Genomic DNA, 72089 nt, shown 5'->3' with positions numbered 1-72089 from the left:
TTGTATATCTTATCTATTAAACATTAACGTGCTGTTTGTATTTGGTAACACAACTAGGTTTATGCCCGAGTCACCAAGATGGCTTCTGAACAGAGGAAAACTTCAAGAAGCGCGGGTCATACTGGACAAGATTGCTAGTGCCAACAAGACAACTTTACCCGAGTCTATTGTGGACGTTGAAAAGGAAGGCAACTCCACTGGGAAATTTATTGACATCTTTAAATACTCAGTTCTTGCCCTTAGAGCGCTAATCGTTTTCATTAACTGGTACGATGGTGACACATAATAGCCTGATAGGCAGCACATATTTATAGAATTGTCTTTTTAATGTTGTTATGTATTTCGCCAGCTGACCTTGCGGAATTCTCAAAACTGTTACTAGTGTGTATCGCCATCTATAAAAGCCAAAACCCTGACTGACTCCTCCATAGTAAAGCAGATACATGTATCTTATATTTTATAAAATTCAGACGTTACTTCAAAAAAGCTGATTACGTCCTACGCGCTATGCATCTAGTTTTGCATGATAATCAATGGAACTTTTCATTTTCCTTACTATGTTATTTGGATAACTAAGCACCTTTGTTGTTCGAATCTCCCTGCAACTGTCCGATATATCCAGATTTACTTTTGATTTATCTTTTCTTTTGTAACAGTCTGAGAGGTGGGGGGGGGGATGTGTTACATATTACCCCCCCTTCCTTTTAAGAAAATTAAGCCACATTTCGAGTGTTGTAGATTAGCTGAGTTCGAATCCTAATTGATCTATATACTGTCAGAGTACGATTAGGAATTAGTTATTTGTTTCGGAATTAGGGGGAAGTTTTGACGATGACGTGACTAGTACAAACAAGACTAGGTTTTAGAGACAGAACGAAATACCAGCCGATGTAAACAGACTACTTCCAGGACGCCTTAGAGATAGGTAGCATTGTATGAACGTATAGAGTTAGCTGATATTCGATGGTTCCCTTCATTGCTATTAAACTTTTTTAGTATCAGCGTCGACTATCTTAAATAGATTGTTCGACCTTTCGCTGGTGTTATTGGATCTCGTTGAGTGTTACCTCCGTTTGATTTATCTGCATTAGACACCGCGGTAGCGCCTAACAATACTTATACCCCCTGAATAAAGGGTTAAAATAACTTTGACATCGTCTGTTTTCACGCATCTTTGTCTATCTTTTAGGTTCGGAGTGACTTTGGTCTTCTACGGGTTAACCTTCAATGTGGCTACTCTAGGTGGAGATATCTATCTCAACTTCTTCCTAAGTAGTGTGGTCGAAACACTGGGCTATACTTTATGTCTGCTGGCTATACCTCGTATAGGACGGAAAAGGTTTCACTGTCTCGCTATGTTTCTAAGTGGAGGAGCCTGTCTCAGTTTTGTCATACCCGCCTTCTTAAAAACGAAAGGTAAGGTAGGAGTTGGATTATTGTCTTTTGTTTATCTTCCCTTTGTTAGCTTCCAAACAACAAACATTTATTCTCATTCTTATTGAAATGTTTTATCGTACAAAACAGTGGCGCAGCTAACATGGTGCGGTGGGGTGAAATGTGGTGGGGGTTCATTGCGACCGAGCCCTTGATTATAAGAAGATGCACCAAGTGTTGAATCCAAATCACTGCTGCCTTACAGTTGTACACAAACATAGGAAAGGCTTCCGGAGTCAAGCATGAGAAAAAAATCAGGAGCTGGTTTTCAGTGCTACACCTTGGAAGAATCCGCGTGGCCTCAGATCCCAAATTGTATCAGTAACTTCCTTTCCTTTGGACATATCAGCAGCGTAGGGGAAGTGCTGTATGGTTGACACCGTGTCGATCTGAGTTAAAGCCCATGCTTTCATCTCATTATTTACATGAGTAGGCTTGTTAGTAGATGATCCATTGTCGAGTCGTGAATGAAGGGGTCCATAGACAAGCACTAAGTGACATGACACTTGTAAGAGGTCGTTACTGTCATGGCACTATTACTTGTAAGATGTCATTACTGACATGGCACTATTACATGTAAGATGTCATTGCTGACATGGCACTATTACATGTAAGATGTCATTACTGACATGGCACTATTACATGTAAGATGTCATTACTGACATGGCACTATTATATGTAAGATGTCATTACTGACATGGCACTATTACTTGTAAGATGTCTTTACTGTAATGGCACTATTAGGTTTCACTTTGAAAAGATGCTACAGAAACTGACCCATTTTATTTTTAAGCTACACTCAAACTTCAGGTTTTCTGCCAGGGGAGCAACACGCCATTATGTTTTTGGAACCCGGCCCCAATATTATCATGCTACGCCACTGCATACAAAAGGACATGTTTGCAAAATATTGTAATCATAAAAAGAGCATTGTTACCTTGGAGAGAATTAATTACAAGATCGACAAAAATTGCTCGTTTCCTACTTGTATTGCTACCAGCCATCAAATTCCATTGCACCATCGCTCTTTATGTTAATCTTTTAGTTCGAGCTTTATTGTTTAAATTTTCCAGAATCTTCTCTCTTATTGTCGTCTGCTAATGTTTGACTCTAATTTTTTTTTCAGAGCCTTGGGTCTCTATTTTCCTGTCCAGTGTAGGCAAATTTGGTGCTTCCGGTGGCTATGCCACCATGTTCGTGATGACTGCTGAGCTGTTCCCTACCCAGCTGAGAAACAGGATGGTGGGTACCTGTTCAATGGTCGCCAGAATCGCTGGGATGGTCTCCCCCTATATAGCAGATCTGGTAATAGACTAAACTAATCATTGTAGGTTATAATTTTAGACTGTAGCGAACTGGAAATCAGGAAGCATAAGCTTAACGGTTGTTTCCTTAATCACGTGACTTCTAGGCTATAAGACACTAAAATAACAAACACATTTATTGTATAAAGCGTATCGGGGATTTTTTGGATAAATTTTAAACACGATAATTTCCTTTTCGATTTTTTAAATCAAGTTTACAGTATTTATCTAATAGAATACAGAAAAGAAAAAAAAATGAATTCGTGTTGGGGCGATTAGTTCACTCATTAAAAAAAAAGTCCTAAGAAAATTTACTGAGAAAGAGATCAGCGCTGGCAGAAGAAAAGCGTCAGAGAAAAAAAGCAATGCCGATGAGACTACCTCCAGCTTGAATAAACTGTCCAGTGTGCAGCTAACAATCCAGGCTCACATAGGTCTCACCAGCCACATGAGGAGGAGCAAAACCCCAGTGCAAAGGCCTCAGCCCCCTTGATAACAAAAGTGGTCATCATCGAACCACGATGGACGAAGCTAGCTATCCGTTGCTATCCGCCATGTATGCAAATCCACGTAAGAAAATAATATTGCGATATTATTTATATATATTGAAAAATAGATTGTGAAAAAGAAACTGGATAATTTGTAATCACTTGGTTATTACCATAGACATAAATAAAATATAGACTTGCCGATAAAAGAGTTTTATGAAACGAAAATTTGAGACTTGCAATTTTGTGTACTTTATTATACAGCAGTGTAGTTTTGTTTAATCTCTAAGACTGAAGATCATGCAAATCCGACAACAATAGATATACATGTTTTCAAGTTACATGAAGTTATTTCCCTTTTCCAGTCTATATTAATATATGTCTATGGTTATTACACTGTTCCATAAAAACTAGAATCTATTTACAGTTATAAATAAAATCAGAGTGTATCCCCTTTGTTTTAGTGCCACTGAGTACAATTAGGAATTATCACGATAAACTGAACAATGTCAAGGACATGCGTGCCAGTTCATCTTTGTATCCAATCTTCTTTATTTCCTCTATTTAGTTGAACATTTCTTTTAAAGTAAGTTTGGAAGTCCTAGAGTGAAACTGTAACGCTTCCTCCATATTCAAATTGTTTTTCTGCTACAAAACGGAAGAAGAACGTAGAACATTGGGTTCTGCGGTACTGAAAAACTACACAAAATTATCCTATTCAACATACATTAAAAAAACACCTAACTTATCAACTCTTGTTTTATTTTGTACGTCGGATACACCTAGAAGCTAACTATTTATAGATTTTCCACCATGTATGGAAATTTCCGCTAGAGTTTATTAGTAATAATAAAATTCTGTGTAATTTTTTTTTAAGATAACTCAAAAACGTCTCTACTCTGTGTAGCGTTCAAAACTAATCAATCCATTGTTTTGTCGGCATTTCCAGGGTGTGATAGTGGGTGGCTCTACCGGCAGCGCCTTGCCTTTCCTCGTGTTTGGATCGTGTGGGATTATAACAGCTATTCTCACACTGTTTCTACCGGAGACCCTTAACCAAAAACTGCCGGAAACTGTAGAAGAAGCCATCAACTTTGGAAGGTTTTTGTATTTTTCATTTTCAAATATATTTTTTTTTGTTGAATAAATATCGGACGTTCCTTCAGCAATGATTATTACGTCCTAGGACAGACGTCCTGAGGAACAATCTTGACGTCAGTCTGAAGCACATGAAAACTACCAATAAATCATCTTTTAAAAAAAATTTTGTCGTTTCTTTTCAATATATTCATCTTCAGCAATATCTTTGAAAAAAAAACAACAACAAAATAATTTTATTAATCTTTAATAATTGGAAATTCATAAAAACTAAAAAAAAAAATGATTCATATAATCGGATATTATTAACGAAATGAGATTAAATTTTAATGTATAGCAAAGACCGGTAGAAGTAGTTTCCCTTACTTGTCTATTATTATTATACAAATCTAAACACATTTCTTTTCTTTCTCATTAAAGATTTCCAAAAGACAAGACTCTCGAAATCTTAAGTCAAACAACTGTGTTTAACAGCCAGGGGTTAGAAAAGTTCACTACACCGAAGAATAAAGACTGTCACTCCCACCACAGGTCAACTGCCAATGATCATGTTTTGGACCAAAGCAATACAGATACAAATGGACATAATCAAAAGCAGACGACAGAACAAGTGAAAAATGTGGACCGGAACAAAATGATTCCAAACGAAAGTATCTTGCTGGCTAGATTTTAAACGCTAAAAAAAAAATAGATCTATATTTATTTCTCATGTATGTTATCTATAGTGGGCAGTGTATTGACCACAATAAATTGTAAATACTGTTTATAACATTACATGAATTTCTAGTCATTGATTTTGTAGTTTTATCTATCCATCTATCATTATCTATGTATCTATCTATCTATCATATACATATATATATCTATAATACAGACAGACGATAGATAGATAGATAGATAGATAATATCAACTGTAGAATTATGTATTTGTGCTCAGATGTAAGTTTGGTGAATGAAGTTGTAGAGCTTAACAGACTGCTTTAAAGTTTCCAAATTTCAATTGATGTAAATATGCTTAATAGTGGCATAATTACTAAGTAGTCATAATAACCAGCTACTTTGATTTTCCCTATTTGATACTCTTCCATTTTCTTTTACTACATATATCAGAAGAATTTAAACAGGTGCCCTCAAACTACTGTTGACAGGAAACTGTGTTGTATAAAGACTTGTCTTGAAATCCGAAGATGAAAGAAATATACAGAAGTCATATGGCTACTTAGACCGAGCTGCTATCTACACATTTTGTGCATTTAATGCACATTTAATGCATTTATAGCCAGTGTCAACTAGAGGTCGATGAAAGCCTAACTAAAAAAAAATATTGTATTTTGTATAGATCTGTATCTACTTCCTCAGAGCTACCTTATAGCGCCACACTCTATTCACTGTATATATATGTCAAGTGACCATGACAGGCGTAAGCAAAAAAAAATGTCCGTGTCATGTCTTGATACTTACCTGTTGAGTGACAGTTGTTGCTGTGTGTGCACACCTATCAATCAAGCTTGGGCCGAAGACGAATAATGTATGAGCTCAAACAGAAACGTTAAGTCTGTACACTTTCCAACGTAACCTTAGATTATAGTTGATCTTTAATGGTTATATTATTCAAAGAACATTCCTTATTTTCTGTTCTTTACCCATGTCTTACGTAAAGTCATTATTATAGCTGTTCGTTCATGGCGTTCTAGTGGTCAAAAGATCGGTGACTGCACCAGGTGGCCGAGACAGGTGTATGTGTTTAACTTGCTCAGTGTTTCATCATTTATACAACTTTCATCACATTTTATTAGGAGGCTGAGCTGTTAAGCGCTTGGCTTCCGAACCTGGGGTCCTGGGTTCATATGTCGTTGAAGACTGGGACTCTAAATTTTGGCATTTTCTGGGCGCCCCTGAGTAATGGGTACCTGACTTTAGTAGGGAAAATAAAGGCAGTTGGTCGTTGTGCTGGCCACATGACACCTTGCTCGTTAATCGTTGGAACAGATGCCCTTAACATCATCTGCCCTATAGATTGCAATGTCTGAAGGGGAACTTTACTTTACTTTTACTAAAGAGTTTATTCAAATAGATGATGGTGTAATTCTGAGTAAAGAATGGAGAATGCGATCCTTGATCTACAATACTTCAAAGTACACACTTGAATACGTTAAACTGCACAGAATTAGTTGATTGTCATTTACTTCAAGTCAAACACTCAAGTCTTAGTGTCATATTCATTGTCTTCATTTCTGAAGGAACCAGCAAGAACCTGCAAGTCTCTGATACCACAGTCAATCTCCAACTGTCATTCTAGTTGATCTATAGAAGCTCAGTTACAGCTTTCAAACGTGTTTGTGTGTGTGTGTTGGGGGGGGGGTAAATTCTCATCCCTCTTAAAGTTTTCTTGTTTATTTAGACTTTATTGATATCCAGCCAGATCCGGACACCAGACATCTGCTGTGGGGACGTACAGCCGGACAGTAATTGTGCTGTCCATCTAGTGGCCTAGTAACATTTGGCTACAGTGAGCGTGTACAACTGTACATCCATATCAACTATGCCATTGACCTTATCGTGAGCAAGTTACTAACGCTCTTAGCTTATCCTATTTCAGTGAGGGGCAAACTACGGCCCGTGGATCATATCTGGCCGACAGAACGTTTTGTCCGCCAGCTGTATGTTTTTGTTATAGTCTAATAAATAAAAATAACAATGTCATTCACAATGAAATAATCTCATTTTGAATACGAGTTGAGTCATTGAAGTAGAATTGCGATAAACAAGTGTGTTTCATTAGCATCTGACATTATAAAGACTATAATATATTGATATATATATGTCTTTCTGTTTCTGTGGTAAAAGAGTTTGTACATGTTATCTCGGATTAAGCTGAACTTTTGCACAATTATTTCTTTTACCTGACAACACGAGAATCAATTTTTTTAAAAAAAGTAGCCAATTAGTTAATTAACTATTGGTATAAATTATTTTGTTATCCATTTTGAAATAGGGAAAAAATCGTTGTGACAGATGTGGCAGTTTAAGTTGAATTAGTTCCCCGAGGGAACATTTTTTTTATGCATTTAAAAAAACGATCATGTAAACATTCATAAAGATACCCCCTTCTTCCCTCCCCCTTTCACAACTGGTCCAGACACGTGATAGGATCATCGCGCATTGCGAAAGGTAAAATCTAAGCAAAAACAATATTTCTAATCGCACAAATTTATTATTGTTTAGTTCAGATTTATTACAAACTAAATTACATGACTGATCCATACTAATTGAGACAATTACAGCTAATATAAGCTATTTTTTTTAAAGTATTTTTTTATTATTTATTTGTTACAAATCATTTCTGTCACATAAACAAATTAATTATTAGGATACAAAGAAAAGATCTATTTACAAACCGGAAGCAGGACCACTTAAAAGATTTCAAACAAAAACTTTTTCTACTTATAAATCACCGAGCTGTCAATAATAATTATTATTGTACTGACTGTTGTGAAGGAAGACACGCTTATGTATTAATGAGATTACTTGATAACTTCATGGTGATTAGGAAGAAACTTTTAAGACGTCTGTACTTTTGTAAAGGATGTACATATTTTCTGAAAGTCTTTTAGTTTTATATTGTAAGGTAATAAAACCAGCCTTGCAACTTGAACGAAATCCAGTTTTCCATATTTAATCTCTCAAGGTCAAGAAAATGTGTGCACATTTTCATGTATTTATGAGCAGCCAAGAAAAATATGTCAGCAATAGATTGATGACTAAGACATCAGTTCACTCTTAAGAAGAACTTGATTATAATTTAGACACTCGCATCTTGAACTCATACGTAGCAATATCTTAATTTTGATGACCTTAAATTTAATATATTATTTCTGTATATGATGGCCCGCCAAATTTTTTTCTGTAGGTTTCCGTCCCGCTCCTCAATCTTTTTACCAGACGGACAGAGTTAATTGAATACAAGCTTTATAAAAAAAAAAAAACAGTTCCAAAATAGAACATTGCATAAATTTAGTTTCTCTGCGCTGTCTAGTGAGAATGTCAGCTGTCATACTTTGTAATGACGTCTTCAGGCAAATCATTTTTGAAGGGGGAAAAAAAACATATATAAATGATAATGAATTGCTGGGGCATATAAGGGCGTTCAATGTGGAGGTAATTGTTGTTACTTGCAATTACCTCACGAGACATTATGCTTACATACATTGAACTATTATAGAATGGCTGAAGACGTACGTCACAAGGCCGGCCTCATGCTTAGGCAAACTAGGCAGCTGCCTAAATCAAAACATCTTTTTTTTAAACGTGCCCAATGCTATTGCTGGATTACAATGGGTTTTAGAGGCCGAGCGGTAAAGCGCTTGGCTTTCGAACCGAGAGTCCAATACTGGTGAAGACTGGAATTTTTTAATTCCTTTACTTTCTTTTTAAACTGGGTTTTAAATATAATTGTAATTGTACGTTTTCACTGTTTATTTTTTCATTTTTCTATTTAATTTCGGACCACCTAATTCATTTCGTCTAGGGCCTTCAATTATCTGAGGCCGGCCCTGACGTTTCAATTGGCCAAGTGTATTATAAATGATAAAATTTAGGGAATAAATAAAAGTGGCCTTCACTTTGGTGGTAGAGGAGCTGGTCACTTTTCGTATGGCACCCTTTTTTTCAAGAGCTGAGACTCGTGTTTTTTCACTGTCCATAGCTTTCTTGGTCACCCTCTCCAACGAGTGCGGTCTAGGGCTATGTCTTCCCGATGGGCAGTTTCAATATTCACTGTTTTGAGGTCCCGTTTTATTACATCCACGTAATGGAGGTTGGGGCGGGAGTGTATATAGTGCTTTCTTGTGAGGGTACTCACCGGCACGGCGTAACGGCACGTTTTTAAGTGTGGGAAAGTTATTACTTTTCTTGTATTTTAACGTTTATTATTAATTTATTAGTAGCTAAAAGTTAGGCAATCCACCAATGAGTACCGGCATCTATTTTTTTTTTTTTACAAAAAAAGGTTACAAAGACAGTTTGTGTTGAAACACAAACTCAAAATCGTCCCCCGAAGTGGTCCACCTAGGCAGGAAAAAAGGCAGATTTCAATATTTTCAGAAAGAATATCATAATGAAATTCTGTCAAAGGCAAAGGTCAGAGAAGAATGGAGAAAGAAGGTTGACCGATAGTATGTTGTGCCCCAAGGCCCAGCAGACCAAGGGATAAGTGAAAGTGAAGGTGAGTTTAGATGTGAACCTGGCCTAACTGATGTTATATAATGATTATCTAATTGTTTTGTAAAGGGTCAATCTCTTATTTAAAGTCTCAGAAAAAATAAACAACTTTCCTTTAAAAAAAATATTCTTTTAGTTAAGTGTTGTATGTTTGGGATGCAGAACTGCAACATACGCGATAATATGAAATACTACTTATTAATTGCTGTTTTAAAATAAATTCCACTTACATGTATATTAACTAGATTTTTCTCTTGAAAAAAATAAACATTTCTTTTTGCAAATATAGAAGTTAGTATGACAGAACTTACTTAAATTGGCAATACTTTTGTAAAAAAAATATTTTTTTTACAAAAAATCTATCACTTTTGCATAAACGTGTTAAAAATATGGTAAATTATTACCTCTCCAACTAAATAGTCTCTTGGCTTGTTACTATTAATTATTGAATAGTTGTAAAAATGGTGTATTTTTATGAAAAACTGCTTGCGTAGTTGATTTTAAAAATTAAATATTTCGTTTTCAGAAAAGAAAAAAGAAGCCATTGCATCAGAACTTTGAAATAAATATCATGATGCCGGATTTTCATTATCTTTTCAAGTTTACGAGATCTAAACTGGACGGACGGACAGACGGACGGACAGACAGTCCACATAAAACTAATAGCGTCTATTCCCCTTTCGGGGACCGCTAATAAGCACTTCATATATATATATATATATATGAAACAAATGTAATTAATTAATTACGACTAATTGATTTACTAATTGGTTAAATTTTTTATTGATTCATGTTATCATAGTGCATGAGCTCATATTCAAAATTGGATCACAATTTGTTGAATAGAAGACAAGAAACCTATAAGAAACATAACAGAGTGATTATTATAAGGCAGTATAAGCGTCGTTTTAAAAAACAAAGCTTCAGTCCTAATTGTCTTGTATTTTTAATAGAGACCAAGAAGTCGAGAAAAGACGCCATACAATTTGTTGCCAGATTGGCTTGCTCGATGATTCTATCACCAAAACAACTTCCGTTGTCCTTGGAAACAAGCTACACCTATTATTCTCTCACAACGAGAGACATTACGGTTTCCGTGCTGTGTTAATTAAATCTTACGTTTTAATTGTCACTGGGCCAGTGTGCACTTGACAATATCATGCGTATAAAACACACTAAGCACATGTGACCCTCTTTGAATGTGTACATTGATCACCTACACAGCCAGGTGCTGCTTTACAAATGGATAGCTTTTACTCTAGTGTCACATAGAATGACACCTGCCAGTGTTAGATTAAAACAAACGCACTAAACAGAAAAGCAAAAAAAAAAAAAAAAGTCCTATTTTCACGCGGGTGTCTTATGCTCGTCAGCGCTAATTATCTTGCATGAATAGATGACTCACACTAGCACATATATTCATACATATTAACACACACACACACACACATACACATTTTCAGACATATTTGTATTTCATTTTGAATACTTAGAAGGAGAAAGAATATATTCGAATACTACATATGAAACAGCCCACTCACTTTCAATAGCACCTCGCCATCAAGCAAAATAAATAATTGAACTTAACTTAACATATTGACACAAAAGCTACTCAAAATGAACAAATGTCACACAAATGAACATTACTGTTTGGGCCCCTACTGGTCTTGGTTTCGGGCGCATTGACCTCCTACGCGCCATGGTTGCTACGCCACTGCATTTATACTAATGTTCAATTTACTAAATATTTTCTACATTGTAGCTAGTACTGTGAACTATACATTAGGCATGCATTGTCAGTTTTAAATCAGTAGGATCGATAGAGAGTATTAAATAAAATTCAAACCTTTAGTTTAAACGTTTAATAAGGACCCAGAGAGGTTGAGTCTTGCTCTATATAACAAGAAATGCATAAAAATACTTTTTTTTTTAAAACAGATATTATATTAAGTGTAATTTTTATCACTCAGTTTGTATCAGTTATGTATGTAGTTATATGTTATATTAACCTAAACACATGAAATCTGTGTAATTTTCATCAATTGTTTTTGTTTGGCTTTTAGGGTTCTCAATGCGCTATGGACCAGTTGTTAAAGGGTGAATGTTTACATGATTGTTATTTAAATGCATGAAAACAAATGTTCATTTAAGGCTCAAGAGTTCTCAAGGGGACTAATTCAACGTATAACACCAAATTTGTCAAGTACGAAGTCTTTCCCTTGTTCAAAGTACAAAAAAAAAATTAATTACCAATAAATAGCTAACTAATTTGGATTTTTAAAAAGTTGATTCTTTTGTTATCAGGTTAAATAAATAATTGTGCAAAATTTCAGCTTAAACCAATATTGGGTGTGGGTGAAATAAAGTGAACAAACTTTAACCATACCGACATACAGACAGACAGACATACAGACAGACAGACAGAGTGTTAATACAAGCTTTGCACAAAATAAATCATCAAGGCGTTGAAAGGGAGAAAGGGAGATAAGCAAGGTGAAGGTGACAGATTAGACATGGCCCAACAGGTGGGGCTACACACCACGTGCAGTCCAAGCACGATGTTATGAAGAGATTATGAATACATCCTTCATTTTGATGGCCTGTTTTCGTTTAACCTCTAGAACAATGGCTCCGAATCGTTGATTTTGGACCTCAGGTCGAGATCGCTGTTTCAAATCCTTTTTTTTTTAAATGCACTAGACCAGCGGTTCTCAATCTTTTTAGCTCGGCGACCCCAATTATGGTTCCCATTACGGCTCTAAGAAGCGACCGCCAACAGTAAAATTATTTTTACATATACACACACGTAACTGTGCTTGCGCTAATGTTATAAATTCGTAATTTTAATGTAATTACCTGATAGGCTTTGCCAAAGCTTTATGTTTAATCACGAAACAATATGTATTCATATTGTGTCTCATTTCTCCGTTTAATTATATTACAAAAATGCAACTTTTTTTATGCCTTGCGTGTATTAAATTTCCCATAACATATTGACCATATTTATGGATAATTTGATAAGCATAGATGGACACGGATAGTTGCCGGGGCAACAGTAAACTATATTACTACAACATAATATTGTTGTGACAGTCTGTGCAAACTAATCCCAATGTGAAGGTCAAGCTGGTTTCTGTTTCACCAGACTTGGATTGAATAGCTTCAATAAAAAAGAAATCCTTTTATCGCTGAATCCCGATTAATTAGTACAATAAACTATTTCGGTGATGTCTTCTGCTGATTGCCTAAAGGCAGGAAGGAAAACCCTCTCCCTCCCCCCCCCCCCCAACTGTTCTACAAATGAGATAGGACCATAGCGCTCTAAGCATGAAAGTAGCACTATATAAAAGCTATAATAATAATTATTATTATTACTAATTATATCTTCAACTTTGTATTTGAAGGAATATCTGGCAAGGTAAATTTGGAAAGTGTAATGAAATTTAGTTTGCAAGCATGCGCTAATGTTCTTTGACAGAAATGATTATTCTATTATTTTGTCAGGTTTAATATATATTATTTTCCTTAAAGAGAATTGATAAAATTGGCCACATGCAATTATTAATTTCGTCCAATTTTGTTTATCAATGTGAGGTTTCATTTGTGAGGGTCGCATTTTTTTTTTCAGAAAAATTGTGGCTAATTGCATTTATTTCATCTATGAGTCATACTATGAGTTCCGATGACTTTTGTTGACTTATTCTGTACCAAAAGTTGAGATCATACAAACATAGTCGCAAACCTGAAGCACCATCCATACAAACACCCCTAATATTTTACCAAGAGATTTTATAGTTTACCAAATTCTCAAGACGTTTGAAAAAAATAAACTAGGCTTTTAAATCGACATTGTTAATATAGCTAACCTTACCTCTAACATACTGGCTTTCTTCTCGGCAACTTTCGGATGTAATTAAAATATTTATTAACATGTTTGAAATCGTCTGATAATAATAAAAAAAAAATAAAGTAATTTCGAATGAAATAGACAAAAAAAAAAAACTACATATTTTGGATGGTCTTAGTCGATCTGTGGCAATCGTAGTTTGAGAACCCCTAAACTAGACTTTTTTGGAGAAAAAGGCGAATCCAAAGATACTGGCAGAATATGAGAGCTGGGGGTGTCTGGGTTGGGGCATTTGTCCTTCCCTTTCTACCCCCCCCCCCCCCCCCAGATATAAGCGAGTACTTTTGTTGAACATAAATGTTGTGTTCAAATGGTTATGTGTACTCCTCAAGTTTTCTAATTTTAAAAATGTCATTAGAATCAGATGTTTAATTTGTAAAGGGAATCAATGAAGAATGTATTCTTTTCAAATTCAAGGCCAGTTTGGATGGCGCTACACGTTCCCACTCCACCACTTACTCTCTTTCTCCCCCCCCCCCCCGCCTCCCTTCCACCAAAACAGTACTGTTAGTAAAGGAGGCTTGGGAGGGAGTGGTAGTCGCTGCTGTTAACGACACAATGCGGCGACCTTTTTGAAATTGCCATTCACAAATGATTATATTCAATCTTCCCTTGGTCACAGGCCTATATAGACTTACAAATATAAGTTCATTTTCTTTTATTTTTGAATTCAAAAGATAAATTTTTCAATTACAATTTTAACTCATACAGTAATTTGTGTATTTCCTTGTTACATTTTTCAGCGTTTTGCTTAAAAGGAATCGATGTATTTATTTTCAAAAGATTCATGTAAAAGTACGACACAGTGGCGTCACTAGGAGGGTACGGTGGGTGCATACCGCATCAAGACAAATTTCATATACAATTATATTTAAATACGTTATTTTCGGGGGGGGGGAGTGCAACATGGCAAGAAAGGCTCTAGATTGGAACCCACAAGGGAAGAAAGTCTATAGATTGGAACCCACAAGGGAAGAGAGTCTATAGATTGGAACCCACAAGGGAAGAGAGTCTATAGATTGGAACCCACAAGGGAAGAGAGTCTATAGATTGGAACCCACAAGGGAAGAAAGTCTATAGATTGGAACCCACAAGGGAAGAGAGTCTATAGATTGGAACCCACAAGGGAAGAACGTCTATAGATTGGAACCCACAAGGGAAGAAAGTCTATAGATTGGAACCCACAAGGGAAGAAAGTCTATAGATTGGAACCCACAAGGGAAGAAAGGCCCTAGATTAGAACCCACAAGGGAAGAAAGTCTATAGATTAGAACCCACAAGGGAAGAAAGTCTATAGATTGGAACCCACAAGGGAAGAAAGGCCCTAGATTAGAACCCACAAGGGAAGAAAGTCTATAGATTAGAACCCACAAGGGAAGAAAGGCCCTAGATTAGAACCCACAAGGGAAGAAAGTCTATAGATTAGAACCCACAAGGGAAGAAAGGCCCTAGATTAGAACCCACAAGGGAAGAAAGTCTATAGATTGGAACCCACAAGGGAAGAAAGTCTATAGATTGGAACCCACAAGGGAAGAAAGTCTATAGATTGGAACCCACAAGGGAAGAGAGTCTATAGATTGGAACCCACAAGGGAAGAGAGTCTATAGATTGGAACCCACAAGGGAAGAAAGTCTATAGATTGGAACCCACAAGGGAAGAGAGTCTATAGATTGGAACCCACAAGGGAAGAGAGTCTATAGATTGGAACCCACAAGGGAAGAGAGACTATAGATTGGAACCCACAAGGGAAGAGAGTCTATAGATTGGAACCCACAAGGGAAGAGAGTCTATAGATTGGAACCCACAAGGGAAGAGAGTCTATAGATTGGAACCCACAAGGGAAGAAAGTCTATAGATCGGAACCCACAAGGGAAGAGAGTCTATAGATTGGAACCCACAAGGGAAGAGAGTCTATAGATTGGAACCCACAAGGGAAGAGAGTCTATAGATTGGAACCCACAAGGGAAGAAAGTCTATAGATTGGAACCCACAAGGGGGAAAAAAAAGTGCTGGAAGACCAAAACAAACATGGAGGGGATAGATACACCATGAAGCTAAGATGATATTGTGGACATGGACCCAACTGAGGTCAATCGCCCAGGCCTCGAGCTTGATGGTGAAGCACTGTTGTGAACTTATGCTCAGTCTTAAGGATGAACTAAGTCAAGTGGCAGGGTGGCAAGTTTACTTATTGCTTCACTAGTGTTCCAAAACAATCGAAAATAAGTTTTAGCGTGGATAGATAGATAGATAGATAGATAGATAGATAGATAGATAGATAGATAGATAGATAGATAGATAGGTAGATAGATAGATAGATAGATAGATAGATAGATAGATAGATAGATAGATAGATAGATAGATAGATGTTTCATTAGTCATTAGTCATTATCGTATAATTAGTATCTGCACCACAAGTTTGTTTTTACTTTGTTAGCTATGGTTGAGTCGGCGTATCAAGGTCGACATGACCTCGCTAATCCTCCTTCAGGGAGACGAATGCACCAAAACAACACCACTGAAACAAAAACACCACACACACGCACACACACCGCACACTCACCACACACACGCACACACACACACACACCACACACACACACACACCAAACACACACACACAAATATCCCTGAGAGCTACAGAAGCCAATCTGCTCTACCTCGAATGAAAGTAAGACTACAAGGATATCCTCAACTTAAGTGTCTAGAGTGAATCCTTTAGTTGGTTGTTATTAACATTGCCCTGCTTATTTTATTTTTTTTTGACGGTGCATTGATGAGAAAACAAAAGAGTCATAGATAGTTATAAATACATTTACTATGTATAGCGCAAAGTTGTGAGAACCTGGCAGGAATTAGTACTATAATGAAAACGAATTAATATTTATTCTCTGGCCCTGCCAGGGTCGAGCTTCGTTAGAGAGAAACAAAGATCATTGTATTCCCTTAGAGAGAAACAAAATTCATTGTAGTCCCTGTTATGACATGATTAGGATTTAGTATTTGTTTCGGGAATAAGCGGAAAGTTTTACTTAGTGACAAGTGACGTGAGAGTTAAAAAACAAGAACGCTCTAAGTAACGCTACAAACAAAACGCTTTGGGTAGAACAGTAGTCCCTTAGAGAGAAACAAAATTCATTGTAGTCCCTTAGAGAGAAACAAAATTCATTGTAGTCCCTTAGAGAGAAACAAAATTCATTGTAGTCCCTTAGAGAGAAACAAAATTCATTGTAGTCCCTTAGAGAGAAACAAAATTCGTTGTAGTCCCTTAGAGAGAAACAAAGTTCATTGTAGTCCCTTAGAGAGAAACAAAATTCATTGTAGTCCCTTAGAGAGAAACAAAGTTCATTGTAGTCCCTCTAACAGTGTGTACTGATACATTTTTAGGTGATGTGTTGATGTAACATTTTCTTAGCAACCTTGATCCAATCTTATGTGGATCATTTCAGATATATTTTGGCCCCAGACAACTTTGTGCGCACCTGTTTTCCCCACACATGCCAAAAACCTTCAATTTCTTATACATGATGCATTGAAAAAAAAGCATAAAGGGCCTTTCTGTTTGGTCCCCAGATATGAGTCCTGTTTTGTCCTCTCTCACTCGATATATATTCCTGTGCAATGTAAGATAATGTGGAAGCATTTTGACAATTTTTAGACGCCCACGAAACATCTGTATCTATAATTCTCTTCTTCCCTCAAGAGTTTGGACGAGAAGCAAAAGTAAAGGAAAGATTACTCTCTTATTTCTGCGGATAGTCATTCCACGCAAAAAACAAGTTGGGGGGGGGGGGGGGAGAACACGTTTTCACAGCTCGCTACGGATGGCTGCGCGCTGGGCTGTCAAACCCTGCCCCTCCCACCCCCCCCCCCCCTTCGTCCTGCGGGAGGTTTGGACTATAAAGTAATTATCGTCAACTCTGAAGGAACATCCGAAACATGTAAAACATTTTACAAACAAACAAACATTACGGCTAATGCATTATGCTGTTTTTATTTATTGCGCGTAGGATTGGCGTTTTCCATATTTAATGACACCCCAAAATGACAATTTTTGTCTATATATTTTCGTATATTTTAAGAACTTTTTCGTATATTTTGCAATTTCGGGAGATTTCCAGGAGCTCCTGGTAAATCGACATGAGGGCACGCGGGAAATCTGTTTTAAGTTATAAAATGGTTTAATTTAATAATTTATACACCTTGAATTAGCGCGGGTCCTATAAAAGTGGGGGGCCCATGCGGTCGCATAGGTTGCAGTGGCCTAAGGCCGGCCGTGCAAAATCGCGGCGTATGCTACGCCGCCTATCGACTGACAATTCTATATTGTTTTAATGTGGTCGATTGTTTCTCAAAACGTAACCGTTATTTGGTTTGTAACCAACCTGATCTTTCTGATAGTTACTTTGCTCCTTGAGAGACAATATAAATAGAACGGGTCTAAAATAATCAAGTTATACAATCTGTAACGCCATGAAAAAACAAAACAAATGAATACTGTTGTAAAGACGGGATATCTCACTAGTTTAGAGAAAGACAAGAAGTTGATGCAGGTGCTGGTCTGCAGCTGAAAATCTCTGCTATCTGACACACAATTAAGACATTCTGACCTGATTGAGAGCTGGACTTGAGAGAGTGGCGGGAAATGACCGGAACTTGGCCTGGTGGTAACGAAGAGCAGGCAGAGAAAAATGTTTCAATGTGATGTCAACTTCCAGTCACAGCTCTCTCTCTTTCTCTCTCTCTCTCTCTCTCTCTCTCTCTCTCTCTGCTTGCGCGTTCCTATGTGTGTGCGTGTTTATGTAGGTGTGTTTATGTTGACTTTTTTAAAAAATTAAATGAACAAAACAAAACTGAATATAAGGGCAGATAGTGTTAATTTCTAAATAGGAATTTGTGAATATTTTTCATATTTTAATCATTTGAAAATCAATAGTACAATTTAATTATAAGTATAAGCCTATGTCAACTGTAGGCCTATGTCATTTGTACACCAAATGAAGGCCTATGTCATTTGTACACCAAGTGAAGGCCTATGTCATTTGTACACTGAATGTAGTCCTATTTCATGTACACATCAATTGTAAGCCTTTGCCATTTATACATCAATATAGGCCCATGTCATGCATAAATCAGAGGCAGACCTATATCGTGCTTACATATTTATAGGTCAATGTCATATGTACATCAAGTGTAGGCCTCGTGTGTGTGTACATTAAGTGTATGCTTACATCTAGTGTGGGCGCCATATATACGTAGTACTGAAAACTGTATAGATGACTTGTTCTATTGTTTACAGACAAAAAAAAATGTAAGATTTTTTAATTTAAAAATTACAATTAATTTTAGAAAGAAAAACAACATAAAAACTTTTGTAGAAATTTTATCTCCGCCTCTTTCAGCTGAAACAGAACAAAACAAATATTATAATAATGTCAGCATAAAATTTCATTTTGTAACTTGATGATTTTTATTATTCAAACATGTCATTGCTAAAAGTGAAATAGAATACGCACATTGTTATATATATATACAAATGAACCAAAAAACAGTGATGTCTAGCCTCCGGCCCGAGGGCTATATCTAGCTCATGTCGCGGCGTTATCCAACCCCTATAATATTCAACCGACGGTATATAATGGCGCCTCAGAAGCTGGGTGGAATATACTTTGTGTTAACGCCCCCCGTGACACGAGGGTCAAACATTCCCTTGCTTCCCCTGTCCACCAGGACAAACTGCCACATTGGCGAAACTGGTCCAGATGTATCTTAAAGTCTGACAACTCCAACAATGTTACACAAACAACATTATATTCAATGTCCCCACTCTACTATTACTTCTACTTATCCGACATAGGCAAAAGCTTTTACAGATCAAGATATTAACATTTTAAAAAGTTGTTTTAATACAAAAAAAAAACCTGCAGCATATTTTAGCTAAAAGACAATATCTCCTTTCTACAACATATAGCTAGATTGTTTTTCTCTTAAAAATTAATGAATGTTAAATTAAAATACAATGGAACATTTTTCTACCCCACTCCCTACCGCCTCTCTCCGAGAAAGAATCCTGGTTAAGCGGATGCATAGATCTACTATACTTTAGAATATTTCAATGATAAGCCTTCAGATCTAGACTCAGAACACGATGAGCAAAAGTTTCCTGAACATTTATTTATTAAGCGCTTGAATCAATAAAGCCATTTTCATACAAAAATTCCCGATAGCGAAAGCCCTTTCAAGAACGCGATAGTCCTTTAAAACCTATGTTGGATCTAGACCTAGAATCCTAGATCTAGATTACTAGCCAAATTAAAATTTATTCCATTTTTTTTTTACCTGAAAAATGATAAATCAGACTTGAGTATTCCATGTGTGGCCAACGAGCTAGTAATTATTTTCTCAGTAATAGGCCTATACACCAACTGTTTAATTTCTAGGTAAGTCGTTAAAGCCGTTTTTGAGATCGGCGGTACGCGTCCAGGTTCCATGTAGATTCCATGAAGTACTGTAAAAAAAAAAGTGATCTCATTATACAATTACAACAGCAAGAGAACAAAATAAAACGTACATTTTTCACAAGAATAGGTTGAGATGGACGTTTTACATTTCAGTCAAGATTAACTGTTTTTATTTTTAGAACCAAATCTTCTCTCTCTCTCTCTGTCTCTCTCTCTCTCTGTTTCTGTCCTTCTCTTTCTCTCTATCTCTTTCTGTCCTTCTCTTTCTCTCTCTCTCTCTCTCTCTCTCTCTTCATTATGTGTCCTCGCTCTTTCTCTATTTTGCCTTACATGTGTGCGTTGACCAGACATTACACACTACTTCCCCTAACACCACACAAACACACACACACACACACCCACACACACAAAGACCAACTCTTCGTCTGCCAATGTCAGACGACATGCCTTCAATATCTCACTGTGAGGTTTGTATTTGTTGGTTTTTAAGGACATTATTGAGGCCCCGGTTGTCAATTGAAATTTAATATTTTATGGCTAAATAAAATTATGAATAAACATGAGATGTAGGATCTAATAATAACAGCACTAATTTATCAAGAATATTAATAGAAGTTGAAGTAAATAATTCGAAATATAGGCAAGTCCCGAAGAAGGTTCGGTTCGAACCACTGACCCCGACACCATCGCCTAGCAGTGACCAGGTACAAGTCTAACTAATACTTCTAATAGCTCTTCGATTATGCGATAGTTTGGAACTGATTGCTAAATAAGAAACGAGAACTAATAGATTTACATAGAAATTTCGTTAAAAGGGAATAAAACTAGAACAATTATATTATCTTATCTATTTGATAACTTCCCCTAAGTCCAACATCTCTTTGATAATCTAAAAGTACCTTTTTTTCTAAGGGATCCTTGAGCTTTCTGCATGGGATGACGTTAAATGTTCCCTTCCCTGTATTGCTGCATTGACGCATTACTTACAACAGGGTATTGTCGAGACCTACTGTTATTAAATAGATGTGTGCGTCACCAGAAACATATGAATTTTTTTTTAAAAAGACGTTTTAATGTATCAAAATAATCCGTTCTTTTTTTTTTCTCAAACAAACAACTTTATACACACACAAAAGAAAACTTGAGAACTTGCTACAAATGTTAAAATAACTAAAAAAGTCTTACGAAGCGTGTACACAGTCAGACATGTATATTAAACAGTAGACAGATTAATTGTTGTGACAACAATACACCATTGTCAAGGTAAGGAACATTTCTCCTCCAGCAAATCAATTTTTGTGAGGATTCCATTATATCGCCACCACATTTTTTCATATGGCTTACTCTTCTTTTGTCTTTCTTTCTGAGTTGTGCTGCTTGACGAACGTTACCAGGATCTTATTTATTGAAGAGTAAACAGAGAGCAGATTACTGTCATTAACTTTCAGTGGGAATATTCCCAACACTAATTAAAGATGACGTTTTCCTTTTGTCTTATAAAATAAATTAACAGAACATAACATGAGTGTGTCAGTATGTTCTTGCATTCTAATAAGAAATTCCTATTCTGCTGATTCACTGGTCTTGGCTGATTCTTTTGTTTCTTTAACTTGCTTTGCTGAATAGATATGATGCAATATGTGACTCTATCCAATTATGTAGACCTTTTCTCTATCATGAATTGGTGGGAATATAGCAATCGCAAATGTTTAACGAATACCCCAAAAGTTTATTACTAAGTGTTTAATCTTTCAAGTTGACATGAGAGGTCAAACCAATACAGTCTCTGGCCATGATCCTAATATTTAAATCTTCTTATATTTATCTAAACAATGTCTAAAAGAAGATTCAAAGATCTCTGCCAACATGGCAATCACACTGTTGGCTGGTAAAACACAATTGTGTGTCCAAGGGCAGTAACTGCACGTTTTTCGGCCTAAAATCTTTTTTTTTTTCCTCCCAACATTTCAAGAAACAAGCGAAATGTTAAAAAACAAATTCTAAGGTGGAGAGACACAAATATTCACTGTCATATATCTCAATACTGCAAGAATAAGCTCCTTTTTAAACATAATTTATAAATTACCACAAATTGATTAGCTAATTGGTTTATTGTTTTTTTATTGATTCATGTATAGTCATCTACTAGGGCATACAATACCATATAGTAAAATAGATCCCAGACCAATGGACCTCATTCACCAATCGTAAACAAACAACACTTAGTCACGTGATCTTATTCATAAAACAACGGGAAAAAAACTGTCACGTGACAACCATCATGAATTAAACATGAGATCGTAAATTATATAGAAGAGATAGAGCACCACGTGGCTAAATGTTGTCTACTTACGATTGGGGAATGAGGTCCATTGAAGCTTACCACTAAAATAAAGTTTTCCCTTATCGTATTATTTCTACATAAACTGTAAAATATATGAGACATTGTTATATGAACATTTAAACAACAAAATAACTTAAGGATTCTATTACCGTCATTAGAATCTATAAGCTTTGCTTCATAAGTTCATAAACTTATATATTATATCTAGACTGTAAACCGGAAACAAACTCTTATCCGCGATTGATCGATTCACAGACCTATATCTATATAGATTTTTATGTACGTAAACTCTTTTTCAAGCTCTAAGGGAAGTCGCCCCAATCAATCTTTTCTGTCTTAGAAAACTAATGATCTTTAGTTTTCAAAGACAATGCAAAATCATTTCTGATTTTCTTTAGAATGGGCTAATAATCACAGAACTATATATTCACGCTACTCTATGAAACAAAGCCATTTCCTGTTAGTTTCCATTGAGATAATGTTTAAAAAATCTTAGATCGAAATAATTCATGTCTGTTGATTTTAATCATCTTATGTACATTTAAATAGATGGATTACCTAGATCTTTCTAGATTATGTATCTAAAAATTGCAAAATAATAATCATGAGACTAGAGTACTCTTATTTTTGATGGTTTATTACTAGATCTAGATTTAAAAATTAAATTATATGTTACATAGGTTAGGGTTTAAATATAGCTTCACTCTCTTTACAAAACAACGCCTAAATCCAACTTTTTAAAACAATTTCACGACATTTTTTTGTAGTTTTAAAAGATCTCCATGTCCAGTCTAGATACAATATATATAAGTCTATGCTATACAGGAAAGTTGATCATATATTAGCAAGCTTTTTATTTGTCTTCGTGAATTAATGAAGTATAATTAAGAATGCAAATTGTGGAGACCGGAAGTTGTTAGAGAGTTGATCTCTCTCTTTGATAGACAGGACGCCAAATTCATCTTGACCTACTAACCGATATATGAAAGACTGAACACGAGATTGTATGAGACGAAAATGTATTATTTTTTACAAAGCTTATATCAAATCTGTCTGTCTGTCTGTCTGGTAAAAGTTTGTACCTAGAACTTATATATATTTTATCTAGACTGGCCATGGAGATCTTTAACACTACAAAAAAATGTGAAATGTTTTTAAAAAGTTGAAACAAGGCGTTGTTTTGTAAAGTAGTTATAAGAAGTAAAGTTTTATTTTCAAAAATTTCAATAACAAAAAATAGAAATTTATAACATTAACAAAATAACAATAGTAATAATAACGACAAAACGTTAATAACAGTAAAACCAAACAGATTAAAAACAAGGAATAATACAGAGAAAGGGAATGAAGAACAAAGGAGCAGGAGCCTCTCTATCTGGACAGCATGTAACAAGTCTTCCCCCCTGATGTCAAGTAAATCTTTCGTCCGGACAGCTTGCTTTGAGGTCGTGACACATTTTGTATTGACGCGAAGGCAGACCGCTAATATACCCCCCCCTTTTTTCGTTTCCCCATATTTCCCTCCCCCCCTCTCTCTCTCTCTCTCTCCTCCTTCCCTGTCCGTCCTTCGTCTTCAGAGGCAACAAAAAAAAAACGAAATCTAAAGAGGCAGGGGGAGAAGGGGGCAGACGAAAGGAGAGAGAGAGAGAGAGAGATGTGTTTATGAGTGTGTGTGTGATAAAAGGAGGGGACAGGGAGAGACAACTCAAAGTTGCGACTACTGCAGACGCGGGTTATTTCACTGACCAATGATTGGCTCGTGTCCACATTGAGACATGTAAATAATGCGATTACGTCCCCTGGCAGTGTTCTGTGTTCAGCTATTTCCACTTTTGCTTTATTGAAAGACGAGTTCATGTGTCAGGCATTCTTTGGAATTCTTCATTGGATTTTATACAATACATTCTTTTTTATTTTTTTTTAAAAGGTTTGTTTATAATTTGCTTCAATTATATGTCTTACTTATGCTAGATCTAGTATGTAGTTCTATCTCAATAAGCATGTCACATTAGCTGCGTCACTTTGAATTTAAAAGTTTATACAATCTCAGGAGTTTATTTACCTAGCTCTATCTAATGATTCAAACTGTCTGTATAACACTAAATTCCTAGTTAGTATCCTACCTTTTATAAATTCTTTAATACTTTTTACGATCTTCAATAATTTTTAACTGACTATAACTGCTATGTTTATCCTTACAGTACATTTGTTGTGATTACTAGGATATTGTGTTGTGTTTTTTTTTAAATTATTAAAAACAACAATAAAAATACATAGAACAGACACAACAGACAGAAACGTTCATTGAGTAACTACACACTGACATCTTGATTCTACTGGTCAACGAGTAGCGCTGATACAGTCTGACCGAGTAAGGAACGAACGAGTTTTCGTACTGTTCTGTTCTAGATCTAGCCTCGATTGACAGAAGTCTCCCACCTCACGACGACTTGATTTAGATCTAGATCTAGTTATACTAGAGCGAGCGGCCTTGTCTTCGAGGACTTTGCAGCGACATCTTTGTTTAAAAAGGTTATTTCCAATTGGTGGGGTTGTGCTTGTGGTAGCATCTATTTAAATATATGTAGCCTAATACTGCCACAACAACTTGGTAATGACATCTTTTTAACAACCCTTAGAGAAAATGCCCTTATTATCTTCGTGGAATAAGTGCGACGGCTATTTTTGGACTAAAAGGCTACCCTTTAGTTTTTAAAATAAGGCATAATGCATATTGTATGCACAAAGTTACAAACCATTTTGTAAACAATGATTAGAATAAAACTGCAGTTTAGCACCGTACTGTAGTAGGCAGATAATACATAGAAAAGATTGTATACTTCGAAAATTGTTTAAGAATTATCAAAAACTAAAAACTTTTTTTAAAAGCATTTTCAAAGACATACATAAACTGTAAAAACAAAATGTATGCGCACTGGACTGTCGTTCGGACGTGTCGATGGTCCCGGGCTCATGAGAGATGTTAATGTATACTGTTCTAGAATTGGCTTGATTAGCCACACCAGATTCTGCCCCTTCTCAAGATTAAGCCAAAACCAGTGACTCTTTAGGGCGTATCCATTGCCTTTCGAGACAATATATATATATGGATTTAATCCCTTATTACGTTTGGACACGTTTTTCTTCCACTTCCCATTCTGGGATCAAGTTGATATTTTGCATCATTATACATTGTCGATGAAAATACACGAATCGATCCAAAAAACAACCAATGAGTTTAATCTTTTAGAACAAATGAAATAATTTTGTTTTATAGAACTGATAGGGAGCTAAACCCTGTAGTTGTCAGCTTAATTGTAGAGTTTGTGACACGGCTACTATGTGTGGTCAACCGTGACGCACGGTCAAGTGTTGGGTACCTGGGAGTTAGGGGACTTACGGGAAGTCACGAGGGTGTTGTAAACATGGGCAAGGAAGAACATCTAGTGGAGTTGTTTTGTATAGAAATGTTAGCCTTATACATATGTTACTATTAAATACTTAACAATTCAAGATACCTTACAATTCAAGGAACTTATAGGTAGTAATAAGCGCTTCTTTCCGTTAATAAGCTTTGTTTTTAAAAAGTATTCTGTTTTGTATTGCTTGATTTGTGCATCTTGTTGAATGAGTATTATAGCCACGTTTAGGAGTTTGTGTGTTGTGATGTCCTATAACAGGGAGAAAAGCGGAAAGCGCCTGGCTTCCGAACCGAGAGAGATTGAGCTCGAATGTACGTGATTAACGAGATTTTGAACTTCGGGAATTTTAGGACGAAACTGAGTCCACCCAACTCATACGGAGAACTAAAGCCGGCTGGTCATTGTGGTGGACACATGATACCGTCGTAACCGTCGCTTTGCAATTATATGAGCTTTACATCATTTTCCCATAGAGATCACAAAAAAAGGGTTACCTTCAATATGACTTGACACCTACTCTTGTTCTTGTCAATCTCAAATTCATATTTGACATTTATTAATCTATAGACACCTTGGCTGTGACCCTTGACTTTTTGGTTTACATTTGACCCAGTCTCCAAAAGTACGTGACTTTAAATGTATTATATAACTCAGTTTGTACCACCTGGTGATAGGGCTTACTGGGACCGTTTGAATGATTCATTGGGCTCAAATAATAACTTGTTAAACATTGTAAGTCGATGTAATTATATGAGGTTGTGAGGTTTCTTTCTCTCTCTCTCTCTCTCTCTTCCTTTCTCTCTTTCTCTCTTTCTCTCCTTCTCTCTTTCTTTTTCTCTCTCTATTTCTGTCATTCTTTCTCCATTTTTTTCTTTCTCCAAGCTTTCTTTTTCAATCTCTCTCTTTCTCTCACTCTTCTTTTCTCTCTTTCTCATTTCTCTTTTTCTCTCCCCCTCTCTTTCTGTCTTTCTCTTTTTCTTTCTTTTCTCTCCCTCTCTCTTTCTGTCTTTCTCTTTTTCTTTCTTTTTCTCCCTCCCTCCCTCTGACATCAATCTTTTACAAATAGAATATTGAATATAATTTTTACCTTAATGTCATAAACGTAATCAACTATTGGGGGGGGAGCGAATGGCAGGGGCGCGGAAGGATAGGGTTAACAGACACCACACGCCTAGAGGAGGATACAAAAGGAGAACAAACCTTTACGACTTTAAAAAAACCGCTGACAATGTATTTGATAAAACATGTCAATCAATTGCTGTACACCTAAACGTTAAATCGAATAATTCTCAAGCACAGCAACTGTTCGCAGTATTTCATCAATCATAGATTAGGTGGGAATCTCTTAAGTATAATTTGTGAAAAATGACATCTATATGGGTCAATGGAGAGCCAATTTCAAGTGGCTATCTACCTTTCTTGTATGTTCCTGATAAGTTGTTTAGGTTTTTGTAATCGATTTTTCGACCTCTTCTACTCATCCTGTCGTTATCAAATTTCGCAAACAAGGTCATGCTCGATAACAACACATGAATCAATAAAAAAAAAATTAAAAAATCAATGAATCAATTAGTTGCAATAAATTAATTTTGTTTTTATTTAGATTCTACAGAAAAAGCTTAGCGGAGATAAGCCTTGGGTAGATTATCAGGAGACATGAATTGAAAGATAGCTAAAGTAAATGAAAATAATTAAATGTTAATGTAAAGATTACATCAAAGACTGAATGTTAATGTAAAGATTATATCAAAAACTGTACGTAAATGTAAAGATTATATCAAATAATGTATTTTAATTGACCACAGCAACCAAAATCCTAGTCTACAACGCCTGTGTTGTGAGCACTCTTCTTTATGGCAGTGAAAGCTGGTCAACATACATGTACCAAGAACATAGATTGAATAGTTTCCACTTGCGCTGCCTGAGACGCATAATACGCATCTCTTGTAGGGACCATGTCTACAATCAGGAAGTTTTGAGATTGGCCAATATGAACAGCATGTATGCTCTCCTGACACAAAGAAGACTACGCTGGCTCGGACATGTCACCCGCATGCCAGATGGTAAAATCCCGAAAGATATCTTATATGCTGAGCTTGTGGAAGGAGTCAGACCCAAGGGCCGCCCAAGACTAACCTATAGAGATGTCTGCAAGCGAAACATGAGAGCCACAGACATCAACGAAAGTATGTGGGAAGAAATAGCCAAAGACCGGAGTGCATGGAGACAGACTGTGACGTGCTGGGATGATCCTCGATGAGAGCAAAAAAAAAAAAACAAACGAAGCGGCCTTAATCAAGAGGGAAAAAAAAAGAAAACTGCCCTTTCAGCTAGCCCTGAATCAGATGCATATCACATACACGAATTGTGGCAAAGTCTGCCGCTCTAAAATTGGCTTCATTAGCCATACCAGATTCTGCCCCGTCTCAAGACGAAACCAAACCCAGTGACTCATCTGTGCGCATCCATTGCCTTCCGAGACAAAAATTAGCCATGTATGTATTTAAATGTAAATATTATATAAATGAGATTGTATATTTGTTCAATTATAAAGAAAATTTTTTTCATGAAGTGGTAATGGATACATAGCATTCCCCTATCTATAAAATGCTTCCAATGGTTTGCGTCCTAATTAGCATCTGACCACCAGTTCAGCACCTGGCCTTCACGTGTGGCTAAGACAATGGATCCGGCGGAACTGTTCTTTACAAATAGGAGATGGACGAGCCTTGTACGACGTGGCAACGAGCTATTGGTCTAAACTGCCTACAGGTTGTGACGTTGCATGTCAGTGATGAGGCATTCTATAACGAATGGTGTCGCCTCAACTCCAGAAAGTATAGAGAAGCTAGAACAGACGCTAATACAGAATTGGGCGATTAATAGCAAACGAATTATTCGCATTTAACTAGAGAAACACCACAAGTAAAATCACAGAATAGAGACACTTTAGGACTGAAGAATAAAAATAAAGTAACAATAATATATAAAAAGCTGAACCATAATTTATAAATTAAAATAAATAAATCTAAATATGCTTGAAAAACACAAGATAAAGGCTTATTTGTTATTCAATTTGTTAGAACAAATTCTTACAAGTGCTACTTCTTCCCTAGTGAAGTTAAAGCATGGAATGGGTTGCCTGAATCAGCCAGGAAAACCAATAACATAGCAGAGTTCTTTAATGAACAAGCAGGACTAAAGACTTGCATGCCCTTGGGAAGTAGCTAGTTTCTCTTTTGAAGATAAAATAACTTAATAAAATAATACAAATGTTTAATCAAGAAGAGACTTTGTCTCTTTGTATACACTAAATTAAACTAAGTGTATAAATGCAGTGACCTAGTTTAAATGATTCTAATTAAAGAAAAAAATTCTTTAAAAAAACATGCACAAATATTTTATTTTAAAATTATCGCCGAACTATTGACCTCGTTCACTGAATGCCTGTCACGATGTCACGAATAACTGGAGCGCAACGCCTTCACGTCTGCATTGGGCGTTACGGATGAATAGACAATGATCTAGTTTTAGCTTCTGCGTAGACAATAGACTTTTTGTGTGTGTGTGTGTGCGCCACGCGTCATTTAATTAATCTATTTTAAAATCTCAGCGCTGCAAGTGACGTCGGTGATGGAGTCTTATGTAATGTGATAAATTGATCAGGATTAGTCCAGGTGAATTAAGACAGGAGGTCAGGCTACAGAAATGAACACACCGGGACGGTAGAGACTAAGAGAATCTCCCACGTTAGAGTCACGATGAGAGAAGATACAAACAATAATAAAAAAATAATAATAATAAGAGAGTCGTTATGAAAAGGAAACATCGATTGTAATAATTGTTATTATTATGTTTAGTCATGCATGTTAAGACTAAGACTAAGACTGCTTTATTGATCCTTACGGAAATTTGTTGTGATTACAATCAATTACTTAAACATTGCTAAGTCGTTGGTTTTCATGGCTGATTCAGGCTACCCATTCCATTCTCTAAAGTCACTAGGGAAGAAGAAGCACTTGTACGAATTTGTTCTAGCGTATGGAATAAGAAATGTGCTTCTATCAATCTCTATTTCTCTCACACACACACACGCACACACTGTGTCTCTTTTCTATTTCTCTTTTTTCCATCTACTTTCTGTATATCTTTCTGTATATTTGTGTCTTGTTCATCTGTCTAATGCCAGCTATGTCTTATCTGTCTCATTCTCTGTCTCTGTCCGTCAATGTCAGACAAAGTTCTGCATTTATTTTATTCCCCCCTCTCTCTCCCTATCTTTTTCTCTTTCAATTTCTCACTCTTTCTCTCTCTCTCTCTTTCCCTCTCGAACCCGCGACCCCGGGTTTGGAAGCGAAGCGCTTTACAACTCAGCCACCTCGCCCCCATACGAGGTTTGTGCTAGAACATAAGTTTCCTATCTAAGGGAACGTCTGAAACCTCCATGTGAAGTACATCAAGGAACTCTTAAAAAACAAAATGTTTCTCTAGCAGCATGTGGCTGAGGGATAAAGCGCTTGGCTTTCGAGCCAAGAGTTCAGGGTTCGAATCCACGTGAAGACTGGAATTTTCATTTTTGACATTTTTCCGCGCCTCTTGATTCCACGCAACTCTAATGAAGTGTAATGGGTACCTGACACTTGTTGGGATCAAGTAAAGGCGGTTGGTCGTTCTGCAGGCCACGTGACAGTCTCGTTAACCGTGGGCCACGGAACCAGATGACCTTTAGGCTACATCATCTGCCCTATAGAACGCAAAATCTAAAAGGAGAACTTTACTGTACTTTAGTGTGCTGCAAAAATATTTGAACAGAAAACGATAAAAACACAAAACCAAATTAAATAATAAACATTTTTTTTTTTAAAGGTAAGTATCTGGAAACTATCCGGTATCAACGTTTCTCAGGAAGTAAGTTCCGATGCTTTGGTTTATAGGGAGTATAGAAAAAGCCAAAGTCTAGACCAGGGTTTCCCAAACTGTTTTCCGCGAGGCCTGAATATGTGTGCCACATAATGCTAGAGTAATTAACTAGTAGGCCACCACGTGAATAAATCTCTTTAAAAAAAAAAGCGTTCCTCTAAATACTCAGAATGTGCTATGCGTTCCGTTGTAGACAAAGTTTGGAAAACACGATGTTCTTTCAACTCTTTTTTAATTGTTTTGTCCATATAGGAGCTTTAGCTCGACTGGTAGATTTAAGAGTTAGAGCTTAAATAGTTGTGCAGCTAAAGAAGATCTTTTAAAGCCATTTGGCTGTGAACACACTTTTAGGAAGTGTGGACATTGAAAATCTATTATTAGCTTTCATCAAACGGTCACATGACTTCAACAAAAAGCACTTTCCAAATACATTTCAGTTTAATTAACATCTTGCTTGAAATACATTTCGTAGCTTATTATAGATCACGCCTTTGAAAGAAAACAGCTGACAATTAGGCCTATGCGTTTCACTATTTTAACATTTCAAACACATACAAATAGCATGTAAAGGAGACAATTTGTGTGATGACAAGAGTGCGACGTAGATACGTTCTTCCGGAAACGTGTTCAGAAACCGCCTACACGTTTTGTGTTTGACGTTTTGTCTCCTAATTTCTCAATGTGCAGGCACGCGCCTGTCAATGACACACATGTCATGTGCATATATTGTGTGTGTATAATTACCCCCCCCCCCCTTTTACTCATAGCTCGAATGTTATGCTTGAATTAGATTTAACTTTAAGACGACCTTACAGAGCAGGAGTACGTCTTTGATGTTCAATTGTTTCTAAGGTCTGACATGATCCAAGAACCTAAGACTAAGACTAAGACTGCTTTATTGATCCTTACGGAAATTTGTTGTGATTACAAGGACTCGTTTCTCATATAAAGACAACACAACAGAAAAATACACATAAATACAACAGACAACATAAAGAGTTCATTCAGCGACTACACACAGGTATCTTGGTGCATTTCATGTTCCCTGATCAATGAGTGGCGGTGATAGAGTCTGACCGAGTGAGGTACGAACGAGTTTTTGTACCGCTCCGTTCTTGTTTTGATTGACAGCAGTCGTCCACTTCGCGACGACCTGGCGTAGTTCTGATGGAGCGGGTGGCCGTTGTCTTCCAAGATTTTTTCGATTTTTCTTAGGCACGTTTGTTCAAAAAGTTCCTTTAAATGTGGTAATGTTGTGAGTGTAATTTTTGATGCTTTTTTAATGATGTTTTCTAGACGTTGCAATAGTTTAGATGAGGCGTTGCCATGCCAACAACTTATTCCGTATGTTAGCAGATTTTGTACAGTCGCGCCGTAAAATGTCTCAAGGATCTTCTTGTTTAATTTAAAACCTGGAGGAGAAACAGTCTCTAGACAAACACCTTTAATAAAATCACTAAATTTAGAAAGCCTTCAGGACAGAAGACTCAAAAGTAAAGTAGCAACTATACATAAAACACTGAACCATAATCTTCAAATACAAAAACAGAATTTAATAATATACTCTGAATGACACAAAGATAAAGGCACACTCCTCGTCCCATATGCTAAGACTAATTTGTACAAATACTCCTTCTTCCCTAGTGCTATTAGAGCATGGAATGGGTTGCCTGAGCTAGCCAGGAAAACCAGTGACTTGGCAGAGTTTAAGTCATTGGTTAATATGCATGACTAAATGCATCACGTGTAGGACGTAATCATCTTCTTTTTTGAAGTAACGTCTGAATTATATAAGAAGATAAGAACATTTCATTCTCTTCTAATATTTTGCAGTGGTCAAAGCTAACATGGAGCACTTGAGCTTTGTTTTAATGTTATTGCCAAATATATAAATATAAATATGACCTTTACTTAATTACGTCAATTGACCTAACGAGTTGTGTGTGTGTGTTTAGTAAGGCCTTTATTTATTTTAATATTTGTTTTGTTTTTTATTCGTTTTTTTGTTCAACATATAAATTGATTGTATTTCTATGTGGGCACTATCTAAGAGTCAGAAGTGACCAGTCTAGTTAGTATTCTAGTACCCTTGTCAAATTGGTGCAAAGATGGTATACATCATATAGCTATTTAAGAAGACTATTATTCTCTATTTTCCTTTTACTATTTTTTTTGTCTACTAAATACTTATTGTTCAATTAATACTCTCTAGCTACTGAGTATTTTAGTAACAAACATGTTTGCACTTGAATGAGGTTTTATATTTTAACACCAAGGCTTCATTCCAAGGCTGTTTTCAAATTCAGGTAGAACAAATTAAAAATTATTTGATTCGAATTCAGTGTCACGACATCATAGGACTCATTCATTCCATCTAGTCCAGGGGTTCTCAACCTGTGGATCGCAACCCCCTTGGGGGTCGATAGACGATTTGCCAGGGGTCGCATAAGACCATCGAAAATATGGATTGTTATTGTCTACTCTTCTATTGCTGTATGTGTGTGTGGGGGGGGGTCGCGTCAGAATGGGGGATTGTAAAAAGGTGTCGCCGAGCTTAAAAGGTTGAGAACCGCTGTTTCTAGTCATTTAACGACAAAAAAAAAGTCTTGTTTAAAACAAAATCAGTTTCAGTTGATGATTTTCAACGTCCCATCGCAAAAATAACTCCCCCCTCCCCTCTTTCATTGGCTCCCATATTTCCTTGTGTACATTATTGGTATATTTACGCCTATCGCCGCCTATGTACTTGTTTCTACTTGTTAACCACTGGTGTGAATGTCTTTCAATTGTTTCGCTAATTATACCGTAACAACAAAAAGAAAAAGTACCGAAACGATTCTGTCCGCCAGTGGCGTAGCTATGGGGTGGGTCCAAATTTGAAAATATGTTCAAGTCCCCCCTGAAAGGGGGTCCCCAAAATAAGTGTCCGAAAATTATTTTTAAATTAAATATAACGCCATTATCTTATGTCATGATGTCGAATCTCAAAATTCAGGGGGCTCTAAAGAGGTCAGCCCCACCCCGAGAACCCAAAAATACATAGCTACGCCACTGGTCTCCACCTGGGCGTGTAAAAGAAAGCTCCAAAAGATAGCTTGAATAATTTATTAAGTGAATTTTTTTTTGAAGAGTTTGTTCGCTGTATTAATTCAGTTTGGACCCGACACTTGTCACATCAAAGTGACATCTCTAAGCCTTTATGCGAAGCACTGAAAAGTAATCAGAACACTTAACAATGCACAAAAATGAAGTCAAAACACTCATTTTATTCATAAGTTAGAACACTCATTTTATTCATAAAATGAATTTTTTAAACTTCATTGTTTTATTTTCTTTACTCCATCAGGATGTCACAGTACATATATCTACTCAAATAATAATGGGAAGGGGTTGGAAGGGCGGCGGCTGAGTGGTTAAGCGCTTGGCTTCCGAACCTGGATTCCTGGGTTCGAATTTCGGTGAAGAATGGGATTTTGGGATTTTCAGGGCGCCCCTGAGTCCACCCGCTTGCAATGGGTACCTTTGGAACGTAAAGATGGTTGGTCGTTTGTGCAGGCCACATGAAACCCTGCTCGTTAACCGTTGGCCAAAGAAACAGATTGTATATAATTTAGTATCATCTGCCCCATAGATCGAAGTTCTGAAAGGTAAACTTTTACTTGTTTATTTATTTTGACAAATAATGATATAGTTGTTCTTTATAAATCTTAATTAAGTCAACCTCTGTGCCAGCACACGTCAACTTAAACTTTCTTATTACACACGTCACTTTCCGAACGCTGGCTAGAACGTTTATGTTAGGACCGAAACGCAACATTAGCCTATTCGGGAACCTCCCAACCAGACCCTGTCAGATCGGTTATTTTCCTATATCGTTTATTAATTATTTACCATTATCCATTTACTGCTTTTGAAATGACTTGCGCCAATCATAGTCTGGACTCTGGACAAATATCTTGGGGCGATTTTAGTTATTCTGTTTTATTTCAGTTCTACTATATATTGTTTATAATATTCTATACAACACTATCTCTTATAGTACTCTGTATAAATAGCAACACATGATTAAATTGTATATACATTTAGTAATTAGATTACTTACATTATTAACGATTGACACGAAACATATGACATATTTTTATGTGTAGTCTATACGAGCATATCGCTATTAAACATTTGTAAAACAAAGCAATCCGTGAATGACCAATGTCTATTTCAATTCTGATTTTAAGCACCTTTACACCTTGGGGCCTGCTGACCTCTTTTCTTTGTAATATTTTGTTTATCAAGACCAGTGGGGCACTCAACATTTGCTTGACCTGGAGCCCTATTAAATGTCCGGCAGGCGTGCCGAGGACCTCATCGCGAAAAAAAAAACAGACTGCCCTATGGATTTTTTTTTTTAAACATTTAGAGCCGGATTTGACCCGCGGGCCGTATCTGAACATTATTATAACAATATGCAAACCATGGTCTCAATGTTTTATTCAATCACTGCATTGGACACCTGTGTCATCGCCCAGACATCATTTATGAAGAAATGGAAAATATAAGCTCGGTATTTCAAACCACTTTGTGAATCGACCAATACTTAATACCATATGTATGTATTCATTCTAGTATACGTAACCGCCTACTGACTGGTTGGATCTAATGCAAATCATATTAGAAATATACAATGTCTAAAAATGATATCCCATGTATATCAGACCTTCTGATACATAGGGCAGAGAAGGATCTATTTCTGTTGTTGACGAGGGTATTATGTGGTCAAAACAACGACAACCACATTTACTTTCTCTAAGTACTATTCTGTAGCCATGACAGTCTGGTGGACTCAGGAACATCTTTTAGGAATCCTGAAATCGTAAAACCCCTTTCACAAAATGGTATTGTAGTTAGGTCAAAAACTTGCGAGCGTGCTGCGTAGAACTGAGTAGAAAACATGGCTCTGCGAAATGTTTATGTCTCGGTTATAAACACATAAGTTACAGCAGGTCGACACGACACATGCATGGCTAGCTTCTTTTTTCCTTGTCGCATCTCGAATGTTAACACAGCGGGAAGAAACAATGGGGGACAGGGGTGAGGGGGCGTTCTTTCTACACTGTTCTTCTCTCATTTGTTGGACGGACACTTTGTATGGCATCTTCAATCATTGTATTTATTTTTTTTGTGTTTACAATGGTTGAGGCTTCGGTCCCCTTGATACATTCACAAAGGCATTGAGTGTGATGTCTGTGTGTGTGTGTGTGGGAGAGAGAGAGGTGTATTCAAATGTGGGTGCGCTTAAGACACGGACAGATTACCCAAGTAGATCTTGATGAATGGGGGACGCAGAATAAAGAAAACATACATAGCGCATTTAATAACAAAAAATTCTTCCCCTTTTTTCCCCCTCTCTAAATGTCTTCTAAAGACTAGGACTCCTTCAGTCCCAGAGAATAGAAAAACTCTAATTCTGCAGTTATAAAATAATAATAAAACAAGAAAAACATTAAAAATAGTTAAAAAAAAACAAACAAAAACAAAGCTTATATTAATTGTAGTTGTGTCAATTAGTTCGAATCAGTCGTGTAATTAAATTTGTAAGACCTTGTCTAAAAATAATAAATCTGTGCGGTTACAAATATTTTTACCAATTGCTTTTATCAAGCGAAATCCCATGCTTTTAACTTTCTCATATCGCTATGATCCTATCACTTGTCAGGACCTGTTGGAAATGGGCATCTGGGTGATCGCTTTTTAAATGCATTTATACAAACAAAAAATTGAACGACCTGAATTCGAACGCACTAAAGACCGTGCCAGTGATTTTGAAAATAGAGTTTTATAGCTTCTATTGTTAGTTTCAATTTTTTCTCTCTACAACGTATAAAGAGGACTAATTCAATATATAAACACCTTATAGGTCAAGTACAATTTCTTTCCCTTGTTCGATATACAAAAAAAAAACAATACTTCATTAACATATTGGCTAATTTCTTTTATTGATTCTTGTCTTGTCAGGTAAAATAAATAATTGTACAAAAAAATGTCTGGTTCAATGATCATGGTTGACCTACGGACAAGGGGGCCTGCTACTATTGGTCTCTGGTTAATTAAAAAAAGGAACATAAGTAAGAAGTTCCCTTTCAGACCTTGAGATCTACAGGATAGACCAGTGGTTCCCAAACTTTTTCCATAAAGGAACACTTCGTACATTTCTGAGTATTTATCGGAACACTTTGATTATATTTGTTTAAGAGAGGTTATTTCATGTGTGGCCTTCTAGTTAAATATTTCAGTAAATTTTGGAACACCTATTCATACCTCGTGGAACACTAGGGTTCCTCGGAACACAGTTTGGGAAACACTGTGATGGTGATGTAAACCTCATATGTTACTATTGTCAGTATGGGGTTACCATTTACAAGATATACTTGCATGGATTTCCCGGGTTTCCCCCCCCCCCCACCTCAACAGTATAAACCAAAACAGAGAGTACTAGCATATAAAACTATGACTTGCTAAACATCGAATAAATGTCATTCAACTGAACAGTTAGTGAATAACAACAACGGTTCAACACGAAGAATATTTAATAATAACGATACGTTAACTTATATTAGTAAACAACAAGAGCTTAAGTAGCAATTTAATGAACAAATGAAGTATTATAATATAAATGATGAAGTCTCTATGGTAGTCACAAAAGCAAGTACACAAAATCAAATTATTTAAAATAGATATAGCACACCTTAAGCTCGGTGCCACAATTTGTTCAGGGCACGCGAAGCCCAAAACCCAATGCCATGGATGTAGGGACCGTACCAACACAAAAAAGGCTTGTCTACAACAGAGTCTCAATCCTGCGTCCCTAAACAAGAAAAATACGCATTCCTTGAGACCGCCATTCACAATACTATATTACTAACGATTTTAAAACTACATCGCTAAAAATAAAGCAAAATAAACTAATTTACCCATCACTGGGGAAGAAGAAAACAACAACAGAGCGACTGCTAACCAACAAAAACAAACAGAGCTATGACATCAACATAGCGCGTCCTTATGAACTAGCGCACAAACCATTAAGTAAGTAAAGTTCCCTTTCAGACCTTGTGGTCTATAGGGCAGATCATGTAACGGTCATCTGTTTCTGTGGCCTAGAGATAACGAGAGGTCATGTAGACAGCACAACGACCAATCGCCTTTACTTTTCCCTAACTAATGTCAGGTACCCATTAGAACTGGGTGGACTCAGAGGCGCCCGAATATCCCGAAAGTAAAAATCCCAGTCCTCACCAGGATTCGAACCCCGGTCTTCGGTTCGGAAGCCAAGAGCTTTTCCGCTCAGCCACCGCGCCTCCACACAAACCATTAAGGTGCATAAAAGAAAACATCAAGCAAGAAGCAACTCTAGATGCGGACGACAACTATGACCCACGGTTGACGAAGATGTCGTGTACTCAGCTTAACCAGCAACCGCATTTTCTCCCCCAACTAATGTCAGGTACCCATAAGAAAAGGTTGGACTCAGGGGCGACCCCAAAAATCCCGAAACTCCTTATCCTAGTCTTTACATGGTTTGGAAGCATGTTGCACAGCCAGCACGCACCTTTAAAAAATAGGAATACATTAAAAACTATATTTAAAGAGAGAAAACATTTTAATGACATTCTAGCTAAACTATTTTAAGGTTACATTAAACTGTTTTAAAAGTTAACCAGGGAATGAAAAATGTTATTTATGACAGTATGGAAGGTTTTAAAAGGTTGAAGATATGACTATTAAACGAGTATAGTTTACCTACTTAACTGAAATTCACTTATCGATAGAAAGGAACGACACAATTGCTACAAGCGTGGGAACTCTGTAATCGGTACTTTAACCTATACCAATGATAATTGCCGAAGATGGTCTCAGAGTCAGTCAAAGTGGTTTAAATTTTAGTCTGAACAATGGACTCAATTGTGTCTTCAATATGCGTTCACAGCGATACTCTCAATGGTAGACTCAAGTTGGTTTTGCGGTCGTCAAAGGGTGGTCTCAAAAGTTGTTGAAATGTTGGTCTCAAAAGTTGTTGAAATGTTGGTTTCAAAAGTTGTTGAAATGTTGGTTTCAGAAGTTGTTGAAATGTTGGTTTCAAAAGTTGTTGAAATGTTGGTTTCAAAAGCTGTTGAAATGTTGGTTTCAAAAGTTGTTGAAATGTTGGTTTCAAAAGTTGTTGAAATGTTGGTTTCAAAAGTTGTTGAAATGTTGGTCTCAAAAGTTGTTGAAATGTTGGTTTCAAAAGTTGTTGAAATGTTGGTCTCAAAAGTTGTTGAAATGTTGGTTTCAAAAGTTGTTGAAATGTTGGTTTCAAAAGTTGTTGAAATGTTGGTCTCAAAAGCTGTTGAAATGTTGGTCTCAAAAGTTGCTGAAATGTTGGTTTCAGAAGTTGTTGAAATGTTGGTTTCAAAAGTTGTTGAAATGTTGGTCTCAAAAGTTGTTGAAATGTTGGTCTCAAAAGCTGTTGAAATGTTGGTCTCAAAAGCTGTTGAAATGTTGGTTTCAAAAGTTGTTGAAATGTTGGTTTCAAAAGTTGTTGAAATGTTGGTCTCAAAAGTTGTTGAAATGTTGGTCTCAAAAGCTGTTGAAATGTTGGTCTCAAAAGTTGCTGAAATGTTGGTTTCAGAAGTTGTTGAAATGTTGGTTTCAAAAGTTGTTGAAATGTTGGTCTCAAAAGTTGTTGAAATGTTGGTCTCAAAAGCTGTTGAAATGTTGGTCTCAAAAGCTGTTGAAATGTTGGTTTCAAAAGTTGTTGAAATGTTGGTTTCAAAAGTTGTTGAAATGTTGGTTTCAAAAGCTGTTGAAATGTTGGTCTCAAAAGCTGTTGAAATGTTGGTCTCAAAAGCTGTTGAAATGTTGGTCTCAAAAGTTGCTGAAATGTTGGTTTCAAAAGTTGCTGAAATGTTGGTCTCAAAAGTTGCTGAAATGTTGGTCTCAAAAGCTGTTGAAATGTTGGTCTCAAAAGTTGTTGAAATGTTGGTCTCAAAAGCTGTTGAAATGTTGGTTTCAAAAGTTGTTGAAATGTTGGTCTCAAAAGTTGTTGAAATGTTGGTCTCAAAAGTTGTTGAAATGTTGGTCTCAAAAGCTGTTGAAATGTTGGTTTCAAAAGTTGTTGAAATGTTGGTCTCAAAAGTTGTTGAAATGTTGGTCTCAAAAGTTGCTGAAATGTTGGTTTCAAAAGTTGTTGAAATGTTGGTTTCAAAAGTTGTTGAAATGTTGGTTTCAAAAGTGACCTTTACTGTGGGGTCTAAGTTGTGCTCAATGTTGGCTGGCTCTCTAAGCAGGCCGTTTGGACTTGACCACTCACGCTCAGTGCTTCATAACAAACAAACGTAGATCATGTCGTTCTTACATGTTACTCTGGTCTACGATATATAGCTCAGTGCTCTAGGGATATATTCAACAGTTCGGGATTATCATAACTTTGAATCTTATTTATGATGATTTAAGAATTATTCTAGAGCAATGTGTAAGATTAACATTTAGCTTATTCGTAGAACAGAGTGCAGCCAGTCCTAGAATGGATTTGTCAAATATCTTACACATAAAAAAAAAAAAACAAGAAAAATATTTAAATAATACTTTTAAAAAACTTATATAAGGGAAAGAACTGCATATTTACTTCAATATCTCTTAATACTATAAGTTTTTCCTTTTTCTATATCAAACAAAATTAATTAATTACCACTAATAATTAATTATTTGGTTAATTTTTAACTTGATTCTTGTTTTGTTAGGGACGATAAAATATTGTGCAAAGTTTCAACTTGATCTTAGACTAGGAATTGAGAGAACTAACGTGTACGCAGTTTGTACCAGGACAGAGTGAGGTGACAGAAGTTTGGTCAAGAAAACCCGTGTAGGATTTGTCTAACAACGAAGAACAATATGCAGACAAAACTTGATTTTTTTTGCTTCTTATCTCCCTTCCCTTTCGCGTATCGGAGCGTGCAAGGTTCACGTCTGCTGCAAATTCTCCTGTTATAATTACATAGACCACATTGTGCCCCGCCCTACACTGTCAGTTTCTCAAGTCTGTTTTCTTTTTTTTTTTCCTACGTGTGTATGAAACAATAACAAAATTGTGATTCAAAATGTAGGTGAGGCCTGTACAACTGGTTAGGGAACAAGGTACTTAATATCCTCAAGGTAATCTCTTTTGTGTTATACCACAAGGTACCGTAATCGATATCACAGCATGTAATTAGAAGTCAAAAGTATAGGGATAAGCGATAAATGCCTTCCTCGGGTTGCTTTGTTAGAAAATGTAATTTTTTTAACTTCAATTTTTTTTTCAGTTTATTGATTTCTTATAAGTCCATCGCACATTTAATCTTTCTTTTAATGACTATGGGATAGATACCAGGCCTCCGTTTTCAAGAAACCATTGGTTACGCCCAGGTGCACCCTATGCGTATTACAGCGGTTCCCAAAGCATGTGCCAGCATAAGCTAGGTTGTTATTTCTTGGTTCGTATTCCATCTTATATTTTCTGATAACTTCGAAAAAATCAATTTTAGTATTTAAAAAAAAATGTTGAATTGATCTCGGATTTGCTTTCGTCTGGTTCAGATAATGTCCACATTGGTACAGTCTGTTTACGTTGGGTTCCATATAGTTGCACACAATTTATTTTATTAGCGTAAAATCGTTGTTCGTTGTGCACAAATAAGATGACAGCCTGGTCACGTGGTATGCGTTCCGGTCTGCAGGCGGTTCGGCTGATGACGTAATAATCCTGAAAGAGCGTCTGAAACTAATAATTCAGTTAGATACAACCTATCTCTGTTATGTACAACCTATCTCTGTTATATACAACCTATCTCTGTTATGTACAACCTATCTCTGTTATATACAACCTATCTCTGTTATGTACAACCTATCTCTGTTATGTACAACCTATCTCTGTTATGTACAACCTATCTCTGTTATGTACAACCTATCTCTGTTATATACAACCTATCTCTGTTATATACAACCTATCTCTGTTATGTACAACCTATCTCTGTTATGTACAACCTATCTCTGTTATGTACAACCTATCTCTGTTATATGCAACCTATCTGTTATATACAACCTATCTCTGTTATATACAACCTATCTCTGTTATGTACAACCTATCTCTGTTATATACAACCTATCTCTGTTATATACAACCTATCTCTGTTATATACAACCTATCTCTGTTATATACAACCTATCTCTGTTATATACAACCTATCTCTGTTATATACAACCTATCTCTGTTATGTACAACCTATCTCTGTTATGTACAACCTATCTCTGTTATGTACAACCTATCTCTGTTATGTACAACCTATCTCTGTTATATACAACCTATCTCTGTTATATACAACCTATCTCTGTTATATACAACCTATCTCTGTTATGTACAACCTATCTCTGTTATATACAACCTATCTCTGTTATATACAACCTATCTCTGTTATGTACAACCTATCTGTTATATGCAACCTATCTGTTATATACAACCTATCTCTGTTATATACAACCTATCTCTGTTATGTACAACCTATCTCTGTTATGTACAACCTATCTCTGTTATGTACATACTATCTCTGTTATATGCAACCTATCTCTGTTATATACAACCTATCTCTGTTATATACAACCTATCTCTGTTATGTACAACCTATCTCTGTTATATACAACCTATCTCTGTTATATACAACCTATCTCTGTTATATACAACCTATCTCTGCTATATACAACCTATCTCTGTTATGTACAACCTATCTCTGTTATGTACAACCTATCTCTTATGTACAACCTATCTCTGTTATGTACAACCTATCTCTGTTATGTACAACCTATCTCTGTTATGTACAACCTATCTCTGTTATGTACAACCTATCTTTGTTATGTACAACCTATCTCTGTTATATACAACCTATTTCTGTTATATACAACCTATCTCTGTTATGTACAACCTATCTCTGTTATGTACAACCTATCTCTGTTATATACAACCTATCTCTGTTATGTACAAACTATCTCTGTTATATGCAACCTATCTCTGTTATATACAACCTATCTCTGTTATATACAACCTATCTCTGTTATGTACAACCTATCTCTGTTATGTACAACCTATCTCTGTTATATACAACCTATCTCTGTTATATACAACCTATCTCTGCTATATACAACCTATCTCTGTTATGTACAACCTATCTCTGTTATGTACAACCTATCTCTTATGTACAACCTATCTCTGTTATGTACAACCTATCTCTGTTATGTACAACCTATCTCTGTTATATACAACCTATCTCTGTTATGTACAACCTATCTCTGTTATGTACAACCTATCTTTGTTATGTACAACCTATCTCTGTTATATACAACCTATTTCTGTTATATACAACCTATCTCTGTTATGTACAACCTATCTCTGTTATATACAACCTATTTCTGTTATATACAACCTATCTCTGTTATGTACAACCTATCTCTGTTATGTACAACCTATCTCTGTTATATACAACCTATCTCTGTTATGTACAACCTATCTCTGTTATGTACAACCTATCTCTGTTATGTACAACCTATCTCTGTTATGTACAACCTATCTCTGTTATATACAACCTATCTCTGTTATGTACAACCTATCTCTGTTATGTACAACCTATCTCTGTTATATACAACCTATCTCTGTTATATACAACCTATCTCTTATGTATTATTAAAGAATTGACATTATAAATACACTGCATTTAAAGTAAACAAGTAAAATAGGTTCAATAACGTCAGTCCAGGCATACTCATATGCTCTATAGGGCTGATGATATAAAGGCCATCTGTCTCTGTGGCCTACGGTTAACGAGAGTGTTATGTGGCCAACACAACGACCAACCGCCTTTACTTTTCCCCAACCAATGTCAGGTAACCATTAATGCTGGTTAGCATCTGAGTCCAAATACTATTTACCAGCTTTGAATAACCACAGTGTATCACACATTGACACACTGATTATCTCAGGTCTAGACATGCACAATAAATGTATGACTCAAAACTTGTGCATGCTGTTATGCTTTTTTTCGGAAAAGAAAGATATTTTCAAATAGTCTACATGATATGGTACTGGCCAGTGACTCACTCTCCTAGACGTTAGAATATATTCTTTCTAAAAATACTGTGGTTCACAAATTTTATTATCAACGAAGCTGTCAGCTCTTAAACTTTCTCTTAGTTTGACTGACAGGTGTAACAGGTATACGAATAGAATGGGGTGGAGGTGGGGGGGGGGGGGGTACTCATTGTCATGTCTTCTGACTCTTCATCAACTTCTCTAGTGGCCAGTAGTAGACTGACTTCGAGGCTCTGTCGTAAACGTAACTTGCTGTAAACTAAGACATGGCATGTGAACTCTAACCTAAGACGTAGATCTAGAGCGTGTTTATTATTTTTTGTTCCAGGTTTGGTCAGATCAAGGATATGTTTTCTTAAACCACTGCAGAGGATAGCAACATCTTTGTACGTAGTACTCTGAATGTTTTGCTCAGGCGAATGGACTCAGAAATGAAATGTGTTTACTGAATACCGCTGCAAGGTAAGTCAAGGAATTGTTCTTGTCATCAGGACATGCGCATTGCAAAATTGGAATGTTCAAAAATTTTAAGCATATTGGCAAACCTTTTAAATGCCCTATCTTGCACTGCAGGTAATTATTCTAAGTATTTTTTGGTCAGTGTTGTATACAGGCTGAAAGAGTCAAAGGAACGTTAGTATTACAACTCTTTATTCTAAGTCATATTTTTTTTTTCACTTTCCAAAAGATATATTGCATAAAAAAAACAACTAATTTTATGGTATCACAACAACAAATGAAAGAACTTTGTTCAGAATTGTTCATAGTTCTCGGTTTCCTTTGCTTGTCCCTTTTCCAGCCCTCGACATACAAGCCACATGGGCTTTAATCTCAAACGGAATGAATTCAAACACACACAATGTGCTTTCTCTCCTTTAATAAATCTATTTTGTAAGTAACATCAAAACAGCTTTCTTTTATTTGATTAATTTACACCATTCCTAGCAATAAAAACAGCTTTCTGTTATTTGATGAGGACCTATACAGTCTTGTAAATAATTTTTGTAATGTATTCTCTATCTAGTCACAAAATCAACCTTTTATCAATTTATAATTTAACTTTCTATCAAGCCAAAAAAAAAAAAACAACAAAAAAAAAAAACATGCATTCTGTCATTTGATCTTTATCACCTAACAAAGTTACAATCACTCGCTGGGCTGCTTTGGTCTATAAACTACAAGGCTCATTCCAACGATAAAATTATGAAATCTTTTGTTTACTCTTGTTCTTCATCTTTACTGATTTAAATTACTTTCTCAAACTGCGGGGCTCCCCCACCGCCCCAGTCAGTGGCGTAGCTAGGGGTGGAGGGGGGGGGGCGAGAATTTGAAAATCCCCCGTCAAGCCCCGGGCCCCCAAAAGATGGCAAATTCCCAGCTAGGCCATTACCCCAAGTTCGTGCCTCGTCCTAAGACAATTTTGCTGAACATTAATTTATTCAACTCTTCAAGGAATACAAATACCCGAAGACGTTTGGTCCGTTCAAGGTAAATATTGTTTCGTTCTCTAGCCAAATTTAAACAAATTTCTTTTTTATTTCCAATTTTTTTAAATTCTAACGGTCTAACGAGAGTTTTGGCCAGCGCGCTGCTAATTCTTTTCCTACCTTTTTCTAGGAAAATCATTAGAGTCGTTTTCGAGATGCGTGTCTAGGTTCCACCCAGATGGTTCCCGGACATTTTCACGAAGTTACGAGTTGAATTGTAAAAAAGTACAGGGGAAAAATGTACAGAGAGTTGATCCTGTTTTTGTTTTTCGTATTAAACGTGACTAGGCGTGTGTGTATGTGAGTATGTGCGTGTGTGTGTGTGTCTGTGTGTGTGTGTAAGAAAGAGGGGAGGGGCTGAAAAAAGGGAGACAAAAGGCAAAAGATTATATTCTTTCTCACCATACTGTTACATTTATTTCAAATCAAGCCATATTTTTGTTTAAGTCGTGTATCAACCAACTAATCTGTCCGTCTGACTGGTAAAAAGTGTGTACATGTTATTTTTCCTACACCCATTCTCGGATCAATTTGAAATTTTGCACAATTATTTATTTGCATAGACAAGACATGACATTTAAAAAAAGTATAACCAGTTAGTTAGTTAATTACAGGTAATTAATTATTTTGTTTGATACCAACAAGGGAAATTAATCCTTCAGTATTCACAGATACTGCTAAATTTGAAATTGCTATTTCTTCCACGTGCATTCTTCGATCAAAATCAAATTTTTAACAATTATTTAGTATACCTGGCAAAACAGGAAGCAATTAGATATGTCACAAATTTAAATTTGTAACGTCTGTATTTTATAAGATAAAATAAGATAATTAATTATTGGTGTTTAAATGCATTGTTTGTTATCGAAGAAGGGACATAACTCTACATTATTGATAGATATAGTTGTAAAGGCGGAGTTCTTGATCTTAAATAAGCTTTGTTTGTTTTTTTTAGTAAAGGATTTAAAAAAAAAAAAATTTTGCTTTAATTATATACCTACTTTATTATCTAAAAATATAGTAAACTTAACATTTTGATCTTACTTTGTCATATAAATGGATAGTATTGATACTATGTTGTAAGGAACTCTATTTAGTTCCCTTGAATCAAGTAAATTGAACACAAGGCACTTGTAAAACAATGTATTGACTATCAGTATAGTCTACGTATGAACTTTCAACTCGAGAGGCTAAGTTATCATTATAAATGAATCATATTTGTTCATTTGTTGACTATAACTGTAACGACAGTGTACAGGATAAAGATCAAATCGTACAACTAACAATCTAAAAGATCTGAGTCAAAGTCAAAACAGCTTACAAACACAACCTCTGACACATCTGACTCAAAACAGCTTACAACCACAACATCTAACACATCTGACTCAAAACAGCTTACAACCACAACATCTGACACATCTGACTCAAAACAGCTTACAACCACAACATCTAACACATCTGACTCAAAACAGCTTACAAACACAACATCTGACACATCTGACTCAAAACAGCTTACAACCACAACATCTAACACATCTGACTCAAAACAGCTTACAACCACAACATCTGACACATCTGACTCAAAACAGCTTACAACCACAACATCTAACACATCTGACTCAAAACAGCTTACAAACACAACATCTGACACATCTGACTCAAAACAGCTTACAACCACAACATCTAACACATCTGACTCAAAACAGCTTACAACCACAACATCTGACACATCTGACTCAAAACAGCTTACAACCACAACATCTAACACATCTGACTCAAAACAGCTTACAAACACAACATCTGACACATCTGACTCAAAACAGCTTACAAACACAACATCTAACACATCTGACTCAAAACAGCTTACAAACACAACATCTAACACATCTGACTCAAAACAGCTTATAAACACAACATCTAACACATCTGACTCAAAACAGCTTACAAACACATGTTTCATTCACTTGTCACTAGCTCTATCCACTACTATTATTGTTATAACAACTACTTTATCCATTTTTCATTCTAACACCTGTATCAATGCGCAAGGTGAAAGGTGACTTAGACTGCCGTCTCAAGCTTAGTGAACACAAACATGAAATAGAAACAATAACTAGTAGTGATGGGAACTAAACTAAATTGAAACATTTAAAGTAGTTCAACTAAAAGTTTTTTTTACCAATAACAAAAGACAATTAAACTAAACTAAATAAAAGTTAGTTACACTTTAACAACTTTTCATAACTTTTTAAGGGGGGTGGGAAGGGGAAGGGATATTTGATCTAGACCTAGCTAATCATCCGACATTGTTGAAATCTTTCTCCATAATTAAGTCAGTTAAGGAGAATATTTCTTCATAAAATTAGAGAAAAAAAAAATATATCTAAATAAATATGTGTCGTGTGCTTGTATTTTTGCCATGAATTAAATTCTTTGAAACAGAAGGGCACTTATATTTTTTAAATTATTATTATAAAATCTTACAGTACTGGTATAGTTTAAAAACTCATAAAAGAAATGCATCTAGAATTTCACATTTAGATCTTAACTAAAGAAATAAAAACGAAATTGCTTGAGTTGAACCATTGGACAAGTGTAACTAGGCTATTTAAGTGTAAAGGTAGATCTACGTACATATGCTTGACAATAGCAGAATTTAAGTCATTGATTAGCATGTATGACGAGATTGACACATGAAATGCGTAGGACGTAATTATCTTCTTTTTTTGAAGTAACGTCCGTAGTATAAGAAGATAAGATTGATAACCATGCCAATGTGTTATTTTCTTGTCTAACCACGCAACATAAACTATTACATAACGCGGAAGGAAAACAACACAGGGGGTGTTGTCATCATGGACTATACACTACAGTACACTATAAGCCTACGTGTGTACGTCTATCTAACCAGGCTGTTAAAACCAGTCGGACAGACAGTCAATTGCTTTTTGGGCAGGGATGTGGATTAATTAAATTTTTCTATAGCTGGTTATCCTAATGCTCTTATCTACATAGGCCTAACTTAAGATTTAGACCTAGATCTCAACAATAGGTCTAATAAAGACTATTAAATGCTTCGGCTTCATCTAAGGTTTTAGCTATAAAAAGAGTGTACTTGATGTTCCAGCAGTTAATAAATTATTATTGCCAATGAATGGATTAAAATAAATAAATTAAAAAAAAAAACTAGCTTATTAGATTCCCACTATAAACTAACAGAAATTAAATACCATCAAATGACTTTTAAAAAATTCTGAACAACATTCATAATATTGCATAGAAGCTTTAGGCAGAAAAAAATATTTAACATTTATAATGTTGCTACGATCATGTGCATATATATCGGCTCCATATCTTCTACGTCCATCATACTTGACCAATCGGTCTTCAATGCGGACTGTGACTCAAAAATTGTTAATAGCATTTTTTCTGTTTTTAGTCAATATCATGAACACGACCAGAAGACAGGTATGTGCGTTTTAACCGCTAGCATATGTTGAAAAGTTTTACACATTTTAATTGAACTTTTAAATTTGTAAATTAAAAGAAAAATTAAACTACGGTAGTAGATACACAAAAATTTTCTAATTAAACTTTGGCCTTAATAAAATGTTTCAAGTTAATCTAAAAGTTTCTGACTTTTTGGTTAACTTGTGCTACTGCCTAGTGTAGCTCAACTGTTTAGTTTTATGAGTGTGTAGTTATGACAACTAGATATGTGAAGTTATCCAACTCCTCAAGCTCTGACGAGGGCCCCCGGTTGCCTTATTCCCTACTCGCCTACTTTTCTTCGTATCCAAGTTTACGCTGAGGCCAATATCATCAAAATTCAGTTACCTACATAGGTCAGGCTCAATAGCAAAAATGCTCTTCGAGAAACATGGAACTCAAGTAATTCTCGATTAGCTTGAGGCGCTGCAGTGTGGCGACATGCAATTTGTGCTTTCATTATTCATTATTATTTCTTTGATGGATGTATATTGAATGTTCTTTTGTAATCAGTTATGCAGATGAAGACTTCTGTTTTCAAGGTGGGCTCCACAATGAGTATTTACATTAAACGTTTTACTAGATCTAGATTTGTTCAACTTTGGTTATTTGGTTAGAAATAAAAGAAGAAAAATGGCGAGCCAAGATGGCGGCCGAACTAGTACTAGATCTATTCATTATAGTAGAGACCAACTCCTCGAACTTCGTTTAAAGAGGAAGCCTCTTCCACCATGTTATGCACATATGAATTGTCTCTACCCTTCCTCTATTAGTACAAGGAAAAGAGGGAAAAAAGGAGGACTACGGCAAAGGCTGAGGCGAAGAGGTTTTCGCCCACCACATCCTACGATTATTCTAGCTAACGTCCGCTCAATTAGAAACAAAGTGGATGAGATACGTGCCCATGTACGCTACGACCACGTATTTAGGGAAAGTTGTCTATTGGCTTTTACTGAGACATGGTTAGAGGAGGATGACAACGACAACCTCTCTTGCGTGAGATCTGACAGAACGGCTGAGTCTAAGAAGAAGAAAGATGTGTGTGGGGGGGGGGGGCTATGTGTGTACATCAACCTCAAATACTGTACCAACTACACGGTTAAAAAGAGAATGTGCTGTCCGGATCTAGAACTACTGGCGCTTTCATTGAGACCTTTTTATTTGCCACGATACTTTGGTGTTATTTACATAGTCCTGGTTTAGGTTCCGCCTACAGCCAAAACGGAAGTTGAAGATGCAATCATCGCTGACGTAGTGCATGAGTTTCAGACAAGGTCACCGGACGCACCTGTAGTTATACTGGGTGATTTTAATAAATGCACCTTGAAGGTTGACCTACCCACCTTTTATCAACACATCTCATGTTCGACAAGAGAGAACAGAACTCTGGACTTATGTTATTGTAACATCAAAGGAACATTCACATCTCGTGAAAAGCCACCACTAGGATCATTGGACCACAAAACAGTACAACTGCTGCCTACTTACCGCACGAAACTTAAAGAAGGAAAAATCATTCAAAAAAACGTACAAGAATGGACTCAAGACAATATTCTCAAACTACAGGGATGTCTAGACTGCACTGACTGGAATTTGTTTAAAGAGACCACTTCAAATCTGGAAGAATGGGTCGACGCAGTGACAAATTACATCAAATTCTGTGAAAACATGTGTGTCAGTACTAAGAGCATCAAGATATACCCCAACAATAAACCATGGGTCACTGCAAAAATAAAACGGGAAATAATCAAAAAGAAAAGAGCATTTATGAGTGGCGATGGACAGACAAGGAAAAGTGCTCAACGAAATCTCAACGTCGTTCTTGAGGAAGGGAGGAGAAACTACCGCACCAAGCTGGAAGACTCAATTAATACAAATGACCCCACAAAATGGCAATTTTGTCTATATTTCAGGAGACTTTTATGACTTTTCAGGAGATTATAATAATTTTAAGAGAGTTTTGGACTTTTTCGTATATTTTGCAATTTCATGAGATTTCCCGGAGTTATAATGGTTTAATTTAATAATTTACACATAGAATTATCGCGGGGCCCATAAAGTGCGGGTGGCATAGATTGCAGTGGCCTAAGACCGGCCCTGCTGTGGATTGTGTCCCATTAATCACGGCAACCGATTGTGCGAAAGCAAGAGACACACCCATGTGACATAGTCGGCGTATCTCAACAAGGGGCAACCCAAACCATTAAGAAATATTACCTGTCGGGCGATTTACTACATGGCTTACACACACTCGCAAAGGTAGGTAATGAAATAGCATGTGAAATTGTCAATAACATCATGTTGTATAGACTTATTGTCTGTTGTTTAATCATTATGTGCTATGATTAGACAAGTAGGGAGTTAAACGGCACCTAATTTAGTAAGTCCGCATCAGACATATTTGAGACCAAAAAACGACAGCCATTACCGTAGACAGACTAGACGGCAAACAGAGAACGTAAGTTTAACGCCGTCAGACAACGGTTTTGTCTGAGTTAAATGTGGCTAAATATGTTAACCACAGCTAGGACGACGTAGTCACTTGACACAGCACTCCTCATTAATCTTGGGAGACAAGAACATTCTTTATGTTTTGACATAAATTAGAGCTCTATATAAATATTTAAGTTTCTGATCGGTAGCATTTTTTTAAAATTATTATTATTATTATAGCTTTTATATAGAGCTACTTTCATGCTTATAGCATACTCAGAGCGCTTTGGTCCAATCTCATTTGTGGACCGGTGGGGGTGAGGGGGTATCTAGGAGTTGGTTTTCCGTGCTGCCTTTAGGTGCTCAGTAAACGCAACTCTGCCCGAGTCGGGTGTCGAACCTCGAGCCCCTTTCTAGGTAGCCGAGACAAGCCAAGTTCAAGCGCACTTAGCCTCTCGACCACGCTTCCCACCATTGCAGGAACTCGGCTGATACAATGTGCCAAATGAACGAAAGCCATTTATTTTACAATATCTCGTGATATCTCGTAATATATTGGTTTTATTCTCATTGGATTTTTGTAAAGTAAATTTATATAATGGGAAAAATAAAATAAAATGCTGAGGCGTAACTAGGTGAATGAGGGGGTGCGGGTCGTATTGGGTAACATCGACCCTAATGACCCTCTGAATTTTAGCTAAGCTATTTACAAAAACAAATGGTACAATTTAATGCTCATCAACACCTGAAAGTTAAAATTGTCAGTAAGTGCCTAAAGCTTTTCGAGGTTTCTAAAAAGCACTATTTGTTCTCTCCTTGGAGTTATATTGATTTTCTATCAAGTTGTTAACTGTTTTGCATCCTGTGGTCCTCTGCACAATATGAAGAGATTCTAACTTGACTTTCACTATACTTACACATTCAAATACAACCTCTTCTCAAAATATACCATGTTCACCTTCAATCATGATCTTACACTAACTAATCAAAGCGCCCTCTGATAACCCTCCGTACTCTGTAAACAGCAAAGCCCCAATTTTCAAATTTTGTCTTATGAGCATGTCTCATGTTGTTTGGTAATATTAAAACAAGAATGATGTCCCTTTAATTACGAGTCATGCGTCTCAGTGACAATGTATACCAACACTTTCATATTTCTGTAAACTGCATGAGCATGCACTTGTTGAGCCTGTAACTGATTTGGCATTGATTTAAATGTATTGGAGTTAAAGACTCTTTCAGTTTGCACCCCGAAATCCAGAGTATAAAGATGCAAATAACAAAGCTTTTGAGATAAAATTATGAGCTCGTATCACTAATCTTTATGGGAACATTGCGACAGTCAGTGCTCCTTACGATAACGGTGTCGACCATAAATTAAAGCAGCTTGCTTCCCATCGAGCTAGACTGGATCTGTGGGTACATACAGATGTTAATGTTGTTTTTTTATAGTCAGATGAAATTTCAGTCTCAGGATCAAAATAAAATTAACTGGTATGTAATGTATTTTTATGTTAATTAAAATGTTAATTATTTGTATTACATATTAACTGTTAGAGTTATCACACTAAACGTTAATTGGAGTAATCTGCGCTTGGTTTGCACTTTGACTGTTAAGATCCCAGTCCCTTTCTTGAAGTAATAGTATACCATAAGAAAAAAAATGAACGAAGAGCGATATAAAGCAATGATGTGGCGATGTAATGAAAACAAACGAAAACACTTTTCTTGGTTGAAAACGTACATTCTACACTCAGATACCTATTTTATAAACGCACAAATGCTAAATGTCATGGTACCAATCAATCAGGAGAAAAATTGAGGGCTCTAAGCCCCTAACGTAAGTACAGATACATTTTTGCACCTTCTAATTTTTTTTTTTTTTTTTTTGGGGGGGGGGGGGGAAGGGGGGATTTTCTACACTTTGTGCCGACATTTCGGCGGGCCGGATGGAATCACGTCGTGGGCCGGAACTGGCCCGCGGGCCGTACTTTGGGCATCACTGACCTATCACGTGTCACTGAGAGGGCTGCTGGGAATAATAAAGCTGACAAAAAAGATATAAATAAAATTATATTGGTATTGAAGCGAGAAAGAGAGAACAAAAAAAAAAAGAAATAAAAATAGACAGAGGGACAATGAGAGTAAAAAAAGAAAGAGAGGAAAGAGAGAGAGAAAGAGATAAAAAGAGGTGCATTTCTGAGGTGGAGAAATATTTTGATTAAGGTCGTGAAGGTCTCCTTAAACATTTCAGTAAAAAAAAAATATTTGTTTTTATATGTAAATCATTTACTGTTGACCTTTCCATTTGGTCAACTCGTTCTTATAGTTCTGACAGTATTTATGTAAAGCCATTGTCTTGGTACGTTCTTAAAGCCCTTTGTTGTACCTTGCATGTCCTTATATATAAGCCTCTTTGTTGGAAACTGCATTTCCTACTGAAAGCCTCCTTGTTGTAGGCCTACATTAGGCAACATTGCATGCCGTAGTAAAAGGCTTCTTCATTGTACATTGCCTGTTCTAATAAAAGCCTCTTTGTTGAACATTGCAACTTTCAATAAAAGCCTCATTGTTGAACATTGCAACTTTCAATAAAAGCCTCTTTGTTGTGCATTACATTTCCTATTACTTTCTAAACTTCTCTTTCTATTATTCTTTATTAATATTTGTGTGTGTGTGTGTGTGTGTGTGATTGCCATGTAACATTTCTCGTCCATAACAAATGACAGCGAGGTAGTTTTTTTTTTCTCTTTGTCACCAAAAGTACATCCCATAATTCATTTCTCATGGGTTATTTGAAACTGTCGCTCATTGTTGACAGCGGGAACAGGTGAGAGAGACGGAAAGTTGCTGAAAATGCCCAGTTTTATCAACATTGGTCAAACGGTTTAGATGCTCGACATACATACATACATACGCCTTACATTCTGCGTTATATATTAGATACTAAACGTTGACTGATGAATGGTGTACTTAGTGCCACAATTAAGTACAACTCAAACTTCCAATAGAAGACCCGCTGGCAGTCTCAAGCACTCAGAACAAGAAGTGATCCTAAGGCGACATTCTAGGCTTAAACATCTTACGTCATAAAGGCGTGACAGTTATGATACCCAGGTTTGACTGATGTTAGTTGATCAAACAAAAACAAAAGTAACTATGAGAATAGATGTCAATCTTCTCAATAAACTTTGAGTTTGATCAAATAGACTGCTACAAATTCATGTAGTCAAAACAAAAATCAACATTTCAACATAAAATGGTTTTTTGAAGTAATGCTTATACTTTTAAAATAAAATAAACAAAATTTGCTACACATTTATAAAAAAATATATATATAATTGTTATAATATATATATATATATATATATATATATATATATATAAGGATACAACTTTCTATTAAATGTCCATAATAGGTAACTGCAGAACAATGAAGATATTGTTACACAGTACTACTAATTGACTATGTGTGTTAAATAAAGGATTTGTTGAAATTCAACAGGAATATCAACACACAAAAAACACACTATACACTGTTACGTATTATTATTTGCAAAACGTTAGAGCGTACTTTCTGCTATGCACGAGCGGCATGGACTGCTTTGATGTCTTCGAGGTTGTGTTTGGCCTAATCATTTTGATGGTCGGCATGGGCCTTTGATGGCACTCCCATTTTTTTACTCCTTCCCTTCCCCGTCTTTTAATGGTTCCAATGAAATTTAACCAAAAAGAGGGATGAGAGAGGTTAATTTAAAAAACCTTGATATAACGCAGCAAAAAAAATTTAAAAAAAATAAACAACAAAGAAAATTAGCTCTTAAACAATACTTAATAGAAATTAACTTTAACACATACACACAGCCTCGAAATTGCAAACCACACAACTTATTCACAGCTCAATATGGGTATAAAGCTCTACTTTCTGCGATTTGAAAAGAAAAAGTAAGTTTCTTTTTGTTTATTTTTAATAACATAGATCTAAAAATACTACACTTAAGGCTTACAAAAAAAAATAATTTAATTAAAAAATAAATCTAGATCTAAATCAATTTTTTTACTATTATAATTAATGGCAAACTTATGCTTAGTATGAAGTCATTAATGATGAAAATTATTACAATAATTACAATAATTTATATAGCGCTGTCACATCTGATATTTAATGAAAGGAGATTTAAATTTGAAATAATGGGTCATGGTATATTCAGATACAAATCGTGTTTGGAGAATGTACTAGAAGGAAGCAAGAGCTTATCACATTAAGTAAGTGCCACTCTAACCGTTCTGCTTTAAACGGTGGTCGACGTAACAGAGGCGCCCTACGGAAACGCTTCAAAGACCAGCTTAGGCGTCAACTTTTCTTGGCTGACATAGAAGAGAGCACCTGGCTGCATGCGGCTTCAGAACGAGATAGCTGGAGGTCACTCACGAAGGCCGCGGGATACACATTTGAGACCAAAAGAAAATCTGCTGCCGAGGACAAACGCAGACGACGAAAAGAAAATCTAAATCAACCACCTGCGGACAATGGATATGCTTGCCCTGGATGTGGCAAAATATGCAGGTCACAGCTGAGGCTGCGCAGCCAGGGAAATATTGTATTCCTCATTAATCTTCGGACTCGAAGACAAGCCTTATTATTATTATTATCTTTTAATAGAATGGGTTGCCTGAGTCAGCCAGGAAAACCAATGATTTAGCATATTTTAAGTCACAGATCAACATGCATAACTAGATTGACACATGAAATGCGTAAGACGTAACAATCTTATTTTTTGAAGAAACGTCTGTAATCTATAAGTAATACCAAAAAGCTTCAAACTCATTAGGCTGCTATTGTATTGTTTATAGATTTCAGACTACATACATGAATAAATAGAATACATTATGTAATCCTAGGAATGCATACATCCAGTTTTCGATGCGTTATCAAAATTTATATATTTTGTAGAGAATTTGGCTTACGCCTATAATATAACACATGGGCGTAGCCGGGAGGGGAGGGTCTTCAAACCATCATTTGCCTCAGACCTCATTGTCTGAAGAGGAAACTTTACTTACTGCCCCAGTGCAGCCAACTTAAGCAAACTACAGTCACCAAATTTCATGAGCGTAGCCAAAAGGGTTTTTGTGGTTTCCCTTCCCCCTCCAATACAAAAACTAAAGCATTTTACCATTTTCTACCAGTCGCTGGACTCCATTGAATAGCAGATTTGGTTTTTGAATTTTTTAAGCCGAAGAGTAGCAGGCTAATTGCACTGTAGATACCTCAGAATATGCATTTTTAAAGCTTAAAATAACGGAAATAATGCTCAGTTCCGGAGCTTCGCCCCGGACCCCACTGGGGGAGCTCACGGCGCTCCCCCGGACTCCCTAGCTGCCCTTTGGCGCGGTGTGTACTGTCTTTCCACTAATTATAGGAAGAGAGAATTCTAGGGTAGAAAAAACGTTTGAGAGAATGAAAGATCAGAATGTAATGAAGATTAATTACATACACACACACACTAATATATATATATAGTGATGGGAACTAAACTAATTTTTTTTAGTTAAACTAAAACTAAGTTTGAACTAAAAAAAAAGTAATTAAACTTTTAGTTAATCACAAATTGAAAAAATTAGTTAAACTAAACTAAGAAACTTTAGTTAAACTTTTACTAACTATTTTGACCTTTTTTTAAGGACGAAACAGCCAAACATGAAAAATATAAAGCACAACCAATCTCTTTAGCAAAATGTAATAAACATTTATTTGTGCACTTGAAAAAAGATTTAAATATCTTTATGGGATAGATGTAGATCTTAATAGAATCACTAGAATGATACTATTATAGAAAGAAATTAGAAGTAATTGTCCAAGTTATATTAGAAGTTACCTTTAGAAGTAATGATAAAACGGCATGTTGACTCTCTAACTATTTCTAGATTCTAGAATATTCTGGATCTAATATCTTCTACAAACGAAATGATCAGAAATATAATCTGGATCTAGAATTAGATCAAGCTACAGACCTAGATCAAATAATTAATATTTTAATCTAAAAATAATCTAAGAAATACTAGTTACTACTAATACTACTAGATATAAAATCTAGATAGAGTTAAGTAGATATCTTAGTAACTCTAGATCTAGAGATTTTAGATTATTATAATTATGATTATAGCTAGATATGGGTATTTAGATCTATATTATTTCTATATACTCTAGTAGATAATAAATAATACTAGATCTAATAGATCTAGATAGTAGGTATAAGTATAATTATAATAGAAGTAGATGTAGATCTAGTCTAGATTTAGTTAATTTAGTATTAGATCTAGTATAGTGACGACTATTATTAGTATTATAGTCATTATAGATCTATCATCTATGCATCTTAGGTCTTAGTATAATAAGTAATCTAAATATATCTAGATCTAATTCTAGAATAGTAGAATCTCTTAACTAATAGATCTTGTCTAATAAAGTAAAGTAATATTATATAGATTTCAATTAATAGATCTATATTATTGACTTATAATTTTAAATTTACATCTAGATCTAAGACTAAGACTACTAAGAGTTAGACTCTACTTAAGACTAAGAGACTAAAACAAATATAGACTATTATGACTATAGATCTAATAGTAGTAACTAATACTAACAGACTAGTCTAGACGTCACTCTAGATCTATCTATTCTATTTCTAGTAAAAAGTTTTAAAATAAAAAGAGTGGACATTTCTTTTAGCACAATTATTTGCCTGCAGCTATACAGGAACACATTGGTGTTTAATAAAAAGCAGCAAAATGTAGATCTATAGAAGCAAGGAATTATCAGGATTTATCAAGCAGCGAAACTTGCTAGAAATATAATGAACACGTTTATTTTTCTCGCCTTTCAACTACCTTGAATTGGCGGGAATAGCGACCATTATAGGGTAAAGGTCAAAAGGCTTTCTAGTGACCTGTGCACCCTCTATTATTCATTATATATATTCTCCAAATTACATAGATCTAAATATTTATTGGTATGTATGTTAAAAAAGTTTGTAAAATTTGTAATTAAACTTTTTAGTTTGTAAGTAAAAAAAAATTAATTAAACTAGGATTTTAACTCAACCTTTTTTTTTAAATTAAACTTTGGCCTTAACTAATTTTTTTTAGTTAAACTAAAAGTTAGCAACTTTTTAGTTAACTTTTGCCCATCACTATATATATATATATAAATTGCGGAGTTGGGTAAAAATCCCCCCCACACCGAAAATATATAACATGTGGGCCGGTTTATATGGTAATGGTCCGGGCCGATTTTGATACCCAGTCCGCCCCTGCTGTCGGGATATTGTTAATAAAATCAGTGGGATAGAAGATAAGGAAGAAATTGAAAATGTCTTAACAAGTAAGGAACTAAATGATTGTAATTATACTGTTTATGATATTAGTAAGATAGAAATTGAAGAAGTAATTGAAAATGTCTTAACTACTAACTTATTGATAAGGAACTTATTGATTGTCAGTTTATTGACAATAATATTATTTATGTTCTGAGACCATTTCACAGAGTACACAAACCATTAAAGAGATTAAACCTAACAAAAGGAGTTTATCAAGTTGTTGGTGGGGGTACCTAAAACCTCAAAGAAAAAGAAAAAAAGAAATCTTGACGTAGTGTTTCCCCTCTCCCTGTCGATGAGAAGGGGGATGTCCACGAGGGTCACCTGAATTCCCGAGTGCGACTTGGCATTAGAAAAAATTCAGCCTTGTCTGTCCTGTTCATGTGTTTGTATTTTATTGTACCAAATATTAATAGTTATTGTATTATCTAAACACCCGAAATAGCTTGCTGTGTGTTGCACCAAGTGGGCTGCATCTTTCATCCGGTTAAGTACCTCGTCAGAAAGCTGTTACCTAGAGAGTGGCATTACGTCATCAGTAGCGTGAGTGTCCAACACCTAGACAGATACCTCTGATACTCATGTTGATTCACAATCTAGTTTGACCACAGACCATTGTTTACTAGCTGATACTGTCAAGACTATCCTAGTAATTGTACATGATTAGTTGTAATTGTTAGAATTCTTTTTTTGTTTCCAATACAATGAGAAACGCAGCTTTAACTGTTAGATTGTTTCATTTTTGTATATTATTGCTATAGACATGAGTTGATCCTTTATTTTGCTTCTGGTGTTTTTTACATATTAAATACAAACTTTGAACGATTAGGCCTAATACAAATTGTAATTCTACTCTCGATGCCACAATTTTTTTCATATATTTTTTTCTTTTCATTTATTCGTTTCTCTCTTTCTCTTTGTTGTAAATAGTGTCATATAGGTGATAGCCTTAGCTGGACATATTTCTTTTGTTAGGTCAATAGGGGCTATTTCACTTAAATGTACATTATATACATTTGTGTGTAGATATACATGTTTGTATATATATATATGTATGTATATAAGTATGTGTATGACACAGTGTGAGTATGTATGTATATACTCTGAATGACTGTTATCTAATAAGTCATATCGTGAGAGGGGGGGATGTCAGGGGGAGGTATGGCGAGAATGAATGTTAGTTTGATATTTTGGTGTGATTGTTATATCCCCTTGTTATGAATGCAAAGTGTTGCACGTGTTGTGAACTGAGTGATGAAGTCTTCGTTGAGTGTGCGAGAGAGTGTGTTTAGTTGGACTTTTACTTCCTGGATTGGTGTTTTTTTTGTATTTATATATTTCATAAAATTGGTGGACTAGTGATTGTGTATTAATAATATTTGAGAGTTGATTTCATTATGTGCTTATTGAAAATTAAAGTATTATTCGTATTTCAATGGATTTCCATAGTTGGAGTTTCAGTGTATCTAGTAGTAATTGTTCTTATGTGAGTAACTAAGCAAGTATTAATATGTGTAATTGAGTATTCATACCCCTAACAAGCCAAGTCAAGAAACACAAGAACAAGAGCCAAGTATATATAATTAGAATCCCTGATAGTGCATATTAACCAATGACCTAAATTCTGCTAAGTCACTGGTTTTCCTGGCTAGCTCAGGCAACCCATTCCATGCTCTTATAGCACTAGGGAAGAAGGAGCATGTGTACTAATTTGTCCTAGCATATGGAACGAGGAATGTGCCTTTATCTTTGTGTCTTTCAGAGTATTGTATTAGATTTTGTCTTTAGTATTTGAAGATTATTAGTGTTTTATGTATAATTGCTACTTTACTTTTGAGTCTTCAATCCTGAAGGCTTTCTAAATTTATTATATCACTATCAGTCATGGTTTTTCTCAAAGGCTTTTAAAGATGTAGGGTGTAAAGGGTTAACATATGTAGAGTATCATACGTTTATCGTAACTTTTATTAACCCCAAATGCTCCCATTGTGTTTGACTTGCTTATTATGTATGCTGTATAAAAATATGTTGGTATGATGATCTAATTAATAGTAATAGTTGTTATTGTAAAACAAATTAGAAGAGGGGGTCCCGCAAGCATCCAGTAGATTGGGCTCCGCAATTCGTAATGCCGACCCTGTAGTCTCTCTCAGCCACTTTCTGTTTTGAATAGATTGTAGAAATTCAATAAGTCACATTTTATGTTTCTCTAACCTCTAATTCTAATTCCCTACATTTAGAGACATTCTAATACATCTAGACATTTTAAACCCAATAACGTGCCATATCGGGGTTGCCAAACGCCAAAAAAAAAAATAGAAACATTGAAAAACTCAGTACGGATTAATTTTATTCAATTTCATCGGTCTTGTTACTATTACAAGAATTTAATTAAAAATCTTCTCTTTGGTTTAAGTAATTGATTACCACAGAACTGGTAAACTGCTCTCTAGAAACATTTACAAGCCAACCTAGGTTGAATACAGAGATGTTTTGTGATGGTGCTTAGAGCAATGTTTCCTTCCAGCAATATTGTTTACAAATTTTATCAAAGAAAAAAAAACAAACTTTGTCAGTTTGACAGTTCTGCATCAGAAGGTTCAAGAAAGTCGGATTACATTACATTCATTAATGTCATTCACTTAGTAAGACATGAATGTGTTTTCATTAAAACTATAAAGTGGACACATCTACGTCAGTGTCTATTCACACAGTTATAGCTCAATCAATATGTAACTTAATCCTATGTGGAAGCTAATAATTACATGTTGACTTACAAATTAACTTGAAAGATATAGAAATACTTTATGAATCATTGGGCCTTTAGAGATCTAACTTTGTCTTTCCAGGTTGTTGTGAGTTCTCCAAGTGCTATTGTGAACTTTTACATGCACAGCATTCCTGACAGGTTGTCTGCATAAGCTTACAATGGTGCGTAAGTAAGTACATACTTACTGTTTCAGCAGCTCTTGTTTACGTCTTGTGTGAGGAGTATCTGGAAATGTTCAGAATGAACTAATGTCTCATCCTATCTCGATCTAAAGGATCTTTCCATTTCACTGATTTCACTGTCACTTTGTCTGGCATTATGATTAGTTCATGCATTGAAATCCAAAAACTGAAAAGCAGAAAGAATTTAAAACTTTTGTTTGATCAATTTATTATGAGACTTTTTTTTATTATTAAGAATTGTGTTATTGACCTATAAAATAGGCTATAATCCTGTGTTGAAATAAATTTAATATATATAGAAACAGATACAAAATATATTTACAAAACTAAAAAGCCTAATTCTTAAAGCGCCGGTAGTGTATGTGTATGCGACTGCCATTGATGTTTGTGATTGCATCTATATTGTTATTGTTATAATAATAACTCTGAGGTGGAAAATTGTAGTCAAACTGAGTTTTCATTTATTTGGACCAATACAACTATCTTATCTAACAGTTTAGTGATTCAAAAAAAATGCATAGGTTAAGGACCAATTCTTTTAACTAATGATTCTCTGGAAGAGCTAATTTAAGAAATTGATTGATTCACTATAACGATTTGATTTTCTTTCTTTTACAGGTCATATGAAAACTCTGATCCTGGCATTATGAGCTTGTATGCAGATTTATTTTAATAAATGAAGAACTTAATAAACTGGGTCGCTGACCAGGACGTATGTCCACTTAGAAGACCTTTCAAGTTCGCCTATTTCAGATATACACTTTATTTTATAATAGTATGGCTGGTGACATCTCTATCTATATTCGCTGGCAGGCAAACCTCTTTCATCTACAAGGCTTGGAGAGTGGACATTCCCGCACGCCAAGCGTGCATCCACCCACGTCTGCTTCTGGACGATCCGGTCATGCTGAAAGCGTTGAAGAGATACCCGCCGACAGTCTGCAAGGGAGAAGAGAACTGGGTCTACGTTGTGAATGGGACTTTGTATTTTAGCCAGGCTGCCTTAAGGAGACACGTGAACTATTCCTGCACCTATGAACCGTTATTGCGGGAAGGCGATTATAATACCACGTGGGGCGAAGCCATTAATATCACTAGCGGATTTCCAATCACATCGGATTTCTTCAGAGTTAACTGTACCAGCTATACCCAAAAAATGTATAAAGGTCTACACGCTGGGGTGACGTACATGCCGGAGAGAGGCATGAAGGAGACGCCTCCGTTAGAGGAAGGGTTTGGAGGCCTCAGTGTCGCCATCTTAGGATTTGATTCCATGTCTCGAATGTCGTGGCTGCGTCGTCTGAACGAGACCAGGCAGTACTTCCATGACAAGCTTGGCGCCATTGAATTAGAGGGACACAATATTGTGGGTGATGGAACTACTGCAGTCATGTTCCCCATGTTGACTGGAAAGTTTGAATGGGAACTTCCAGAAGCGAGGTATGTTCCACGACTAAAATCGGGTAACTATTTTTTAATGCATACTTTACCAAAAAATTATATGATAAATAAGAGTTATATGTTATATATATATACTAGCCGGAGGCGCGGTGGCTGAGCGGTAAAGCGCTTGACTTCCGAACCGGGGACCGGGGTTCGAATCCTAGTGAAGACTGGGATTTTTAGCTTCGGGATCTTCGGGCGCCTCGGAGTCCACCAAGCTCTAATGGGTACCTGACATTAGTTAGGGAAAAGTAAAGGCGGTTGGTCGTTGTGCTGGCCCTTGTTAACCGTAGTCCACAGAAACAGATGACCTTTACATCATCTGCCCTATAGACTTTACTTTTTTTTTTATATACTAGCCGGTTATGACCCGCGGCATGCGGCCTTAGTTTGGGTATTACTGATCTACTGGATTGGATTTAGATCTATGTCAAACAGGGAGAATGTTCCCTTCACATTTTCTTTTATGGTGCCTCGAAAATGATAGTAAAGCGTGAAAATGGGTTTACCCGTTTAGCCGGCTTTTTATATTAAGTAATTACTGTGATAGCGAATTTACCCGATTTGTTAAAAGGTTTCGTTCTTTTACAGAGATAAAATAGTTATCTTTTAGGTCCCCGGTTGGGGAGGGACATTAAACATACACTACGGTCTCTGCTATGACGCAAAGAATATTTATGCCAAGTGTTATCAAGACTAGTCTAACGGTTTTGTTTTCTATGTGTAACATATATAGTTCGTCCATCGTGGTTCGATGATGACCACTCTTGTCATCCAGGGGGCTGAGGGTTTTGCACTGGGGTTTTGTGCCTCCTCATGTGGCTGGTGAGTCCTATGTGAGCGCGGATTGTTCGGCTGCACACTGGGCAGGTTATTCTATCTGAAGCTAGTGTCGTGGGCCTTGCTTTTCTTCTCTGGCGTTTTTCTTCTGCCAGCGTTGTTCTCTTTTCCTCAGCAACCTGTGCGCCAGTTTTCAAAGCGCGACGCCATGATGTATGTTTGACATACATACATACATGCACACATACATATACCTTACATTTATGGTTAGATGGATAGATATAGCTATGGTAGAGAAAATGGCTTCGGCAATTAAAATTGTTTAAGGTGAGGGAGTTTGTGCTGTAACAGCCTCACTGTCTCTCCCTTTACTATGTAACCTAAGTGCCATAAATTGTATGATAATTAAGTATTAAAAATGTATATAATTACTTTCGATTGGTTTTAATGAGGTGACTAAATGTATATTTAAGTTATGTATATGTTAAATGAACGCCTCCATAAGATGGGCTTTAACTCTTTCTTTCCGTAATTGTTTGTCCATGTTTCGGCTGAATTCTTTATTTTGCTCATTACTATTTCCCTCCCCTGTTATGATTAAGCTTCAATAGTTTTGTTGTTTGCTATCAGAAAATGTTGTATTTGGTCTAGAATTTAAAATGAATGCAACAATCTCATTTTATAGAACACAAATTAAAGTTTATAAAATTAAACATTTATTTAATATAATGAGGTGAAATTAATTTCTAATTGTAGTATGAGGTGCCACACACAAACTTGTAGGCTTAAAATTTACAGCTTAGGTAAATTTGAATACCGACCCTGGGAAGGTACTGGGCTTTGTCCGGGAGGTGGGGTTGTCTACGAAGATCTGATTTTTGAATTTGTGAACATATAATATTTACATAAGATTTTTACCAAATTATTAAATCTTTACTACGTTTACTACTTTAACTGTGAATAGACCTTGTTTTTAATGATTTAACTGTATAGAATTTAGCACTTGTTATGTAAAGGGAGAGTGATCCTTAAAGGATTACGGGCACGACATGGCCTTAATTGTGCCAATGTGCCTAAACTCAAAACTCAACTCAATTTGAATACCCTTACAAATTTATTTCGAATTCATACTGTATTATACTGAGGATGAGTTTTAAAAAAATATATTACTTTTATTCATATGTCATTTTTATATTTGACACTAGATGGCATGAAGTATATGTGTATTTGTCTACCCGTGCCGCTTGTGGCTTGTCTTAGATGAAGACTACAAAAAAAAATTGTTTTTTTCAATTTCAGATTACATTATCCCAATGCGAGTCAGCTTGACAATTTCCCATTTCTTTGGCACGACTTCAGAAAAGCTGGTTACCTGACATCCTGGAGTAATGCTAATCCAAAATCAGCGCCCTTCAATTGGCGAATGTTGGGGTTCGATCAGCAGCCTACAGACTTCTACACAAGGCCATTTTATCAGGCATTTGAAGAGATGGTGCCTCAGAAGAAAAGGGATTGCTTTGGTTCTGTGCCTTTCAGTTCGACCTGGCTGAACTACTTCCGGGATATATTTTACATGTACAAACATCAGAGGAAATTTTTGTTTCATTTTCTGGTGGAGATGACACACGATGATAACAACCTCATCACAAAGGTAAGATAGATATATTTAATGAATTCTCCCATGAAACAGGATAATGGTTGAATTTTATTTTTAGTATATTTTAAGTCCTCTTCCAGCCCAGAAAAAAAAATTAGCCACACAATGAGAATGCTGTTTATCAGCACACACCAATCATGACCCGATAATCATGAAATGGGTCAATATGAACTTCAAGAAATGCCACTGGAAAAATTGATGAAATAAATCCCATCACATTATTTGACAACTACTAACTTCTAACGTAAATTTCTATCTTCCAACCAGAAAGTGAATTCGATGTCCAATGTCACTCTCTACTGTATAACTCTTCTTTGATCAATTTGGCATTTGGGACATTTCTTCTTAGATTTTACGTTAAGAACATTACCAAATTTATTCTCAGATTGGAGAGAGAATCTCTTCCCTTTGCAACATCGAATGTAACTAAAGAGGCCAATCGTTGGTTCACAGCTGCGGTCATGGGTTGGGCATCTGTATTCACCAGACGCTGTTGCACTTTCACCCTTCTTTCAACTTTCATTCGGATTTGTTCGCCATCTGCAATCCAGGATCCTTCTTTTATTGCCCGGTGTCCAAGTAGATCTATTCAGTGACTCTCTTTTTTCAAACTGCTAGTGACGATTTTAAAGAGCTTTATGTCGCGTTTGTATACATCAGTATACCTTAAAAGTGGACGACAGCAGCTCTCCTGCCTTATGTTAGATCGTCACACAGAATGTTTGTGTATGTATGACACATATGTAATTATTATCAGATATTGGCATCTAGTTTGTGGGTTATTTTATTATTTAATTGAATTTTTAATTTTCCTATGTTTAAATCTGTGGGTATTTACGTCATCTGAAAGTGTTATGGTGTCAGAGGTGGAAACAAATGGTGGGAACAAAAAACAAAGGGCCCCCCCCTATAACAGTAATAGTAAACAAAACTAGATTGGCGCTAGTCTTCTGCAAGCCTCCAAGCACAACCAACATGAACTTCTTATGGCATTGTGCTCGAAGCTTCAAGTTTGGTCATGTCAAGATTTACGACACAGTTGTGCCCGCCTTGGGCCTTACTCTTTAAAGCAGGCCTCCACATTTAAAAAAAAAAAAATTCTTTTAAAATATGCATGTTAAATAAATATGAAATAAAGGGAATGAGAAGAAATGTACAGAGGTTTCGTTCGTCTCATGTACTAGCACTGTATGTTGAGCAATGGATCAAAAGGATATTAAATACAAAGGTACATTACAAGTTAGCTGCATATTTGTAGAACGCAATGATTGTTGTGCTTGCTATGACAGTCTTCAATTTAATTCTGTTTTACAGTTCTTCTATACACGACCTGTTTTAAAATACTTAGCACCCTAGCTAGTGGCATGGGGTGGACAACTATTATTCTATACTATGCATAAGATTGTTAGCATTTGATTACATATTTTTAAAACGTGTTAGTTTGAAAGTTTTTAGCTAGTACACTAGACAATTGGAGCATTTGAGTACATGAATAAGAGAAGTGGCAAGGAATGTTTGATTGAGAGACAAAAGTTTGATTGAGAGACAAAAGTTTGATTGAGAGACAAAAGTTTGATTGAGAGACAAAAGTTTGATTGAGAGACAAAAGTTTGATTGAGAGACAAAAGTTTGATTGAGAGACAAGTCAACTGACGGACAGGGTCAGAAAGTGGGGAACGTTTTAGGATGCTATGAAAAGTTATCTATCTATCTATCCATCCATCCATCCATCCATCAATCCATCCATCCATCCATCCATCCATCCATCCATCCATCCATCAGAAACCGAGGACATCATGATGTACAGTACTTTATAGCATATGTTTTACTCATATGTTTTACTTTCCCCAATTACTATCAGTTGTGTGGACACACAGACGTCTTTACTATCAGTTGTGTGGACACACAGACGTCTTTACTATCAGTTGTGTGGACACACAGACGTCTTTACTATCAGTTGGTTGTGTGGACACACAGACGTCTTTACTATCAGTTGTGTGGACACACAGACGTCTTTACTATCAGTTGTGTGGACACACAGACGTCTTTACCTGGATATAAACTTCTTTCCTCTTGATTCAGAAATCAAGCGCTTAGCCACTAGGCCATCGAGCGTGGTCCCGCATCTGACCATATCTTCACTGCTTATTGTTAAAGTAATATTTTTTAATGATTTTTTTAAGCTTCTTATAGTTTCTCTTTTTTATTTTTTTTCAGATGGACACAGAAATAAAGACCCTAGTCCAGACTCTGTACGAAGGTGGCTATCTCGACAATACACTTCTAATCCTGATGGGTGACCATGGGGCTAGGTACAACTCAGTGAGATCTACATTTGCCGGGAAGTTAGAAGAACGTCTGCCGTATTTCTCTTTCTTATTTCCTAAGTGGTTTGAAGAGAAGTATCCAGAGGCCATTCAGAATCTACGGGACAACACAAAGAAACTGACCACTCCTTTTGACATTCACGAAACGTTGAAAGATTTCTTAAAGTTTGGAGGAACCGGAGAAGCTCGAGTAACAGATCGTGGGATCAGTCTTTTCAAACAGATTCCTCCCGAGAGATCGTGTGGCCATGCCAAAATCGCTCCTCACTGGTGCGCATGCCTGGAGTGGAAAAACATTTCAATGCAGGATCCTGGGGCTCAAGACGCCCTCCAGTTTACTCTGGACACCATCAATAATTACACCGCTGACTACAGGGAAGATTGTGCTCTTCTATCTGTAGAGAAAGTAACGGATGCTACCAAACTAGAGACAAGACGCGAGGTTTTAAAATTTAAACAAACTGACAGCGAAGGGGGCATCTATAAAATAGACTTCAATGATACAAGCAAGAATGAGATCGCTTTGTATCAGCTGACCTTTCACACTACACCGGGTCACGGTCATTTTGAGGTGACTGTTACGCACGAGGTGATTAGAAACGTGTACCGGGTCAGTGAGAAAGAGATAAGTCGAATCAACCAATACGGCAACGACCCGGCCTGTATCTTAAACAAAAACAGACAAATACGGCAATACTGTTACTGTTTAAGTAATTTGAAATCCTAGCACCTATCACGTCACTTTAACCATTATGTAACTTTGAACTATCAAGTGACTTTGAACTATCACGTGACTTTGAACTATCATGTGACTTTGAACTATCACGTGATCTTGCTTCACAAGTTTCACACTATTAAAAGCACTACCAAGTGGTCCGACTGAAGTAAAAGGTTTGCTCACCTCAAAGAATTATTATTATTACTATTATGCTAGAAACGAACGAATATTCATTCTCTTGCACTGCCAGGGTCAAGTTTCGCTAAAGAGAAACAAAATTCATTGTAGTTCCTTTTATCAGTGTCCACTGCGGAATTTTCTGGTGAAGTGGCAGGTCTGCAGCAGTAGCGCCCAGGCAACGAGAATCTTCTTGGGAATGTTTATTAAGGGCCTTGAATGTATCTGTGAATTCAGTTGTCATTATCCTCTATGTTGATATAACAATGGGGTATATTGTTATTTTAGAAAACTTCCATAAAAGCCTAGGTTCCTATATTTTCAATGTTTTTTTTATTACAGTTTTTTTTTTTTCAATTATGAGCCAGTAGTACGGCGATGTCAATAATGGTAGAGGTTGTTTTTTTTTATCAATAAACAGCAGATGAGGGCGATTAAAATTTACCATTTAGTCGGTCAAAGTATGGCCTGTCCAGCAGATGATCATTAGACTCGAGAACCTCTTGAGGCAAGTATTTGTAATAAGGAGTTTCCGTTTGATCAAATTATAAGTCAAAGCCAAATGTTGGTGTATTAATTTTGCAACTTGGTTATTGCAATCTAGGTAGGCCGATTCTGACAAGGCTGAACATTCTGCCATTTTGTGTTCAATTGACTCACCCACATTTCCACATTTTTGACATTTGTCAACAACATGAGTTTAAGGGTATGCTTGTCGTATTTTTTTTTTTGGTCCTAATTATTATTATATTTGAACTTTTTTTGACAACCTAAAAATTTGGATCATTAGAAAAGGCTGTTGATTGATATATCTGGTCAGAATGATGGACATAGGATGTGATATAGGTTACTGATAGTTTGAACACGCTGATTGTGGAGTAAAATATCCTCTGTTCAGTTTAAATGAATGATGTCAAATTATTCGAGTCTTAACATTAAAAGACGTGACAATAATGACTGAAGCTTTTCAATGTGGAAATTCAAATGTCCATTCCATGCGATATGATGACTAGTGCAATGTGTACAACTTCAAATTAATGTACTATTTATTGATTTCATTTCTGTTTTAACGAGACTACGAGATCATAAGAAATACTATAAGAGTGGATATTATAGTGATCTAATGAATAATAAGTATTCCACCAGAGATGAGGTATATAAATATGTTGGCCTATCTAAACTATTTAATGTCATGAGATTGATATACCAAATATGTTTATGATTAAATTTATGTTAGAAGTTTCTGTTATACTTTTACTACATGAAGATTTTCTTTTATAGTGAAAATTGAAAATGTTTCCATATTGTCTCTTCATTTCAGCATTTTAAAGAAGTATTCATTTTTTTTGTTTAGATCAATTTTTGCCTTAATGAGAGAGAGAGAGAGAGAGAGAGGTGTATTCAGACACTGGTGGCAATGATAATGTTAGATAGCTAGTCTTAATTATTTTCATGTAGTTTATGGTGCGCTGGGAGAAAGGGAATTGTTGAATATTTAATGAAATACAAATACAGTACACCAAGTGAACTATATAGTTGGAATAGTGTTACAGCATTACAGGGTGAACAGACTGATCGACCTTGTTATCTCAATTTCACATCTGATGTTTACATATTGTCTATTCAATTCAGCATTTTAGACAAGTAGTCATTTTTTTGGTTTAGATCAATTTTTTTGCCTTAATGAGAGAGAGGGAGAGAGAGAGAAAGAGAGAGAGAGAGATGTATTCAGACACTAGTGGCAATAAGTATTGAGGTAAAGGCTAATTGCCCATCAACATACACAAGGAAAAAAAGAAAAATGAAATAAGATGGTTCAGAAGAATCTAGCTATAATCAATAATTAAGAGTCAGCAACACTGTAGAATGTCTATTTATAATAACATAAAAAAAAAAGATTCGCTTAGACATGTAGTAAGAATCATAAGATACCGGTACCCAGGATAATGGGCTAGTGGACGGCCAGGGAAAACATGGATATACAAAGTGAAGCTGACGGAGCAGAAAAAGAATGTGCAGCACTTTACAGAGCCTCACAACAGCAACAGCCTTTGGGTTTTTATTTCTTTACCACAGCAGCATTATCCTGTGGGTTTTATCTCTTTACCACAACAGAAAAAGCCTGTGGGTTTTATCTCTCTATCACAACAGAAACAGCATGTGGGTTTTATCTCTCTATCACAACAGAAACAGCCTGTGGGTTTTATCTCTTTACCACAACAGAAACAGCCTGTGGGTTTTATCTCTTTACCACAACATCAACAGCCTGTGGGTTTTTATCTCTTTATCACAACAGAAACAGCCTGTCTGTTTTATTCCTTTAACCCTTCCCACAGTAGAAGTAAAACATTCAATTAAATTATCATTAGAATTCAAGGGTTTTAGTTGGTTGTGTTGTTAAGAGCTTGACGACCAACTAAATCAATACATAATTCAAAAAAACAAATGAAAGAGAATTGAACAGTAGTTCATTTGGTTTTATTTGTCTCAAAGCGTATGACTCCAATACCGTCCTTTTAAACGGGTATCTCAAAAAATGGTTAGGAATTTCTATTGGAGTCTCAATGTGTATTACAGGTTTACTTCCCTTTAAAATGTTTGTACTGAAGATTTTTTGTCATTGTAAATGTATTTCTGTTTTTATCATGTTGTATGTATTTTAAATGATGGAAGATTTATATTATAATTGTTGCGTTTTGTGAGAAGACTCGTGCCTTGATTGAGTTTTACATTAATATTGAGCGTTTTAAAAAATAGATTTTATATAACGCAACTGTCATGCTTATAGCATGCTCAGAGCGCTATGGTCCTATGACTCATCTCATCTGTGGACCAGTGGGGGGGGGGGGTATCTGCGGGAATGTTTTCCTTGCTTTTAGGCGCTCAGTAAACACAACTCTTTTCGATTTGGGTGTCGATCCTTGAGCCCCCCTTGATAGGTAGCCAATCTAAGCCTAAATGTAATTAGCCTTTTAACTGCACATCCCACCTGATACACTTTTTAATGTATAATACATCTTTTAGGACAAAATACTTTTAAAGATATACCAGAGGTATTTATAACGACAGTTTGGCTAATATAAAGGCTTTCAATAACAATTAAAAAGAGATGGGCTCTAAATTGGTATTTTAAAGTCTTTTGTGTTTCCTTGCTGTAACGTCTTTGTTTTCATTTCGTTAGGTCATATATGGTCTTCACGTGTGTAACTTGAACGTAAACATCCCTCAGAGAAATTGTCGTCAAAATAGTCAAACGAATTTCGAAACTAAAAATGTGTGTTTAATACCAAAGTAAAATGTCCAGCTTCATTCAATTCAGGGTATTAGTTTACGTGACTAGAAACTCTAAATTAGGTTTCTCTTATATTTTAAGAATATGCAGAAAAAAATGCAGATTACACATATGTAAATTGATTTCCTCGGAGATAAATAGTTTTTAAAATATATTTTTTTAAGTTTTATTGTCATTGGAAATACGCCATTTTGGTTTTAAGGCTTAATACTA

At 35.9% G+C, this 72089-nt stretch overlaps 2 protein-coding genes and 1 long non-coding RNA gene across 8 annotated transcripts in view; 2 read left to right on the top strand and 1 right to left on the bottom strand.

Moving 5' to 3' along the window:
- LOC106067851 (organic cation transporter protein-like) overlaps positions 1-5095 on the top strand; it is an 18672-nt gene extending 13577 nt beyond the window's left edge. For both annotated transcript variants that reach the window (XM_056042816.1, XM_056042817.1), the window contains 5 exons: positions 58-267; positions 1190-1416; positions 2561-2739; positions 4176-4327; positions 4745-5095. In XM_056042816.1, coding sequence (XP_055898791.1) covers positions 58-267; positions 1190-1416; positions 2561-2739; positions 4176-4327; positions 4745-4997 — 1021 coding nt within the window. In that variant the 3' untranslated portion in view covers positions 4998-5095. The remainder of the gene's footprint in view (positions 1-57; positions 268-1189; positions 1417-2560; positions 2740-4175; positions 4328-4744) is intronic.
- A 13216-nt stretch (positions 5096-18311) lies between these two features.
- On the bottom strand, positions 18312-19956 carry LOC129928312 (uncharacterized). The gene is made up of 2 exons (XR_008779902.1): positions 19791-19956; positions 18312-18853 (listed from the first exon to the last, which is right to left on the bottom strand). It is a non-coding gene; the product is annotated as an uncharacterized LOC129928312 (long non-coding RNA).
- Positions 19957-23906: 3950 nt separating this feature from the next.
- LOC106050683 (uncharacterized) lies at positions 23907-71711 on the top strand. 5 transcript variants are annotated; one of them, XM_056041909.1, is made up of 6 exons: positions 23907-24183; positions 44071-44204; positions 61380-61469; positions 62101-62922; positions 65005-65356; positions 67580-71711. In XM_056041909.1, exons 4-6 carry the CDS (start codon positions 62159-62161, stop codon positions 68414-68416), a joined length of 1953 nt encoding a protein of 650 aa, XP_055897884.1. In that variant the 5' UTR covers positions 23907-24183; positions 44071-44204; positions 61380-61469; positions 62101-62158; the 3' UTR covers positions 68417-71711. The 5 variants fall into 5 exon arrangements, with proteins under 5 accessions (XP_055897884.1, XP_055897885.1, XP_055897883.1 ...); XM_056041910.1 differs by lacking the exon at positions 23907-24183 and adding an exon at positions 40641-40780 and having other exon boundaries at positions 61380-61461; XM_056041908.1 differs by lacking the exon at positions 23907-24183 and adding an exon at positions 40641-40780.
- Positions 71712-72089: the final 378 nt, after the last annotated feature.

Source organism: Biomphalaria glabrata, chromosome 9 (assembly GCF_947242115.1).
Source record: "Biomphalaria glabrata chromosome 9, xgBioGlab47.1, whole genome shotgun sequence".
Classification (NCBI taxonomy): Eukaryota; Metazoa; Mollusca; class Gastropoda; family Planorbidae; genus Biomphalaria; species Biomphalaria glabrata.
The sequence above is the reverse complement of the archived record's forward strand: the minus strand, read 5'-3'. Positions and strand labels throughout refer to the sequence as shown.

Excerpts from the sequence above, each read along its gene's own strand:
- LOC106050683 (XM_056041909.1), top strand. The coding sequence starts at position 62,159 with ATGAAGAACTTAATAAACTGGGTCGCTGACCAGGACGTATGTCCACTT. Across the intron at positions 62,923-65,004 it reads TGGGAACTTCCAGAAGCGAG|ATTACATTATCCCAATGCGA; the intron begins GTATGTTCCACG and ends TTTCAATTTCAG. Across the intron at positions 65,357-67,579 it reads ATAACAACCTCATCACAAAG|ATGGACACAGAAATAAAGAC; the intron begins GTAAGATAGATA and ends ATTTTTTTTCAG.